The following is a 54774-nucleotide window of genomic DNA, read 5'->3' on the forward strand; positions in this document are numbered from 1 at the left end:
CCCTAGTGTTTAGGAGACTGAGGAAGGAAGTCTGAGGCTAACCCAAGCTATAGAAACACTTCCAGACCAACCTAGGCTATGTACAAGACTGTGTGTGTGTGTGTGTGTGTGTGTGTGTGTGTGTGTTCAAGCTCTAAGTTGGTTGAGAAATATTTTATTATATACATTGCAGTTCTAGATAAATTTAGATAACACTTTTAATTTTATTTATTATAACGGTGTGTGTATGGCGGGGTGGGCCTGTGGAGGTCAGAGGACAGCCTTGTGAAGTCTGTTCTCTCACTCTACCTTTATATGGGTTTGGGGGATCAAACTCAGGTCACCAGGCTTATACAGCAAACCACTGGGCCATCTCACTACCTTCTAAAGGAGTATTTTTTTTAAGAATTCAAGGAATAGTTAATAGAATATTAGTAGAAACTAACATCAGAAAGACCAAAAAGAAACAAATAATAAACTCATAGACTTAAACAGACCCACATTAATAATTGGTTATGATACATAAGGTCCAATTGCAGTGGCAGAGGCATGGACTCCCCTCTTGTGTTTCCAGTTGACTGAGGCAAACCCAAGGTCCAAGAGGTTAAACTCCCACATGAGGACACGTGCTTGCCTATCCCTGAACCTTAATGAGCCGCTGGTCTCATGGGTACCTCAGTGTAGATCACACTCATGCACCATGTACCTGAAGCACTTAGCTAGCCTGCAGTCTGGCACAAGAAGCCCTTGAGTTGTTTTAATGGAGAATACATCTGCATTATTAGTAAGGGACAGTGGCCCCACCACTGTGATCCCATCCAAGGTGGACACCAGGTAGACACAGGAATCTGTAGGCAGTGTCCATCTCCCAAAGGATTAGCATCCTGGGCAACTCTTCCCAGACACCTCCTAGGCTTTCCCTGCTCATCCCAAGCTTCTGGCAGGCCAACTGATGGAGTTTGCTGCCCTCTGCTGGCCACCTGCTTCAGAGAGCTTGCTAGAGAGTCCAAGGCACCTACCTATATGGCTGGAAACTTCAGCATCTTTCTAAATTCTTGGGTTCAGTGGTTAAGAGCACTGGCTGCTCTTACAGAGGACCCTGGTTCAATTCCCAGCACCCATACTGCAGCTCACAAATGTCTGTAACTCCAGTTCCAGGGGATCTGACGCCTTCATACCAAAGAACATAAAATAAATTATTAAAAAAGTTATCAAAATTATTTTTCTCCACCAAAATAGTATTTAGGACCCAAAACTTATATTAATCAATAAAACTTTATATAAGAATCCTATTTCACGCTCACCAGCCTCACGTGGCCATATTTACAAAGGCCTGTGTCCTTTGCAGTCTTTGTTCCCATGGGTACTCATGGGCGCTTAGGGCAAGAAAGCATCCTATAGTTTTCAAAATTGGAGTTATCCTCCAGGCTGGGGGTCTAGGGTTGCACACAGGTAGATTTTCCTGCCCACCTTCAAATATTTGAGATGGCTAGTCATTTGTACGTGTATGTAGTTGGCCAACACTTAAGCACCTACTAAATTCTCAGAGTGTATGCAAATGACAGACAAAATGCCTGTACCCATTGCACTTCTTTTGGGGTGAGGAAAGAAACACAACGGTGTATATGTAGAATGCATGGATTATACATATACATAATGCATGCTTTAGAAGGGTTTTAAATGCTAAAAGATTTTTTTATGTGGCTAAGGGCTAGGCAGATGGTTCACTAAGTGCTTACCATATAGACATAAGGACCTAAGTTTGGATCTTTGGCTCCCATGTAAAAACAAGGGTGTGGTCATGAATATCTCTAACCCCAATGCGATGGGATAGAGACAGGTAAGTATTTGGAGCTCACTGGCCTAGCCAAAACAGGGAGCTCTGGGTTGAATGAAGCGATCCTGTCTCAGAAAATAAGATGGAAGACAGTTGAGGAAGACAACTGAAGTTGACCTCCACAAGCTCACATATGGGGATGAGCTACCACAGAGAGAGAGAGAGAGAGAGAGAGAGAGAGAGAGAGAGAGAGACAGAGACAGAGACAGAGAGACAGAGAGACAGAGGCAGAGACAGAGAGACAGAGACAGAGAGACAGAAACAGAGTAATCAGGGCTTTGGAGGCAGCTGTAGAATGGCAGATTACCATTATTTGAAAGAAGAATCAGAAAGGTTTTTTTCCCAAAAACCCCACAGGAAGCAGTGGAGAAAGCTTTTCAGGTAAGAAGAAGACACTGAGCAGAAGGACAGCGTGTGGAAGCCCTGAGACAGGAGTGTGCCCGGCACGTTCAAGGGCCAGCGTAGGTACCGAGAGCAGCGGGAAGAGGCGTGGGAAGACAAAGGGATGGACAGAGCGAGGCCTTGACACCCACGCTTCAGACTCCAGATGCAGTAAGGAACCACCGGGACATAAGAGCAGGTAAGTGACATAATCCAACCTAACCTAAGAGGAGCAGGTCTCTGGGGACTAGAGGTCCAGGGACAGCAGCAGGGAGACCAGTGACACAGCTTGTCTGTTCTCTAGCTAAATACAAAAGTAAACACATGACTGTTTCCTGGGTCCATGGTTCAGCCAAATACAGCAGAGAAAACAATACTTGCACTGAGTGTTATAGGCTTTTCCTTGTCCTGTTCCCTAAATACCACAGCGTGACAATTTATATAGCATTTACATTGTATCAGATACTGAGGTTAACCTAAAAATGACTTAAAATGTTCAAAATGATCGTGTTGCCTCTAATCAAATTCTATACCATCTTGTAGAAGGGACTTGAAGTCTTTGGATTTTGTCATCCTTGGGGTTCCAACCAATCTCCCATGGATACCCAGGAATGATTTCATGGCATTATATTACTGTCTTCCTCCTATGGTTTAGGATATGTTTCTGCTGCTAAGAGGAAAGTGAAGGTTTCAGAACCACTAATGTGGCTCAGTTCTAAGACCTGAGGCTCTGCTGTGGGAGTGTCATCTTCTCTGACCACAGCAGTTGCAGGACCAGAAAGGCCACTGTTGGGAGGACTTTGGGACAGGGGTTGGGGAGTGTGAGGACGGCATGTGAGGACGGCTTGGGAGGAAATGGGGTCTCTTGAGATGTCTGGAGGGAAAGCCATGGGGGAAGAGTGGGGACAGAGCAGCAGATGCAGGACGAGCCTGTGACATCCCTGAGAGGGATGGTTGCTCCTCCTGCTTCTCCCTATTTCCCTGACCCCTATTTCTCTGAGACCTACCCAGATCTGTAAAAATTGAAGAGTCAGGGGGCCAAGAATCCCCTTAAAGAGCTGCCCCAGCCATGAGCATTTGACACGGCTTTGGTGTCATAGTAAGTGTGGCAAGCGAAGTTTTTTTTTTAAAGCCATTTCTGGAGTGAGCCAGATGTCCCCAGGGCCCCTCTACCAACCACACTTAGGATGAAAAGGCAGCAGGCAGACATAGTACTGGGAGGATCAGCAGGTGCCCCCAGGGCCAAGCCGAGCAGGACCAGTGAAGTATCAGTGCTCTGCTGACTTCCGATAATCCAGGAAGGCTTCCTGCAAGCGGAGGACTCCAAGCACAGAGGGAAAGGACAAAGGAAAGGGAGGCAGTGAGGCCTAGTGTGGGGAAGATCAGACTGGCCCAGAGCGCCCAGCCTTGGTACAGAGGAGGTGAAGAGGCCTAAGCCGGGCAAGGAGGGATGAGTGATTGGGCCTCCGAAGAGCACCGCCGTGTGCTCTGCAGACTACAGGTGACTCAGAGAGGTCTCAGAAACCAGGCACTCCAGGCTAGTCAGGGGCCTTTTTCTTTTTCTTTTTCTTTTTTTTTCTTCCTTTTTTTTCATTTAAGTTAGAAACAAGCTTGTTTCACATGTCAATCCCAACTCCCTCTCCCTCCCCTCCTTCCCTGCCCTCCCTACCAGGCCCCCCAGTCTCCACTCCGAACCCCAGGGAGGGTGAGGCCCTCCATGGTGGATCTCCAGAGTCTGTCATGTCATCCAGGGCAGGGCCTAGGCCCTGCCCCAAGAGTCCAGGCTGAGAGAGCATCCCTCGCTGTGGGATGGGCAGCCAAAGTCTATTTGTATGCCAGGGATAAATACTACCCAAGGCCCCATAGATTACCTAGGCCTCCTCACTGACCTCCACATTCAGGGGGTTTGGATCAGTCCCATGCTGTCCACCCAGCCATCAGTCTGGGGTCCAAGAGCTCCCCCTTGTTCAGGTCAACTATTTTTGTTGGTTAAACCAGCCCAGTCTTAACCCCTTTGCTCATCAGTCCTCCCTTTCTGTCACTGGATTCCAAGAGTTCAGTTCAGTGTTTCACTGTGGGTGTCTGCCTCTGTTTCCATCAGTCGCTGGATGAAGGTTCTGTTTCCCAGAGTCAGGAGCCTTTTTCATTCAGTTAGTTTTTGAAGGCTTCCTAGAAACAGCCACTGAGAAGCATTTCAAATTGAGATAGTCATGGACTCTTGAGTGGAAGTTTAATACTGGGTGGGGTCTTAAAAGATGTAAGACCAAAAGGCATGATGAGTGACAGCAGCAGGTATAAGAGGTTACAGAAAGACATGGTTTCAGTGACCTGGGACACCCCCACACAGGCGTTTTATGAAGTGCCAAAGAAGAGAAATCACAGCTTCTCTCCAGTGAGTAGTTCACAACAGCTTCCTGGAAGAGGCATTTGTTCTAAGGCTCAGAAGAAGAGACAAGGGTACAATACAGTGACAACAGCACAGGGGTGGGTAGTGACTGAGGGGCGAACATGAGAAGACCTGTCCCCACCTGTCCTCAAAGCTCCTGGCCTGGGACAGAGCCTGGTCAGGGACCTGGGTGTCTCCAGCAGGGTGTTGGGGTGATAGGTAGAGACTGACCAGTGTGAGAATATGGTTTCCCTCTTCCTCCTACTCAACAAATGTCTGGGTCTCTCCAGGACAGCTGCTCTGGGCAGCACAGAGGATTTGGTCTCCCTCTGCCCTTTGTCTTCTACCCAGGCAATCCAGCCAGAACTTTGTGGGGGCAGCTCCCCTGGGCAGCCTGCCAGTGGGGCTCAGTGCTGCAGGAGGTGAGCCTGATTCAAGCGGCAGAGTACAGGAGGCATCCCAGGGTTAAAGTGGGCTTTCAAGCACCCTCCTGCCGGTTCTCAGCTGCCCCCTCTGCCTTCAACACAAGCTCCAGGCCTACAGAAAAGATAGCCAATGAGGTTACTGTCCACGCCCTGGAACACACCCTGGACCCCTGAGAGCAGGGCCCCACACAGGGCTAGAAGCTGGGAGTCATCCCCTGTTCTCCCCCAAACAGCCTCTCCCTCCACCCCCAGGCTCTACCCCAGGTTTTTATAAGAGTGAAATCAGGCTGAGGGAACACTAACCGCAGCCTTGAAAGGGTGAAGCAGTTGTGAGGGCGCAGGGGAGGGAAAGCTAAGGGTGGGGCAGGAACAAGCCCACGCAGCGGGGGGGGAGGGCTATGTTCCCAACAGGGGGCCCACACAGCTGGGGGGTGGGGATGTTCCCGATGGGAGGCAGCTGCTCTTCCCTTCCCACAGACCTTTATGATGCCCCAAACACAGTCTCATATATTTGCCACTTGCTGCCAACAAGGAGGATTAGAATAGAAACAAATTCTGGAAGGGTACGGAGACTAGAGAGGTGAACTAGAAAGTGTCCAAGCTGAACTCGGTCTTACAGCTTTGATTCAGCTATCCCAGTTGCTAACCCCTGTCGCTTTCCCTGGAGGGACCAGTGTTGGAATGTCCTTTAGAACAAGCTGGTGATCACCTGGGCGTCCCCCACCATTGGAATGTCCTTTAGGACCAGCTGGTGATCACCTGGGCGTCCCCCACCAGCTAGGGAACACCTGGACTCCACACACACACACATACACCAGCTGGTAAGCACCTGGGCTTCCCCCACCAGCTGCCCAGAGTCTGTTCACCTCCCCTGATAAATCAGGGAAGGCTACAGAATATATATCCATCTGTCTAACACCAGGTGAAGACCTGAGGTCGGCGGACCATGGACATGAGGGCAGACCCAGGGCAGAGAGCAAAGGGTTTTTAGGTGGAAATATTTGATTCTGACCAAAGAATCAGTCTCCAGGCACGCTAACCAGCTCTCCTTCCTTAAGGTCCTAATTCCTCGGGTGTTTGCAGAGCCTCCCTTGGGGCAGAGACCACATCCTTGGTGTTTGTGTTCCATAAACATTAGAGGAATGGCATCATTATCCTAATAAGTGGCCCAGGGACACACAGGTAACAGTGATGTTAGAAGGCCATGGTTCCCAGAGGCCCCCAGGAGACAGAAATCCAGGGTCCTCCGGCAAGAGTGAGCCACCATCTTTGTACATTCATGAAAGCTCTAAACAGACCTCGAGAGGTGACAATGCTGGGACAGTCTATGAACAGTTTACTGCTCTGGTCAGTGGTCTTGGAAGGGACAGACAGTCACAAGAACATGTTTCTTCTTAAGGAGCAAATAGAAAGGGCTCAGAGCAAGCTGATGAGCAACAGGTTCCCTCAAGGTTGGCTACACCTTTCTGTTCTGGCCACATGGAAGAAAGTGACTGAGGAAGAGTCTCCCCAGTACCCACAAAAGGTCATTATGTGGCCACTGAAACTTCAATGGTTTGCACTTTTGCTGGGTGAGAAGGACAGGCTCTGGACCAGAGTTCTCTGGGCTGGAACCCAGATAGTTCCAAGGGACTGTCTTTTCCAGCCCCCTATCCCTGAGAACACATGGTCAAATGACTCCTTCAGGCAAGCTGTCTGGGCATGTGAAACTACCCCAGGGACAGAGATGGATATGATGATGGGGCCAGGGAACAGAGTGGGGTCTTCCTGTGTCTCAGCCAACCTAGGACTCTGGTGATTCTACAACCCTCCACTGCTACCCCAAACCTAGTCGCCCCCAGTTTGTTATGGAGTTCAAATCCGTCCCCGGGTGTGGGTTGAGGCCATCTCAGAGAGACTGTGTGAAAATTAATTACTTAATGTATGTAAAGAGCTTTGAAGATGAAAAGTGTAGCACGGTGTCCCTAATAACATCTTCAACTCTTTACGGAGCCTGAGTCGCCTCTGAGCTCACCTTTAAGATGAGTCCTTGGGGAGTTTCTGGCAACCTCCCCAAGCCCATAAACAACATAAAATGGCTTTTCACTGCTTTTATACAGCCAACCCCAGCTCTCCCCACCAATAAAAGGACTGCAGAGAATCAGAGACACCCAAAGGATTCTAAGCCTTATATTCTGCAGCCTACACCAAACTCCATAGCCACTTAGACACCAGCATCCAGCTCACACCATGTCCTGTCGCTCCTACAGGATCAGCCCAGGATGTGGAGTTACCAGAAACTTCAGCTCCTGCTCGGCTGTGGCCCCCAAAACTGGCAATCGCTGCTGCATCAGTGCCGCTCCCTTCCGAGGGGTGTCCTGCTACAGGGGATTGACTGGCTTCAGCAGCCGAAGCCTCTGCAACCCAAGCCCTTGTGGGCCCCGTATAGCTGTTGGAGGCTTCCGCTCCGGCTCCTGTGGAAGAAGCTTCGGCTACCGCTCTGGAGGAGTCTGCGGGCCCAGTCCCCCCTGCATCACCACTGTCTCTGTCAATGAGAGCCTGCTCACACCCCTCAACCTGGAGATCGACCCCAATGCTCAGTGTGTGAAGCATGAGGAGAAGGAACAGATCAAGTGCCTCAACAGCAAGTTTGCAGCCTTCATCGACAAGGTGGGTGTGGCCTGTGATGGCCCAGAGCAGACCCCAGGCCTGACTTCTCTTTGGAAGGTCCCAGTCTGCTGGGAAGACAAATTGGCTGCCAGACTAGGGAAGAAATGCAGGCCCACATAAGTGCATGGACCCATTGCCTTCACTCGGTACTTGGAAAGTCCATTATATAGTCTAAAATCGAGTCTATGGTTTAATGTGTGTGTGTGTGTGTGTGTGTGTGTGTACATGTACACACACACATCTGAGGACAAAATGACAAGGCAGGGTGTCCCTCCAAGTCTAGCTGAGGACTGAGGATAAGAAAATGGAAAACAATACAAACAGAAGCCATGGTTAGCTTGTTCCTAGGCAGCATGGGCTGTGGAGGGGAACCACTTAGGTCACACTGCCTCTTCATGGGCTAGCTGTGACACTCAACAGTATGACACTCCAGGCAGGGTACAACCTTGAATAGCAGGACCTGCCTCATGGGTTTAATGTAAGGATTTGGAGGCTTGATTTTGGAAATCACAGGCCAGTAGCAAGAGTTCAATGTCTTTTCCAAAGACAACAGTGGAAGAGGAGGTGTGACAGCTAACCAAGGGGGAGGGGACTGGAATAGAGATAGGGAGGAGGCCTACCTGGAAGGGCACCCATCGATGCTGGCAAAGTGTCAAAGCCTCCCCAAGGGGCTGTGGGGAAGGAGTCTAAAATTCCTGATGCTTTTTTTAGTGGTCCTAATAAATCCTCAAATCACCCAATGGGTAGCTAGATCTTCAGATCCATAATGTAGTGACAAATGGAGCTGAGGAAGCTTGGGGCTGCTCAGACACACTGTGCCAGTGATGGCCATGGATGGAGACGTCACTCCACCAGTGAGTGTGAGCTGTCCTTTCATGCTCAGGAGTCTGCTTCCCCGTACACAATGTGGAGGAAATGGCATCTGCACACACACACACAGAAGCGTGATAAATGAATGAACTTCACAGACACAGATATATAGAAACAGGCAAAAACACAGATAAAGATACAGATACAAAACTTAGAGATAGACAAAGACATAAAAACCAAAATAAACAAAAACATTAATGTAGAAAAGGCAGAAGCAAAGACATGGACATAGAAAAAGTTTTAGGCACAGACATAAACAGATAGTCATAAGAGTGTTGTGTGTGCGGCGTGTGATGTGGTTCATGTGGTGGTGCACATGGTGTGGCATGGCATGATATTTTGTGTGTACATGTGTGTGGTATGTGTGCTGTGGTTTGGTGTGGTGTAGTGTGTGTTGTGTGTACATGGTGAGTATGTATGTAGTGTGTGATATGTGTGTATGTGGTATTGTATGATGTAGCTTGGTGCGGTGTGGTGAGTGTGTGTGTGTATGTATGTATGTGGCGTGTGGTATGGTGTAGTATGTGTGGTGTGTGTATGCCGTGTGTAATAAATATTATATGGTATGGTCTGGTATGATCTGTGTGAATGTGTAGTTTATGTATGTGATGTGGTATGGTGTAGTGTGTGTAGTATGTGTATGCAGTGTGTGTATTGTGTATATATGTGTGATATAGTATGTGGGGGGCCTGTGTATGTGTTGTGTGTGCACACATGTGCAGTATGGGAGTGTGCACATCTGTGTGGGAGTGTCCTAGCACAGGCCTGGGTACCACAGAGTGAATACTGGAGATGTGTTTGTTGGAAAAGAATGACTGAAGGACCACTAGTAATTAAAGTAGCTTTATTGACTTGCTATCCTTGCTGCATGTCGGGACTGTTCTGAACAATTTACATGTATGAACTGGCTCAGTCTTCACAGCTGTAGCACTGCTATCACAGAGTGAGAAGCACGAAGAGGCTCAGCAGCTTGCCCGCCTACAGTCCCAGAGACGGAGCTGGAGCTGGAGCTGGCTTTGAGCCAAGTTCAGAGCTGTTCAGTCAGCATGAAAGGGGGAAGAGCTCTATCAAAGCATTCCATACACACACACACACACACACACCAATCACACATACCACAATACAAATGCCACACACAAACACACACACCACACACATATCATACCAGACACACAACACATATACAAGCATACATATACACCATTCACCAATCACACAAATCACATATGTAACACACCACACATACACAATACAGCAAACACACATGCAACACACACACCACATGCACACACACATAGCACACACACACTACATATACCACACACAAACATACCATACACATCACTTATCACTTGCATGTGCACAACACACATAACACACACACACACACACACACACACACACACACACACTTCCTAAATTCCTGCTAAGTCGCTTTGCTCCCCCGAATGGCAGGTGCGCTTCCTGGAGCAGCAGAACAAGCTGCTGGAGACCAAGTGGCAGTTCTACCAGAACCAGCGCTGCTGTGAGAGCAACCTGGAGCCTCTGTTTGGAGGCTACATCGAGACGCTGAGGAGGGAGGCTGAGTGTGTGGAGGCTGACAGCGGGCGGCTGGCTGCTGAGCTCAACCATGTGCAGGAGGCCATGGAGGGCTACAAGAAGAAGTGAGTGTGCATGCCCACAGGTTCTCAGAGCCACGTGGGTGGGAAACCTCTGCTGCAACTTCTCAGGATCCCAAAGGACTTCCAGGGCCTCAGAGGGTGTGGGCAGCAGGATCTAGTTGTGCGAGGGAGAACTGGCTCTCAAGAAGTTAGGATCAGAATCCTCATGGGAGCCCCAGAGCTGTCTTCTCCATTCCTTGCCTGCTTTCCTGCTTTGGGTGCTGGGCTGAGGGCTCTCCTTGCCAGCACAGTGCCCTTGGAATCAGACTCGGGGTGGAACGTGCTATCAGGAACCCACCTCAGAGGCAAAGAGATGGAGAATGCAGCCCAGCTGAGACAAGACCTAGCCAAGAGCAATACACAAACATCACACAAGGACACAGTCACACCATGAAAGGTTTAATCCCCTTCATAGCCCCCGGAAGAATTTGGCTAGGAGCTGAGGCAGGATCCAAGGCGTGGGCTGAGTTCTGTCTTTTCCCACACCTAGGTATGAGGAGGAGGTGGCCCTGAGGGCTACAGCAGAGAACGAGTTTGTGGTTCTAAAGAAGGTAAGGTTCCGCTTGCTAGGCAGGGAGGGAGGGGACCACCCTTGTGGCCTCCAGGCAGTCACCATGGTCCTTCCTTGGACACTTCCGTGTGTGCTTCCCTCCCGTCTGTCTCCTCTCAGGATGTGGACTGTGCCTACTTACGGAAATCAGACCTGGAGGCCAACGTGGAGGCTCTAGTGGAGGAGTCAAGCTTCCTGAAGCGCCTCTATGAAGAGGTAGAGACGCTCACTCATTTGCTGGCGTGGCTGGGGAAAAGAGGACGCAGAGGTGGGGTGGGAGTTCAGGGTCCTAGGCCTGCGAGTGCTCGGTAATATGCCACATTTATAAAACTATCTCCCCACACATGTGAAAAGGCCCCAGTGCATAGGTGTAGAGTGTTGGGTATACACATCTACAGCGCATCTGTGTTCACATGTATCAGGATAATTGTGCATATATGCATTTGGCTTGTGTGTCTGTGGGCATCTCTGTATGTTAGAGTGTGTTTGCATGCTAGATGATAGATATGGAGGTTTGTGGGGATACCGTGTATGGAGGTTCACAATGGACCAGTTACTATCTGCAACCAAACAGAGCCAATTTGTCTGAGACTTACAGTCAGGCCTTTCCTGAACTTCGCCCATTTTCAGAGGCTGACCCCACTGTAATGTTTAGGGCTTCTAGCCTTGTGGTTTTATATTGTGCCTGAGTGTGAATGAAGGTGTTAGAGGCAGGAATCTCTGACCTTCCTCATCAGAGCTCCACCAGTGAATAAACACTGTCCCCAGGAATGGGACACCAGGTGCAAAATAGGCACCAAGCATAATGCTCTTACTGTTGACTCTGCAGGAGATCCGTGTTCTGCAAGCCCATATCTCAGACACTTCAGTCATCGTCAAGATGGACAACAGCAGGGACCTGAACATGGACTGTGTCGTGGCTGAGATCAAGGCTCAGTATGATGATGTTGCCAGCCGCAGCCGGGCAGAGGCCGAGTCCTGGTACCGCACCAAGGTGAGAGCCAAGCAAGGTGTCTATTAAAAAAGGTTTCTTTCCCCTTACGACAAAGCTGACTGACCTCTGGTTGGGGTAGGCAGCCAGAGCTGCTTTGTGTAAATATCGCGCATGCTGAGCATTACATGCTGCACGCAGTTTGGGTTTATGCTGAAGGAGTGGTTGCCCTACTTCCTTCGTAAGCATCTGTCCCCTGCACCCTCAACTTCCAGTGTGAGGAGATGAAGGCCACAGTGATCCGGCACGGGGAGACCCTGCGCCGCACGAAGGAGGAGATGAATGAGCTGAATCGGATCATCCAGAGGCTGACGGCTGAGATTGAGAATGCCAAGATCCAGGTGGGTCATGAGGCAGACTCAGATAAACTACGTGCACAGGCAGGCAACATCACCAGGTGCGTTGCCCACGAGAATGAGATCCCTGTCTCTAATAAAGATGGAGAGGAAACAGGGACCCAGAGCCAAGGCAGGATTCCCCCATATCATACACTGGTCATGCTGGGATGAGGGCCACTGACCTCAGAGAGCTGTAGTCTCTTTCTCAGCCATTGCCCACCAGGAAGAAGATATGCTGAAAAACCATCTCCTCCTGGGGTTGCCAGCCCTAATAACTACCTGCCATGAACCCTCCCAGTGATCCATCTTCCCTTGCTCTAAATACTAGAAGAAGCCCAGCTGTGCCCCCACCCCACCCCCATCTTGTTCTAACAAGATGCACCCCCCACCCCACAGCGTGCCAAGCTGGAGACCGCTGTGGCTGAGGCAGAGCAGCAGGGAGAGGCCGCCCCTCACTGATGCCCGCTGCAAGCTGGCTGAGCTGGAGGCTGCCCTACAGAAGGCCAAGCAGGACATGGCCTGCCTGCTCAAGGAGTACCAGGAGGTGATGAACTCCAAGCTGGGGCTGGACATCGAGATCGCCACCTACAGGCGCCTGCTGGAGGGCGAGGAGCACAGGTGAGCTGAGAAGAACCATGTGGGGATTCAGGTGAGGGCCAAACTGTCTTGCACAAACAAGATGGCCAGGGCCTGTCAGTCCTTGCATGGAAGGGGCAGAGACTCTGGTGCTCCTGGTGAACGGTCTTGGGCACAAGTGTGACACACAGCTCTGACTGCCCTACTCTAGGCCAGGTAATAATGGTAAGCTATCACATATCCTATGTTCTATGTCAAGTGCCAGTTTATAATCCTCCATCCTGGCAGATAAGTACCATTTTCCCTATCCAAAAACAGAGGGGGGTTGGCTCAGTGTTCAGCACCGTTCCTATAGCAACCAAGTTACTAAGCTACAGAGCTGGGACACAACACTAGGTCCTGCATTTCTAAAGACCATTCATAGCTTCTCTTGAGGCCGGGGTCATGTACAATAAGGATGATGTACTCTGTACGCACGTAGCTCTGCCTCATCCTTACTGTGAGCACTATTGGCATTCAGCAGGCTCAGACACCCTGATGGCAGGCAGTGTGTAGAAGTCACAATTCCATTCTCTACTGCTCTAAACCAGGGCTGGTCTTCGTGGATGGGGGCCTCTTTAAAGAAAGAAAATGAACATCCATGAAGACTTGGAGAGGCCTTCCTGCCTCTCAGGAGATAGAGCCAACCTAGAACAAAAGCTGACCTTGTTTGTCCCCAAGCAACTGTCTCAAGGAATCCAGCTCATGCTTGGAACTAATGGCACTTTCTTTTCTCCTTAGGCTATGTGAGGGTGTGGGCTCTGTGAATGTCTGTAAGTATCTGCTGGAAATGTCCTTAGAAAAATGGTTTGGGAGATGGGAAAAACTGTGCCACGGCCCACCGCACTGACCCTCCAATGTTTCCCAACTTTCATAGTCTTCACTCTTTTCCAGGCTCCTCCCTAAGGACTACTGGAGGGAGGTTTAAAAAAAAGTTGAGCACCCCTTACTGACAGGCACTAGAAACTGCAGTCCAGGGAAATGGGTCCAGGAATCATCACATCTCTCCAGATGTGCTATGAGGTTGAAAGAATAGAACCTGTCATGTTAACCACTGATCCCTGGAGGAGGAGGCAGGCCCTGCATGTGAAGCCCTCAGGGAACTGTGGTGGGTTGGTGACACTACAGCAGGCCCTTTATCCCTCCCTGTTCCTCTTCCCACAGGCGTCAGCAGCTCCCGTGGTGGAGTCACAAGTGGAGGCCTCACATATGGCACAACCCCAGGGCGCCAGATTGCCTCTGGTCCCTCTGCCACCGGGGGCAGCATCACAGTGATGGCCCCTGACTCCTGCTCTCCTTGCCAGCCACGAGCCTCAAGTTTCAGCTGTGGGAGCAGCCGCTCAGTGCGCTTTGCTTAGTGCCGGGACCTCCAACTGTCTGCGCATGAATGGAGTGATGGTGACGTGTGAATGGAAAATGTGTGCTTTCTTCCAGAATATTCCAGATGTTCCTATAGGAGGAAAGAGCTCAGGGCCACTCTCCTCCCCCTTCTCCTTTTAGGGAGTTGTTTCTCAGTTCTTCTCTGGATTCACTTTAGGAGGTTATTTCAAACCCTTCCCTTAATTCCAACCTGTCTTCAAACACTTATAATTGATTTGTATCATTCGCCAAACTCTCAGAGACTCTACTCATCACACTGAGTGGCTGGGCAATAAAGCTTGACCTTCTTGGGTCAAGGCAAAATCCTAACCACCAGCCATTCCCCCCAACACCAAGGACCAAAGGGAACCCTCCCCAAGAAACTCCCACTTCTGGCCCCAGGTACATGGCCTCAGAGGTGTTTGCTCACCCCTGACTGACTGCCTTCCCAGGGACAACATGCCCCACCACACTTGGGTTGCTTCCCAGAAAACAGTCTGCTCTCTGGGGAGTCCTGCTACCTACAGCCCCTGGCTGGGGTCTTTGAACAGGTCTTTCTATTCAGGGCACCTTTCCACATTTCAAAGACTCCTTACTTGCTGCAGGCCTCCCCTGCCTGTGCAGAAGGGAACTGCCCACTGGAGAGCTGATGGGATGGGGGCTATGAGGCCGCTTTCCGGTTCTGTCTGTAGGTGCCTTGCCTTCTGGGTTGACCCCATCTGTTTCAATAAATACTGCTGCCATGCAAGGGTGTGTGATATTTTGTGCCACTCTCTGCTTGTTTGCCTGAATCAGCCAACCAATCCTAAGCCAGCCCCATACTGGTAACCAGCATTCTGGAAAAGCCAGTGTCTTTTGTCACAGGGTGACCTTCTCCACTCACCCCTGTGACTCCTCCTCTTCCAGTCCATTCCCACAGCCTGATCCACTTGTCCTCCTCTGTCCCTAATGGCCTCCAGCACAGTTCCAGCTCCCCCTATAGCCCCTCCCCCAAAATTAAGCCACCCTGTTGTCTTAGTTAAGGTTACTCTTGCTGTGATGAAACACCATGACCAAGCAACTTGGGGAGTTTGGCTTGTAGTTCCATATCACCATTCATCATAGAGGGAACTCTACCAGGGCATGAACATGGAAGCTGCCGCTGATGCAGAAACCATGGAGGGTGCTGCTTACTGGCTTGTTCCCCTAGGCTTGTTCAGCCTACTTTCGTATAGAACCCAGGACCTCTAGCCTGGGGGTGGCACCATCCATGGTGACTGGACCATTCCCATCAATCACCAATTAAGAAAATACCCCAAGGCTTGCCTACAGCATTCTCTCACTTGAAGCTCCCTCCTCTCTAATGACTCTAGCTTGTGTCAAGTTGACATAAAACTGACACAACTGAGTGCTGGGATTAAAGGTATGAGTCACCACATTTGATGAGACCAGTTTTCTGACACAACTGACCCCTTGTCAACAAGACACACAAAGATATCACTGTTACAACCACAGCCCTTTCTCTTTTTTCATCCCCAAAATTACACACCAATATAAACAAAACAATATAAAACATTTCACAAACTTAAATTCCCATGCTCTTATAAATCCAAACACATTTTTAAAAAATCTGTCTCTTTTAAAACAAAAATGCAAAGTCTCTTTTGAAAATGAAAGTCTCTCAACTGTGGCTCCTGTTGTCACGCCCACCTCGACCAGCAAGGAAGACGCAACACTCGGACTCTTCTCCAAGCAGTTTATTCAGGAACCTTGATGAACAATCTTCTTCTCCTCCTACCCGGGGAAAGCCAGCCCACAGCTTATAAGGCCTAGGCATAGCCAACCCCAGCACGCCACTTGGCGACAGCAGATAGGTCCACATACGAGGAAGCAAGCCAGATATCCAGCCTTGACCAAATAAGGAGTTGTTTATCACAGAGAGCACTCACTGTCGGGAGGGTGGTAGGCGAAAGCCCGCACCATCTTTAATGTGCGGCACGGCACGTCGCAGCTCTCTACATCCTGTAAAATCAGAAATAAGTTAAATACTTTCTTATTTGTAGAGTGAAGAACCAGGGTGAAGTCACAAACTGAAAAAAGCAAAACCAAACTCCAATAATGTGTAAATAACACAATGCCCAATGTCTCAGATCTACTCACGGTCTTCTGGGCTCCTCCGAAGGGCCTGGGTCACTTCTCCAGCTCTCCCCTGTGCACCACACCTGTCATGTCTTCTAGGGTTCTGCTGACCCCACTCCATACCTGCTGCTTGGTGGTCTTCCCGTAGTACTGGCATTCCTCAAATGTTGGGGTCTACTGCTGCAATTGGGCTTCACTTTCACCAATAGCCTCTCCTGGGCTCTCTTCAAGGACTCCAATCCTTCCACACAATGCCAAGTCTCAGCTGCTTTCCATGACCCCTTCATGCCTTCAAAACTTTACCTCCTGGTGACTCCTATACTACCAACTTAGGCTACCAATAGGAGGTGCAATCTTGGTCACCTCTGGAACACAGTTTCTGTGTGCTACTCTCAGGAAACACTTCCCAGAAGACTTGGTCTCAAGAAAACTGGTCTCATCAAATGTGGTGACTCATACTTTTAATCCCAGCACTCAGAAGGCAGAGGCAAGTGGACCTCTGTGAGCTCAAAGCCAGTCTGGTCTACAGAGTGAGTTCCAAGACAGCCAGGACTATTACATGGAAAAACCCTGTCTTGAAAAACAAGAAAGAAAGAAAGAAAGAAAGAAAGAAAGAAAGAAAGAAAGAAAGAAAGAAGAAAGGAAGGAAAAGAAAAAGGAAAAGGTCAGTTGTGCTAGCTAGTTTTATGTCAACTTGACACAAGCTAGAGTCATAACAGAGGAGGGGGCTTCAAGTGAGAGAATGCCTCCAAAAGTGTGGGCTATAGGCAAGCATTATGTCATTTTCTTAATTAGTGGTTGATGGAGAATGGTCCAGCATATGTTGTTCCAGAAAAGCAAAGGTTTCACTTTGTTGGTTTCTGGTCCCTTGTTAATCATATTCATATCATATCATAATCATATCATATTCAACTCTGTCTGACCAGACACCTCAGTCTCTTCACCCAAATTGTCACACAGAGTCTTTGCTTCCCTCTGAAATGTCACAAGCCAGGCCTCTGTCATCTGCACTGCCCAACATTCTTATCTTCCAAATTCCTATAGAACAGCCCCTGAGTTCTCAACACTCAATAGCTTTTCTGGCCCAAAGTCCCAAAGACTTCCACAATCCTCCACAAAGCAACACATGTTCGTATCTGTTACAGCGATGCCACACTCTCCTGGTAAAAATTTCTGTCTTAGTCAGGGTTACGATGAAACACCATGACCAAAAGCAACTTGGAGAGGAAACAGTTTACTTCATTCACAGTTCCACAGAACAGTTGATCATCAAAAGCAAAAACTCACACAGGCCAGGAACCTGGAGGCAGGAGCTGATGCAGAGGTCATAGAGGGGTGAGGCTTGCTGGTTTGCTCTTCATGTTTTCATGTCCAAAGGGAAGAGAGCAGGAAGTCAGTAAGATAGATGCTAAGAGTGTCCTGGTTTTGTGGACTTGTGTGGCCCCTATCAGTCCCCTCCCCTCACTGGCTCCCAACGTTCTGAACAAAGTCACACCACATAACCTTCTTCCCGGAAAAGCTGAGAGATCTTTGTGTCAAGCTCCTTTAGAGCCCATGATGCCATTGGATGAATTCTGTACTCTGCAGACAGAAGTGTGATCACACAGTCCATGATGGCAGGCAGGCAGGCACAGGCAGATCGCCCCATCGATTCTCAGCACCACGGGGTTAGTCTCAGAACCTCTTCCCAAAGTCTCGATCTGTCTCTCACAGCCAGCCCAGGTGTGGTTAAGCCTAACAAGACATCAGGAATACAAAACGGCTTGTTTGGTCCTGGAGTCCACCACCCCAACCTATGCAAACACCCATTCTGAAAAACTCCCACAAAGCTTTGACCTCACTCCTACTAAGGGTGAATGAGTTGTGAGGGGAATAAGGTCTGGGCGGAGAAGAACAGGGAGAAAAAGCTGATGAGAAAATACTAGGATCAACTTTCACCTGCAGGTAACTTAGCTAGATGTCAATTTCTTGCTGTCACTGTCAAATCCCATTAACTGCTGGTTTGTTTGCTTGTTTGCTTTGCAGGGCTGAAAACGGAATCCCAGCCCATGCACATGCTAGTTAAGTACTCTATCACTCCAGCTACACCCCTAAACACATGCTAGTTAAGTACTCTATCACTCCAGCTACACCCCTAAACACATGCTAGTTAAGTACTCTATCACTCCAGCTACACCCCTAAACACATGCCAGTTAAGTACTCTATCACTCCAGCTACACCCCTAAACACATGCTAGTTAAGTACTCTATCACTCCAGCTACACCCCTAAACACATGCTAGTTAAGTACTCTATCACTCCAGCTACACCCCTAAACACATGCTAGTTAAGTACTCTATCACTCCAGCTACACCCCTAAACACATGCTAGTTAAGTACTCTATCACTCCAGCTACACCCCTAAACACATGCTAGTTAAGTACTCTATCACTCCAGCTACACCCCTAAACACATGCCAGTTAAGTACTCTATCACTCCAGCTACACCCCTAAACACATGCTAGTTAAGTACTCTATCACTCCAGCTACACCCCTAAACACATGCCAGTTAAGTACTCTATCACTCCAGCTACACCCCTAAACACATGCTAGTTAAGTACTCTATCACTCCAGCTACACCCCTAAACACATGCTAGTTAAGTACTCTATCACTCCAGCTACACCCCTAAACACATGCTAGTTAAGTACTCTATCACTCCAGCTACACCCCTAAACACATGCCAGTTAAGTACTCTATCACTCCAGCTACACCCCTAAACACATGCTAGTTAAGTACTCTATCACTCCAGCTACACCCCTAAACACATGCCAGTTAAGTACTCTATCACTCCAGCTACACCCCTAAACACATGCCAGTTAAGTACTCTATCACTCCAGCTACACCCCTAAACACATGCTAGTTAAGTACTCTATCACTCCAGCTACACCCCTAAACACATGCTAGTTAAGTACTCTATCACTCCAGCTACACCCCTAAACACATGCTAGTTAAGTACTCTATCACTCCAGCTACACCCCTAAACACATGCCAGTTAAGTACTCTATCACTCCAGCTACACCCCTAAACACATGCTAGTTAAGTACTCTATCACTCCAGCTACACCCCTAAACACATGCTAGTTAAGTACTCTATCACTCCAGCTACACCCCTAAACACATGCTAGTTAAGTACTCTATCACTCCAGCTACACCCCTAAACACATGCCAGTTAAGTACTCTATCACTCCAGCTACACCCCTAAACACATGCTAGTTAAGTACTCTATCACTCCAGCTACACCCCTAAACACATGCTAGTTAAGTACTCTATCACTCCAGCTACACCCCTAAACACATGCTAGTTAAGTACTCTATCACTCCAGCTACACCCCTAAACACATGCTAGTTAAGTACTCTATCACTCCAGCTACACCCCTAAACACATGCCAGTTAAGTACTCTATCACTCCAGCTACACCCCTAAACACATGCCAGTTAAGTACTCTATCACTCCAGCTACACCCCTAAACACATGCTAGTTAAGTACTCTATCACTCCAGCTACACCCCTAAACACATGCTAGTTAAGTACTCTATCACTCCAGCTACACCCCTAAACACATGCCAGTTAAGTACTCTATCACTCCAGCTACACCCCTAAACACATGCCAGTTAAGTACTCTATCACTCCAGCTACACCCCTAAACACATGCTAGTTAAGTACTCTATCACTCCAGCTACACCCCTAAACACATGCTAGTTAAGTACTCTATCACTCCAGCTACACCCCTAAACACATGCCAGTTAAGTACTCTATCACTCCAGCTACACCCCTAAACACATGCCAGTTAAGTACTCTATCACTCCAGCTACACCCCTAAACACATGCTAGTTAAGTACTCTATCACTCCAGCTACACCCCTAAACACATGCTAGTTAAGTACTCTATCACTCCAGCTACACCCCTAAACACATGCTAGTTAAGTACTCTATCACTCCAGCTACACCCCTAAACACTTTTTTTTGGTTTTTTTCATTTTCTATTTTGAGAGTTTTACTGCCTTGCCTAGGCAAGCCTTGAGCTTGTGATTTTCCTGCTTTAGCCTGCCAGTACCAACCATCTCTTCTACACATTCCCAGTCCTTAGCACAGAGGCTGAAGGAACAAAACAAAACAGTTCCTTTCCATATGTGTCTTTTACTACCCAGACTGAAACAAACTGACTGTCTGGTGACTCCCCAGGTTTGGAAATCAAAGTCCCCTCTTGTCCTCCAGGAGCCAAGGACTCTGTGTGTGTGTGTGTGTGTGTGTGTGTGTGTGTGTGTGTGTGTGTGTGTGTGTGTGTGTCTGTGTGTCTGTGTGTCTGGGTGTCTGGGTGTGTCTGTGTGTGTCTGTGTGTGTCTGTGTCTGTGTGTGTGTCTGTGTTGTTTGTTTTTTGAGACAGGGTCTAATGTACCCCAGGTTGGCCATGAACTCATTATACTCCTGAGCCTTATCTGGAACTCCTGATCCTCCTGCCTCCATATCCTGAGTGCTAGGATTACAATACGCCATTGTTCCCTGCTTGTTGCATGCTTTTATACACTGAAAGTACTTCCTTAGTGTGTTGTTGACACAAAATTATACGTGTTTAATGTATACAAGGGGGGAAGTTTAGACATAAGCTCAGAGTCTGGAGTAAGCCAGCAGAAGGTTGAGCTCTTCAGGCAATGAACCTCACTGCAATGTTGAAAAACAGCTAAAAAGGAAAAAAAGCAAGTTGTTTCAGATACCTGCAAAGAGACAAAAGCCTGGTGAAACTTCCAGAGCCCAGGTCCTATGTTCCAATGTGGAAGCAGTTTCATGGAGTTTTTATAGTAACAGAATGAAGGAAGTTATAAATCAAGGCATTTAAAAAACACATTGGTGTGAACATGAATTGGTCACCTATAGCAAGGAGATGAATCTCAACTCTAGGCCTCAGATGCTATCTGGCAGTATTCTTAGTTCTTCCATTGGTAGAGAATCATGTTTTGTTAAGATAATACCAAATAAACATCCTGTTTATCAAGATGTTAGGTCTGATACAGAGGTGGGCAAGGAATGAGTCTTCAGAGGCTAAGAGGAATTTATAATTAGGCTATCAGATAAGCAACATTTCAAACACCCCAACAGTCATTGAAGTTTTTATCAGTCTATCAGCCTGTGCAGCTTCTCTCCAGGAATTCATACAAAGTGGGGGAAGGGATAAACTAAGAATGGAGATGGACACATGCATTCCAAAGGGTAAGAAAGACACAGCAAAGAAACTCAAGAATCCAGAGACAACACTAAAGTCTGCTACATACCCTGGTAAGCAGAAAGCCTTTGGATAGTGGGAAACCAGGATGATGAGACAGCCAATGTGCCAGAAAAAGATCTGGGATCCTACTTTTATAAGGTGTGGTGGCCCCCATAGGCTCATATATTTAAATGCTTGACTCCAGTTGGTGGAACTGTTTGGGAAGGATTAGGAGGTGTGGTCTTATTGGAGGAAGTGTATCACTGGTGTTGGGCTTTGAGATTTCGAAAGACCATGCCAAGTCCAGTCCACTTCTCTTTCTGTCTCCTGCCTGTGGGGTCAATGTAAGCTTTCAACAACTGCTTCAGCACCACACCTGCCCACCTCCTACCATGCTCCCATGGTGATCATGGACTCAACTTCTGAAACTGGAAACAAGCCCCCAATTAAATACTTTCTCTTATATGCTGTCTTGGCCATGGTGTTTTGTCACAGCAATAGAGCAATAACCAAGACACTACATTGAAAGTACATTAGCCACAGGGTCCTCTAGAGTAGGTACAAATGATTCCTGCTTTGATACCTCTATGGGATGGTGCACATGTGGGTTTCTTGGGCAGCTCAGAGACAAAGTGTCCTAACCTATGAGATGCTGCAACGGCTTCTTTGCACTGGACCTAGACAGCACTGGAGGTGGCAGGGGGGGGTCATATGCACCTGAGGGACAAAGGACATGCCCTATATGGGGTCCTGAGAAGAGAGCTGGATCCATCTAAGGCTGATACTGAGGTAAAACACATATCTCTCTGAGTCATCTCCCAATCAGCATGTCTCTGGAGTTGGGGTCATCAGAAGAGAGCACCCACTTCCAAACTGAAGAAGGGGACTTGGGGTACCCCTAAGAGTCCCTGCATCTGATAGGCCTGGGGTAAAGATTCATGATTTCTAGAATGAGGTAGCCTATGTAGACGCTGGGACATCTGCAGAGTAACCAGAATCTTGACTGTGGGACAGACTGAGGCTGGGAGAGGGAGGGGCTGCCTCGTGTGACCCTGGGTTTGCAGTCAAGACCCAACACAGAGCACAGAACACTTCAAGAACTGTGCACCGGCCACCACCAGAGCTGAGTGGCTTGGCCTGTGGCTGCTGGAGCAGCAGTAGGTCACGGGTTATAGGCAGCAGAGAGAATGGGACTAGAACCATCAAGGCTTGCCCTCCATTTCCTCCAGCTAGCCCCACCTCCCAAAGGTCCCAGTGCCACTAGCTTCCAGCCAGGTGTTCAAAAACATAAGCAGTAGGGGACATTTCACATTCTGCCTACAGTAGGAGGCATTCACACAGGCCAGTGTCCAGAGCAGTAATCAAAAGCCCTTAGGGGACACACACAGCTTCCCTTTCCTCCCCATCCCCAAAGACGCAGATATGGGGGTGTGGGTGTGTGGTGGTTGTGAAGGAAGGGGTTTCAGTGCAGATGTAGGTGTAGGAGGGTGTTGAGTCTGTTGGGTAGAGGTACAGTGTAGCTAGGGAGCCCTAGGGAAATGGCCATGGAAAGTGTTTTTGTCACCTGAAGACTGCCCTGTTCCCAATCCCCCTCTGTTCTTGTAGAATCCAAGACAAGAAAGTTTTGGCCAGGAGGGCAGCCTACAAACAGACCTCAGGTAGTGTCCAAAGCCCAGTCCCTGTAGTTTTAGTTCATCGGTTTTCCTCCACGTCTTTGGAGCCTTGTCCCTGTCCCCTAAGGGCCTCCACTCTGCATCTCCTATGACTACCCTCCCCCAGCCTGCTTTCCTCAGGACCTCTCAGGGTGGGTCCCAGAGCCTCAGGTACACATGAAACCCCTCTGGGTGCTGTCTTGGTCAGCCAGTGTTCTTGGGGAGCAGTGGGGAAGTTGATTCTTCCTCTCCTGGGGAGAGCTTTTGATTACTGCTCTGGACACTGGCCTGTGTGAATGCCTCCTGCTGTAGGCAGAAGGTGAAATGTCCCCTACTGCCCTTTCCATGCTTTTCACCCTGGGGTGGGGGACTTCGCGTAGTGAAAGGGCTTTCCCTGATGGCGTCCTAGGGAACCGGCTCAGGGGAGCTGACTCCGGGTGAGGGAGCCCTCTAGTGGGAACATTGAAGCAATCTATGAAAAGGTGCAATAGGGCAGCAAGAAGCCACCACTGCTCCTCTGCTCATCCTCTGCCTAGGACTATCTGTGTTGTCATCTTTCTTTCTTCCTCTCTCTCCTCAGCCCCAAAGGATCCCTCTGCAGCATGTAGGATGCATTCATCACTATGAAGTAAGCACTATGAAGTAACTGGTGATGGTGCTGCAGTGTGTATACAGCATCTACATACACATCCTGCTCTGGTCCCCAGTTTCTCCTCTGGTCCCTAGCTTCTACTCTGGTTCCCAGTTTCTCTTCTGGTCCCCAGCTTCTCCTCTGGTCCCCAGCTTCTCCTCTCTGGTCCCCAGCTTCTCCTCTGGTCCCCAGCTTCTCCTCTGGTCCCCAGCTTCTCCTCTCTGGTTCCCAGCTTCTCTTCTGCTCCCCAGATTCTCCTCTCTGGTCCCCAGCTTCTCCTCTCTGGTCCCCAGCTTCTCCTCTGGTCCCCAGCTTCTCTTCTGGTCCCCAGCTTCTGCTCTGGTCCCCAGCTCATGCTCTAGTCTCCAGCTCCTGCTCTAGTCCCCAGTTCTTCCTCTGGTCCTCAGCTCCTGCCCTTGTCCCCATCTTCTGCTCTGTCTTTCATGCCTCGGTACCACATAGCTTGTAAGTGCATCAACCTTGTCACACTGCCTTCTGGTCACCTTCCACCTTCACACCTTCTGGCATGTCATGATTTATTATCATGTACTCATCTCTGGCCAAGTCTTGGTAGCTGAGGTTGCCTCTAACCTGCTTCTGTAGAGATAATGCCACTGTGAATGACCTTGTCCTTCTAGGAGAACTAACTACTCTCAGATTTGAGGTTGCAGTCTTCTCAGCAGTGGAATTTCTGGGTTTGTCAATCCATATTACATTACTATGTTACTATAACAAAATGTCTGAGGCTAGGAAGGAATAAAAGAAAACAAGGTTTTCAGCTCATTATTTTTAGAGGAAGAAAATCCAAACAGCATGGTTAACTGACTGGGTTTTAAGGCTATCTCATCATAGGGGTATGGCATCATGGAAGGAACATGCAATGAAGATTGCTGACTCACCTAAGCTGGCTGGCCAATGAGCTCCAGCCTGGGGGGGGGGGTGACAGGAGGCACAGCCACACTCCACTTTTTACATGGATGCTGGCAATTCCAAACTCAGGTCCCCATGCTTACACAGGAAACACTCTTAACCCATTGAGCAACACCCCACACACATCCACCCCTGGGCCCTTAATTTCTCTTTTTGGCTAGTAATCCCAGTTATGTTCCAGCACAACCTTGAAATGGGTGTTATGGTTTGAGTATGAAATGACCCCCACAGCCTGCTTAGAATGTTCAGTCCCAGCTGGTGACATCACTGTAGACATGGATCAAGCTGGCCAGAGTAGAACTCTGGGGACAGAGCTTATGGGTATAACTTGATCTCTGTGCTACCTGGACTGCTGAGATGTGAGCAAGCAGAGCTCCAAGCTCCCGTTGCCATGGAAATGAGTGGTTCCAGTACCACATCTTCCCCCATGGCAACTATGTCCCCTGCAGTGACCAAAACAGATCCTCCTCCCTTGGACTGTTTCTGAGGCATTTTGTCACATTGACAAAATGAAATAAACATAACTAATCTTATGAGCATCTCTTGTCAGAATGGACCCAAGGTTCATCCTTCAGATGTGACATCCTCTGAGCTCCACCCAGCCCAGTTACTCACCTGCCGCTTTTCTATGCTTTTCTGAGAAGCATCTTTTCCATCCTTCTGAGCCTTGGGCTGCTGCATCTCCTCTGAGCTGCTGAGACAGGTGTACCTACCACACCAGTCTTGAAGACCTGCTTCCCCAGTCTCCATTTTACTGGGGCATTGCTGCAAATAGACCCTGTAGTAAACTCCGCTCTGTTCCATCAGGAGCATAGTATTTCTGAAATATGCAGTTGTCAAGTGTGAGGGGGCCACTGACTTCCGTGTACTGTGGGTTCACAGGCAGAAGGCAAAACTAGAAATGCCACGGTTGAAAGAAGAGAGGTTATAAAGGCCTGCAACTAAGCCCTCTGATGGGGTGCACCGATGCACTTCACATACATCAGCTGCCTAGCTCATCACAGAGCCCAGGCTAGCTCATCACAGAGCCCAGGCTAGCTCATCACAGAGCCCAGACAGCCACCCCACCATTTTACAGCTGAAGAAAGAAACCTTGCAGAGATTAACTACCCTTTCACACCACATCCAACTCAGATATTATATAGTACCTACATTTCCTGAGTCCCAGGCCCTCTGACTTCCCAGCAACAGCTACCCCTCCCCCAAAAAAATATTACTTCTGAAAGCAGCCAGGCACCAGACGGGCAGGCCCAAGCCCAGGAAAGTCCCTTGGTCCCACAGGCCCACATTGAACAGTTTGCGTTAAGGAAACTGAAGAACAGGTGCAGAGATGCACCTACTAATGTTTGTCACAGGAATGTTTCTCAAAATTCAACTAAGAAAGGACGGAAAGCAAAAGCAAGGGCCCATGAATGTGGAGACACGAAGATAAGAAATAGCAAAGCCAGAGAGCATGAATAAGAAATCAGGCATTCAGGTGATCATAACTAGGAAAAAACACAGTTAGGAGAAAGGGTAGGTAGGAGCAACCAGCCCAGAACAACTGACAGAACTCAGAGGCTGGTTGAGCAGCAGGCTGCTGGGACAGGCCAGTCCCTAGGCAACTGAGGCAGCAAGCAGCAGCCCAGAGCAGGCACAGAGCGCAGGCCTTATGTCTCAGCAGAGCCTTTATAAGGCCTTGCTCAAAATCAGAACCAATCACAACCGGAACCCAGGCGGGCAGAGCCAGCCTTGGTGGGGGAGAGTTGCCTAGGGCACTTTGTCAGTTTCCTCTCTGTGTCTGTTTTCAGGGGCTCCCTGGTCCCAGTGCCTTTGTTCCTCAGCACCTTACATGTGTGAGCTCTAATTTAGGCTTTTTGAGGTGGCGATGGTCGCCTCATAAATCCATGGCTCTTTGCTGCTGACCCAAGGTGTGGTGCTTGGCATCTCACTGCCAATGACACTGTCCCTTTGCAAGGTCTTGCTGGCTGCCTGCAACCAAGGCCCAGTCACCCTGTAAGCATTGAGTTGGGGTGGGGCGGGTGGGGGGCCATCCTATGGCTTGAGCTGGGACCATCTAATCCTAGGCCAGCAAAGCATGTGCCCCGCTGCTGCCGTTCCGATTTTACACATAGGGGAGCCAGAGTAGCCTGGGCCTCACACAGAGCTGGTAAGAGGTCCCAATTGTCAAGGATATCATGAATGTTGGGATGTACAGCAAGAGCTGGGCAGGAGTGAACATCCTTGAGATGTGTGTGTGTGTCTATACAGAGTCTCTCAGAGAAAGCCCCAGGACTGTGACTGACTGACGAGCTAGCCAGAGCCCCGTGGGTGCAGTGATGGGCAGGAAAGAAGGTGAGCTTTGGGAAGGACTCTCCATTCCTCAGCACTTCAAGGACCTTGTCCCACACGACCACCAAACCAAGCCGGTCCTGATACTTGCCTCTGCACAGGGGAGAAGGGTCTTTCTCGGATGTTCAGCACCGGTGAGCCTGCTAAGGCTTAGCATGACAAAACTGGTCAGCCACACCCTCCCTCCAACAGCTGCAGAGATCCTACCAGGCCCAAGCCTCAAGGCCAACACCGTGGTGGGTCTCTCATGCCAGATGCCCCTATCCCATGTCCACACCTCGGCCTGAAACCGTGGAGACCTGAGCGTGTGGGGTCCAGAAGAGACCTTTCCTCCACACCCCTGGCAAGTGTGGCCCAGCTTCCTGACAAGTTCCCCGCAGCAGACAGGCTCCTCTTCATTCCAAAAGCTCCGTGTGGAATGTACTCGATCCACACCCCATATACCTCAAGGAGGAGGGGGGCAAAAGGTGAGGCCCTGTGGGATGCGTGGAGGGTTATTTTTAGCTCAGGCTTAGCCTACTCGGGAAATGGTCCCATCAAAGGAGTCATTCTCAAAGACCATCAAGAGACGTGTGCCTGGGAGGTTTACGAGCTCAGACACCAGGTTAGGGAACCCTCCTGGATCAGCCATCATGTGACCTGTGCTTTACAATAAGGCCAAATAAAGACAGCTTTAAGGGCAGTTCCCTGAGTCCCAGTGAGTCCTCCCTGGGGGAGGAATGGACCCCATGCAGGACCCTGTAGACCCCACACAGTTTTCTTCCTGTTTCCTGGTGGGTACAGGCACACCAAGACAGTCCCTGAGCTTGGCACTTGGAGCTGGTCAGACCGGAGTTCCTGAGTCTGGACGTTGAAGGACATTCTTCGCAATAGCAGCTTCTCCACTAACCACTGGCAGAAAACTGATTTCTCCAAGCTCTTTCCACACCACCCACCTCCAAAACCCCAGGTCTTGGCTGAATCCCCAGAGAGCAGCATTGCGGCTCCAGCCAAGGTGACCAAGGTCACATTTCCTGGAGAATGGAGGAATGATTGGTCTCCAGATCAGAGCTAAACTACAGTGTCTGGGGTCCTCTCAATTCTGCCCCCGCCCAGTCCTTCTCAAATCCACCTTCCACTCCCCACCAAGACACCTGGGACTCTGAAGAGTCTGTTCTTAAGCCTTGCTCCCGATCCTACCCACAGTGGCATCTAGAACTCAAGCAGCAATTCTCAACCTGTGGGTCACGACCCCTTGGGGGTTGTATATCAGAAATCCTGAATTTACAATATGACTCATAAGAGTAGCAACATATGTTCTGAAATAGCAACAAAATAACCTTATGGTTGGGGGCCGCCATAACATGAGGGACTGTATTAAAGAGTTGCAGCATCAGGAAGGTTGAGAACCACTGTCCTTAAGTCTGTGCAGAGCATTCCAACTTGCCTTCTCCCATGGGCTAGCTGCCTTCCCTGCACTAGGAATGCCCAAAATGCAGAAACCAAGCCCTGTTCCCACTCCAATCTCCTGAGCCCCCACTCCCACTCTACCCTGGCCAGGCTCCATGAAAGAAGGGGCTGGAAAAGTTGACCATAACAATGAAGACGGGACCTTATCTACCTGTCTTTTGGATGGGGACAGATGAGGAGGAAGTGTTAGGGACATAGGGAAGGACAGAGCAGCTACTCTGCCCAAGCCAGGTCAGATCTCCAGGATCCACATACCAGGCAAGCCCCTTCCTGAAAAGGGTCCAGAGATCATGATCTAAGGGATTCCCTTGTCCTTCTCTCCCAAAGACCAAGGGAGGGGCAGGGGCCAGCTGGAAGCTTGTAAATGGCTTTGAAGATGAAACAGGCCCGTGGCCAGGGATTGTTGACACAACCACACTAGGAGGCAAGCGAGTTGGAGCTTAAGAGACCAGGCGCTGCCAAGCCAATAAAACACAACTATTGTCTCTCCTTGGCCTCTTTTAATGCCAGCTACTGAAGGCATATAAAAGGGCCTTCAATGACCCAGGGAACACACGGCCTCAGCTCCATTCACTGTCAACTTCTCTCCTCTTTGCACGTGTCCTTTCCTCCACCATGACCTGTGGCTTTCGAACCGGAAACTTCAGCTGCGCCTCAGCCTGCGGGCCCAGGCCAGGCCGCTGCTGCATCTCTGCAGCTCCCTACAGGGGCATCTCCTGCTACCGTGGACTCTCTGGAGGCTTCGGCAGCCACAGCGTCTGTGGGGCTTTCCGCTCCGGCTCCTGTGGAAGAAGCTTCGGTTACCGCTCTGGAGGAGTCTGCGGGCCCAGTCCCCCCTGCATCACCAGTGTCTCTGTCAATGAGAGCCTGCTCACACCCCTCAACCTGGAGATCGACCCCAATGCTCAGTGCGTGAAGCATGAGGAGAAGGAACAGATCAAGTGCCTCAACAGCAGGTTCGCAGCCTTCATCGACAAGGTGGGTGACCTGGACCAGCCCCTTCCTGGAGCCCACCATATGCATGGCCAAGGCTGGGTGCTGAGGGGGAATCAGAGTGAGTATAAGCCCATAGAACCCCCAAGGCCAAAGGGACACAGACAGAAAGACTGATATGAGGAGATAAATTGGAAGTGAAACTGGGGACCTACAGAGCCCAGACACAGCCTCTCCCCAGGAGCTGCCATGCAGGACCCCATGTCAAAGGAGACTGTCTGGAAACTCATCTCACAGAGCTGTTTTAATCCCATGTGTCAGCTGGACCAGAGTACTTTGTGCAAGCTACTACACCGAAGCCTTCAGTGTAGGCCTAAGCTACAGCCACAACCCCCATCCTCAGGGCCTCATAGGAAGGGAGTCTATGGTCTGGGCTCCACAGACACCTTCTCTGCAGAGCCAGGGTAAACATGAGACTGCTCCTTCTTCATAGAATCCAGGCAGCCATATGTAGCTGAGGTTGGAGCACAGATAGTGAAGGCTCCAAGGAGAAAGGGTGCTCACACATGTGCATGCGTGCTGTGTGTGTGTGTGTGTGTGTGTGTGTGTGTGCAAGGAGAAAGCAGTTCTGGGCTGGGAAGAGCTGTCCAGAGCTTGCACACACAAGACACTAAAGCTAGCACAGGAAAAGAACTTACTGGGGATATAACGTCTGCATTTGGGAATGGACCAACCTGGTGGGGGGAAGATGGGGGTAATATGGAGCCCAGTGATCTGTATTATCAGGGTGGGATAAAGTTCCGGCAAATCAAAGGTCTCCCTTCACAGTCAGCTATGTTCCCTGGCCTCAGTTCCACTCTTGAGCACAAGAGTAGAACACAAGGCATTTCTGCACTCATATCTCAGGTGCCTATTATTCTAATTGTACTGCTGTTGCAGGCTTCCCTAATTGGCACACACTTCACTTTCCAGAGTTTACAGTCTAAACAGGCCCACCTGTCCATTTGCAGGTAGACTGTCACAGCTGCTTTGCTGTGTTATCTTCTCAGGGGAGCATGCCTCTCTACACTTTGTGACAAGTGCTTTAACCACCCCACTCTGCAGAGGGCTAAGTGCCTTATCCAAGGTCATGTACTAAGAAGAGGCAGCTGAGTCCAGAGGGTATGGTTTAAGCACTTTCTGTGACACCAGGTGAACTAACATAAGTTAGCTTTCAAGAAGGAGCTAAAGTCAGAAAATTGATTCAGCCCCAGTATATTCATGGAAAGATGACATAAGATGACATGTCAACCAAGGAGGACAGGAGATTTCAGGTGCTATTACTGTGGTGTGTGTGTGTGTGTGTGCGTGTGTGTGTGTGTGTGTGTGTGCATACACACACACACACAGCATGCATGCATGCATGCATGCACACGTGTGAGCACCCTTGTCTGTCTAATCCTGCAAGAGTCCATTCTCAGACTTTAATTCTGAATGGCAGGTGCGCTTCCTGGAGCAGCAGAACAAGCTGCTGGAGACCAAGTGGCAGTTCTACCAGAACCGCAAGTGCTGTGAGAGCAACCTGGAGCCTCTGTTTGAGGGCTACATCGAGACGCTGAGGAGAGAGGCTGAGTGTGTGGAGGCTGACAGCGGGCGGCTGGCTGCTGAGCTCAACCATGCTCAGGAGGCCATGGAGGGCTACAAGAAGAGGTGAGGGCCATTGGGCAGTCTTGGCAGGAGCTTCCTGGATACAGAGGAACATCTGGCCTGTGGTAGGGATCTCTGACTGCCTAGGTCAGGAAGCCCACCCCTGCCTTGTCCATCAAGAGCTCCTTTCTCTGCCTTCCTTCAGGCATAGAGTCCCTTTTCTTTGCAAGACATCCTCAAGAAACACTCTGGAGAAACCTACATTTCCTGGTCTCCAGAACTTGCCCTTAAGCTTCTAGATGCTGTTTTTAGGGTTTCCTCCCCACTCTCTTCTCCAAAACTCCCACATTCAGGTAGACACAACAGGATGCTACTAATCCAGCAATTAGTGTGTAGGCTGCCTGCCCTTGGGGGTTTACAGTTTGCTGGGATGCAGGCATGGCATGGTCACCTATGGAGGCACAGGCATGAAGGATGGGCACTGAGTTTCGGAAAGTTTCTTCTTCTCAAAGGGACAGGCCTTCTTCAGTGGCATGCTCTGCTGGCCTTCCTACAGAGTGGTCCCTTGGCTCATTCCAGGAAAAGACAATAGACAGGATGCTGACCAAGGACCCAGAGCAAAATATGAGGGCAAACAGCATCTCCCTCTGCCCAACTTCACACACACCTGTGTGTGTGTGTGTGTCTGTGTGTGTGTGTGTACATGTGTGTACAAATGCACAGCTTCCAAATACCACTATCCAGTCTCTACTGCAAAGACCCAATGTTCTCATAGGCCTGTGCCTGGAGCCTGGCTTCTCCCAGGTCCTCTAAGGAGGCCTGGAGTTCAGGCTGCTCTGGAGCAGGCTTCAAGGTCAAGGTCTACAGCCACTTGAACAAGGCTTCCTTTCCCTCCTGCCTCAGGTATGAAGAAGAAGTTGCACTCCGGGCCACAGCAGAAAATGAATTTGTGGCTCTAAAGAAGGTGAGTGATTGAAGATAGCCCCACCCAGTTTTACCCCACCCTGTCCCCTCTGACCGGCCACTCAGCAGCCAGAGGCCCCAAGCCCAAGGAAGAGCTACCATTATGGCTCTCTGCAAACCCCACAGGACGTGGACTGTGCCTACCTGCGCAAGTCAGACCTGGAAGCCAACGCAGAGGCGCTGACCCAGGAGATCGACTTCCTGCGGCGGCTGTATGAAGAGGTGAGGGTGGTAGCCATGGCAAGCACATATGAGGCTTGGAAGGAACCCCCAAGCCCATCAAGCCGCCCCGCCACCCCATAAGGAGCTTAACCTTACACATGAGCCCAGGTTGGAGTCAGGAGAGCTTGGGCAGGGGACTGAAGAGTCAGGCAGATTGGATGAGCTGTCCTCCCAGAGACCATCTAGTCCTTCCTGGACCGACAGGTACAGCCCAGCCTTGCTGGTCCTAAGGCTGGTCAAAGAGAACAATCTGTCCTTAGGGAAGCATCTAGATACAGCCTGGATTCACTGTGTCTAAACTACTCCACATGCAAGAATTTGAGAAGTGCTTGTGGCAGCCTCAAAGGGAGATTTGCAAACAGAAAGCTGCCGCTTTTCTAGGTGGCTGTAGTTCCCTACAAATATCATTGGTAGGCAGAGTCATGGGGGTTGGGGAAATGCCAGTTGAAGAAAAGCCCAGAAGACCTGACTATCTTTCTTCTCTCTCCTCCCACAGGAGATCCGAATCCTCCACGCCCACATCTCAGACACCTCTGTCATCGTCAAGATGGACAACAGCAGGGACCTGAACATGGACTGCATCGTGGCTGAGATCAAGGCTCAGTATGATGACATTGCCACCCGCAGCCGGGCAGAGGCCGAGTCCTGGTACCGCACCAAGGTCAGTGGTCACAACACCCGTCCTGACAGGCTACACTGGGAAGGACTCCAGGATCTTGTACCCCAAGGATCACAAGGAGACTGCAGTCAGCTCTCAGGGGGAGGAGGCAGCCCTGACTGAACACTGTAATGCCGTGCATCTTGCACACTCCGTGGTGGTGTGCTCGCTCATTGGGTGGATGTTGCATCCTGTGCCTCATGGGCATCTCTGCTTCCCCCATCCTCAGTGTGAGGAGATCAAGGCCACAGTGATCCGGCATGGAGAGACCCTGCGCCGCACCAGAGAGGAGATCAATGAGCTGAACCGCATCATCCAGAGGCTGACGGCTGAGATTGAGAACGCCAAGTCCCAGGTATGTAGGGGTCAGCTGTGCTGGGACCAGGGAGGCTGGGTGCCTGCTCAGTGCCATAGGGTCAGCATGTGCCCAGCCTGGGTCTTACCATTCAGTATACTTCCTATTTATATGGGCAGAATCCTGCCCATGGTCACTCTGATTGAACCATGTCTATAAAGAAAATGTTCTTATTTGAGGGTGAGGGCAGCAGACTGGATACATCCAGGTACTACAGAGATGGACCCAGGAACCATAGACTATTCCATTCTCTTCTGTGTCCCTAGAACACCAAGTTGGAGGCCGCAGTGACCCAGTCTGAGCAGCAGGGAGAGGCCGCCCTCACTGATGCCCGCTGCAAGCTGGCTGAGCTGGAGGCTGCCCTACAGAAGGCCAAGCAGGACATGGCCTGCCTGCTCAAGGAGTACCAGGAGGTGATGAACTCCAAGCTGGGGCTGGACATCGAGATCGCCACCTACAGGCGCCTGCTGGAGGGCGAGGAGCAGAGGTGGGTCCCTTACCCACTCAGTAGAACTTAGGAACTTTCTTTGCTTAGACTGTCTTCCACTCTTCAAATCTCAGTTTTAGCCTGAAACAGCAACATAAGCTAGAGCCATTTCTGACTGGAGCCCAGTGTTCTTGAATTGACCTTGGGTGGCCTCATCACACAAGCCATTGCCACCACAGAGCCAGAGCTCCCCCCATCACAGGAGCTTAATAGGATTAAAGCCAAAGTGCCCTACCTCCGGGTCAGAACTTTTCTGGGTTCTACTCTTGGTTCTTATAAGATGGGCACCTTGCCTATAGATAGGTGCATGAGGTCTTGCTCTGGGTTTGAGCCGCTAGCCAACTTCTGCCCCTGGCCTGCGTGCCCAGTAGGACATCATTGTTACCTTGTAACGCTGTGACCACGGTGCTGGACAGAGCAATGTAAGTGCAGGGGGCGGGGAGGGGGCTTTCCTCTCCTCCGGCTCACAGCTTCAGAGGATCTTGGCCCATCGTAGCAAGGAGAGTGTGGCAAGGCAGCTCTGTTCGCAGCAGTGGAAGTATGTGGTTAAGCTGTTCACATGGTAGCAGACTAGACAAGATCAAGAGCCAGAGTCTACAGTATAGCCTTTGAAATCTCACTTTTGGTGACCTACTTTCTCTGGCTCAACTCCACCTCCTAAAGTTCCACAGACTCCCAAAACAGTGCCAGCATTCAGAGACCAACCCTCAAAGCCTGAGTTTGTGGGGGCCATTCCTTCCTGAAGCTGGGCCTAGCCAAGTCTGTCAGGGGCTTGTTCGGGCTACATGTTGCAGTCAGCTGAATGAAGGCAAATGAGACTTGAGGCCAGTCTGAAGCCTGCTCGCTGCAGTGTGCCCTGCAGGGCCACAGCCACCACAAAGACACCGTTGTCTAAGCGACAGAAAGATAAATGGGAATGAAACATGGCATCTGAGGGAGACCTGATGATGTCTCGTTCTGACTCCTCTCTCTTCCTTCCCTGCCTTTCCTCCACTCAGGCTGTGCGAAGGTGTCGGAGCTGTGAACGTCTGTAAGTATAATGAACTCTGAAAGGAAATTGTAGGCTTTGGCATCAGCTAAGATTTCCCGGTGTGGTATGCAGACACTGGGGAAATATCACTGATAACTCCAGTCAAGGGGACTAGGTTGCTCATGCAGAAAGAGAGACTTGGGTTAGCTCCCAGAATGGGTGGGGTGGGAAAGAGAAAGATGTCACTCCAAGGGACCTCAAAAGTCACTTAGTATAATGTGTGCCTTATAGAAGTGACAGAGCTGAGCCCTCAAAAGAAATCCGAGCAAAAGCAGGCCCATAACTCACGCCTTCTGGCTCCCTAGGGGAGGTTTCCCTGTACAGTTTACAAACAAGACCTGAGGGCTTTGTAGCCTTCTCAGAAGGGCTGGAGCAATCAAATCGACCAAGGGAAGGGAACTAGCTGGGGTGACCGCCAGCCAGGCTTCAAGACCCTTCTTTTGTTCTCACAGGTGTCAGCAGCTCCCGTGGTGGAGTTGTGTCTGGGGACCTGTGTGTGTCTGGCTCACGGCCAGTGACAGGCAGTGTCTGCAGTGCCCCGTGCAGTGGGAATGTGGCAGTGAGCACTGGCCTGTGTGCGCCCTGTGGAAGCGGCTCCTGTTACCAGGGGAGGTGTTAGAGGTCAAGAGGGAGCCAGGAAGTGGCCTGCCCCACAAGGCTGAACACAGTAGCCTCAAGGTCTGATGCCCTGTGTTCTGAGAAATACAGTCCCCATCCCCAGCTGCCCTGTGTTCTGAGAATACAGCCCCCATCCCCAGATGCCCTGTGTTCTGAGAATACAGCCCCCATCCCCAGATGCCCTGTGTTCTGAGAATACAGCCCCCATCCCCAGCTGCCCTGTGTTCTGAGAATACAGCCCCCATCCCCAACTGCCCTGTGTTCTGAGAATACAGTCCCCATCCCCAGCTGCCCTGTGTTCTGAGAATACAGTCCTCATCCCCAGCTGCCCTGTGTTCTGAGAATGCAGTCCCCATCCCCAACTGCCCTGTGTTCTGAGAATACAGTCCCCATCCCCAGCTGCCCTGTGTTCTGAGAATACAGTCCTCATCCCCAGCTGCCCTGTGTTCTGAGAATGCAGTCCCCATCCCCAGCTACCCTGTGTTCTGAGAATACAGTCCCCATCCCCAGCTGCCCTGTGTTCTGAGAATACAGTCCCCATCCCCACCCAGCAGCTGCCTCTCTGTCCAGATGCCTGCTGACGAGGGATCTGCTACTAATAGATCAGCGGCCTGCCTCAGTTGCAGCCCTGGAGGAGCCCAGTGCTGCTTCCTATGCCTCCAGCCTCTAGAGCCTGTTGTGCAATAAACTGTGTGCCTACTCTCAGAGCTGTGTAAGATGTTGCACTTTCTTGGGCGGAGCCCATGCTGTCACCGAGGGAGCCCAGCTGTCACTGACCTGGTGATATGACCGAAGGACTGGGGCTACTGGAGCCCAGTAGACATCCACAGGGCCTGTTCCCAAACAGAATTGCCTCTCATCCCCGCCAGGCAGAGCTCAAAGCACAGGCTTCCAATACCACACCTACTCGGCCAGGTGCTTGCCCATGCGTTGCCCACCAAGGAGAGACGTGACCCGGTGCTTGTCTCTCCCAAACACACATCCTTTCTTCATTCCCAGTAGCTTTTCAGTCAACTCCTAAGGTTGGTAGAGTAGGATGATGGGCTTCCTGCCTCCATCCGAAGGAAACAGAGGTCACAGGCTCTGCTGAAAAGCAGGGTTGCATGTCTGTCTGCCTGTCTGTCTGAAGGCCGATTTGGAGGGCTGGGGGAGTATCTGTCTGTCTGTCTGCCTATCCATCCATCTGTGTGTGGGTGGGTGTGGGGGGTTGGGGGAGTATCTGACTGTCTTTCTGTTTGTCTGTATGTCTGTCTGCCCATCCATCTATCTATGAGTGTGGGGGGTTGGGATAAGTGTCTGTCCATCCATTGATTTGTGGGGCCTAGGGGGTATCTGTCTGTCTGTCTGCCTATCCATTTATCTGTGTGTGGGTGTAGGGGGTTGGGGGAGTATCTGACTGTTTGTCAGTCTATCTGTCTGTCTGTCTGCCATCCATCTGTTTCTGTGTCTGTCTGTCTGGTTCTACCTGCCTTCCACCCATACCCCACTTTCTTCCCCCACACATATTCACTCCCTGCACCCGAACACCACACACATCATACCAGGACCCTCTGTGCCGCTCTGGTCCCCACTCCGTGTTACCATTGCCTCCTCACTTCCTTGTTCCAAGTACCTCAGTGTCTCATCCCTAACTCTAGGACTGCTACTCTGTTCTTCTCGGCCTGACCTCACTGGTCCTGGGAATACTCCAGAATAGAAGACCAAGAAGAGTTCTGAGGCCAGGCTAGCGGAACCAAACCTTATGTGTCCTCCATCCCCATGCATCCACCACCCCCCCTTCCTCAGCCCTGCCTCTGCCCATGACCTCCTCCCCAGCTACCCACACACTCTTGAAAGATGTCCTACCCCTCACTCTTTAGGTCTGATGCCTTCTGGGATTTACACCAAGCTCCCTGTCACTCCTTGACCCCTAAGCTTCAGGCCTGTCCCTCCTGCCTCACAGGCTCTCACCCATCCCATGGGCATCACTCATTGGCTCATACCCCTCACCCTGCAGCCTCTCCTCAAGCATTCAGAGCCCCTCTACCTTTGTAGCCTGACCCAGGACTGCTACACCAGCCTCCACCTCAGATCCCACTATGCTCAAAGTCCTGCCTGGTTAAGCTGGAGGCCATGCTCAGAATCCTGAAGTCTTTCACCGGCCTCACTGCTCAGCAGCAAGCCCTGTGCCCCCACCCACATGATCTCTCTCCCACAGCCCTGGCCCTGAAGGCTGCCTCTCCTGGATTCTTCCTATACCTCCCCACATCTTTCTCCTCTCTGCTTTGCCAAGAGTTGTAGTTAGCTTTCTTTCTTTCCTTCCTTTTTTTTTTTTTAACTCTTTGCTCCTTGGAAGCCTACCACCCTGCTCCCAAAAAAACCTAGCCAACTTTTCTTAAACTACCCTGTCTACATTTTGCCTCTGGGATTTTATCTTTCTCTATTTCTGTTTACCTTTTCTTTCCTTCTTATCCCATGTCTGGATGGGCGGCTGGCCCCGGGCATCTTCTCCTCCTTTTCTCCTCTTCTCATTCCTCTTCTTCCCTCCTCTCTCTCTATTTATTCTCTCTGCTTGGCAGTCCTGTCTATCCCTCTCCTACCTAGCTACTTGCCATTTAGCTCTTTATTAGACAAATTGGGTGTTTTAGGCAAAGTAACACAGCTTTACAGAGTTAAACTAATGCAATATAAAAGAGTGCAACACATCTTTGCATCATTAAATAAGTGTTCCACAGCACAAACAAATGTAACGCATCTTTAATTAGTATTCCACAATGAAGAGCAGTACCCTTTGAGGCTACATTCCTGTCCAGGACAGAAGCCAGCAACCCTCCTGGCCAGGCTGCCCTTGGATTTAGCCACCAGAATTGTCCTCATCTTCCTCCCAAACAGTTTTCTAATGTTCCTTCTTCTCTCCCTACTGCCACAAAACCATATAACAAATGTTCGTGTCTTTCAACAAGCTTAGAATTAGTGAATAACAATAAATTAATTAACTGTATCAGTATTCTTTTTTTTAAGATTTATTTTATGTATATGAGTGCTGTGTCTACAGGCCAGAAGAGGGCACCAGATCTCATTACAGGTGATTGTGAGCCACCATGTGGGTGCTGGGAATTGAACTCAAGTCCTCTGGAAGAGCAGTCAGTGCTCTTAAGCTCATAGCCACCTCTCCAGCCCCCTGTATCAGTATTCTTTTTTTAATATTTTATTTATTTATTATGTATACAATCTTCTGCATGCCAGAAGAGGACACCAGATCTCATTCAAGGTGGGTGTGAGTCACCATGTGGTTGCCAGGAATTGAACTCAGGTCCTCTGGAAGAACAGTCAGTGAGTGCTCTTAAACCGCTGAGCCATCTCTCCAGCCCTGTATCAGTATTCTTGACTGCAATTTATCTAGTAATTCTGATATCCCTAAATATTGTGGCCACTGGCAATCACAGTTGGTTGGTTAGTTGACTGTAGGTTTTTTGTTGTTGTGCTTGCTTGTTTTTTTGTTTGTTTGTTTTGCTTTGTTTTGTTTTTGAGACAGAGTCTCCCATTCACTATGTGGTCCAAGTTGACCTTGAACTCCTGACCCTCCTGCCCAACTTCCTAAGTGCTTGGATTATAGGAATACACCCCTAACCCCCCAGCTTCAGGTTCTTTTTATTCTGATAAGTTACTAATGTCACCCCTCAGATAATACAGCACATTCACACAGTAACATATATGTAAGTGACAGAGTGGCTGCAGGAGAGTTCAAGAGACCACAGAGTTCACAGAGGTCTTAATGAGCACAGAGACCTGACACATACTCAAGTGGCCATGGGCCATTAGGACAGAAGGCCAGCTGGAGAGAGATCCAGGCCTACCTACCAGCGGTCCAGTCAAGGCAGGTCCGAGGCCAAGTCTGTATGGACACAATAGCCTTCACTGTTGTTCTTTGTGTGTTGGATAAATTCACTGGCCTGGTTTTTCTGATATAGTTTTAATCTGCTCGTGTCCATGTATGTCCATCTACTCTGATAAGTTCATGGGTGACACTTTTTAGTTTACATGAATGAGTTATTTATCAGTATATACCTCATAGCAGGTACAAGACAGTTGACAGTGTCTTCATACACACACACACAAGATGCAATTTTTTGTTTGTTTGTTTGTTTGTTTTGTTTTTTTATCTTGTTTTTTGGTTCTTCGAGACAGGGTTTCTCTGTGGCTTTGGAGGCTGTTCTGGAACTAGCTCTTGTAGACCAGGCTGGTCTCGAACACACAGAGATGGGCCTGCCTCCGCCTCCCGAGTGCTGGGATTAAAGGCATGTGCCACCAACGCCCAGCTACAAGATGCAGTATTAATGAGCCTGCCTAGTAATTTGCACTCAAATGGAGCCAACTTCTGTTTTGTAAAGTGGACTCAGAGCAGGGTGAAGCTTGTTCATACCACACAGCAACAGGGACCTCCACGGAACACAAACTCCGTCTTCTGTGGCCCCCTCTGCCCTCCCAGTGACCTCAGGCTATCTAAAAGAGCGTGTCAGCTACCCACACTCTGGCTCTGACCCACCACTCAGTGTCTTTCAGGTCTGCCAGCGCCCTTCACTTGCTCCCCTGTGAGACTCTCAACACCCAGGGAGTCATCTCACCGTATCCAAGGCTGACATTGTAGTCTCAGTTACAGTAATGAATCTCTAGGCCTGGCTCCCTGTCACCATAGTCACCTGCTGTGAGACTTTTCCTGGGGAGACATGAACAAATGTCTGCATATTCACCCAGATAGGGCACTGATTAAAAAACAAAACAAAAAAGGAATGTCTCTAAGTAAGTCTATTTGAAGAACCAATGAGTTTGTGGCATTCCATTTGTATAGGAATGTGGATGACTCAAAGACAGATGCATCATGAAAAAGTTCACCCACCCAGCATGGACAGTGACTCACACACACAGAGGGATACCCTGGAGCTCCAGGTATGCTCCCTGTCAGTTCCACTTTTACAACCTTGGGCAGGGCCTCCTGAGCCTCGGTCTTCATTGATTCCTGGATATTCTGAGCCTCCCTCCTCCTTCCTGGAGGAGCTTTTGCATTTGGAGGAAACAGCCAAAGGGGCTCTACAGAGCCCTGGACTTTAGGCTGGGAGAAAAGGGAACTGGGCAAGAGGATCAGTAGCCAGGTTTAGAAGCAATGCTGAAACTGAAACCTCAAGGAGAGGCAGGGGGTCTCCATCAGAATCACCAAAGACGTATAGGACCCACATTCACTCAGGTAAGGAGAGGGTTAAAAATGGTTGTCTTGTGCTGGGTGTGGCGCACATGTTTATAATCCCAGCACTCAGGAAGCTGAGGCAGGAGGATTATCATGAGTTTGAGAGTAGCCTGGACCACAGTGTGGGAGACTCTGTCAAGAAAGAAAGAAAGAAAGAAAGAAAGAAAGAAAGAAAGAAAGAAAGAAAGAAAGAAAGAAAGAAAGAGAGAGAGAGTCCTCCATGTTCAGAGTGGGTCTGTTCTCCTTTAATTAGTTTTCTCTGGGAACCCCTTCACAGACACAGCCAGAGATGTGCTTTGCAAATATCCCAGGTCACTCTCCATCCAATGAACTGAAAACCAGGAGTAGCCACAGCACCAAGCAGATCCCAGCCATGTCTATCACCACAGCTCCTGTAGTTTAGCGTTTGCTAGCCAACCCCATTGCCCCCACCACATCCTGCACTGTAGTTAATAACTATTTATGGTAATTTTCTCTGCTTGATTATTTCACTCCCATTCAAGCTTCACTGATATACTCTAGCTGACAACCCTTGCCTAAGCTCACAGCTGGCAGCCAGCACCAGGACCAGCCTTGCCAGAGAGGCCCTAAGGAGCTCTCATCATCACAGTACCTGGAAAGATGTCAGGCAAAGAGCAAGAGCTTCCCTGCAGGCCCACGGAGTTGGGAGGAAGCAGGAGGAGTGAGTAAGTTGTGTTTGAACCCTCCCAGGCTAGCATCATACTCAGTAGGAGAGCACTTGTCTAGAATGTGCAAAGACATGGGTTTGGTCCTCAGACTGGGGAAAAATGTTTAAGTTTTAAAATGACACCTCTCTAGAGAGATTTGTTGTGTGCTGCCATTGCCTGACATTCTTCCCCACAACAATGTAGGCACCATTGATCTATTTTACAGATGAAGAGCTGAAGTTTGGTGAAGACGGGAGACCTACCCGCTGCGGTGGAACTGGAAATAGCCGAACCTTGACTGCTGTTCCGATAGAGCCTCCAGTAACAAAGCCCTTTCCCCTCTTCTCAGAGGGCTGGGGACCACACTAGGAACAGTGTGACCCCTCCTCACTCTGCAGCAGGACGGAAGCAACTTGCTCATTCATCCACACAGCAGGTGGCAGTCACCACTCTGAATACCAGGTCTTCTGCTCCTGACCTAGCAGAAGTTGCTCTCCTCTGCCTCTCACTGCCTTTTTCCTGTCCCTTCCTCAAGCACTGAACTCCAGAATTGCCCTTCAAGGAAGGGGAGCAAAATGACTGTGGCTGAGAAACCCTCGGTGGCATTTCGCCTTGTCAAAAGATATCTTTGCTTATCACAATAAGGGGAAGAGAAATACTGCCTGCATCTAGTGACAGAGGCCAAGGATGCTACAAAATAAAATGTCACAGGAGACCCCAGGGACAGTCACCAGTCCATAACCCACAGTGCTGAGACAGAACACTCAAACACTGTATTGAGTCTGACTTTGTTGTCCACAAGGCCTGATTTCTCCAGGCCAGACAGAAGGTGCCTCCTGTTGCCTTCATCTACTGAAAACATACAGGTAGCTGGGGTTACTGAGGCCTCTGACAGAGGTCCCTGTCATAGGCAGCATTTTGGAGAGTCTAAGGCACAGGTTTGATTCGCTGCAATTAGTTTATTGGGAACGCAGAGTGAGACAAAGGCAAAAATGCAGGCAGCTGAGTCCCTGGGTTGGGGAGAGATGCTGCCAGGCAGACCCTAAAGGAGATGCTCTAGCTGAGTGACAAGAAAACCAGCAGCCATGCTGGTCCCTGTCTCCACATCCAAGCAAAAGCACGCTAGGAACCCAGCAGACAAAGAGGATCCTAGGGCAGTGGATCCTCCCAGCAGACAAAGAGGACCCTGGGGCAGTGGATCCTCCTAGATCTTAAAGCCAGTGAATCCAGCAATTTTTTTTAAAAAGCCAGAAGGGGAAATAAAAGCAAGAATCCTCAGAACAAGTTGCTAGGGAAGGTTACAGAATGGGATGGAGTTGCCGAGGTCACTGTCCCGCTGTGCGGTCACAGGGTGGGAGGTGGCAGCACTGAGGCTCCCTAGCACTTCTTACAGCCTCCGCTGCAGGCGCCCGTGGCACAGGGGGCACAGGCATTAGGGGTGCCCACCACCACGTTGCTGCTGCAGGGGCCGCTGCACACTCTGGTGTTGACAGCAGGGGCAATACCAGAGACGCAGAGATCGCCAGAGACGACGCCACCGCGGGAGCTGCTCACGCCTGAAAGCAGGAAGAACAGGGAGACCATGTCAGCCACTGCCACTGCCAGGTCACTGGGCAGCAAGCACGTGTGTTCCCGCCCCAAAGGCTGGCAACATCCCACAGGAAAGGGGAAGGCTGGGATTACTTACACACATTCACGGAGCCAACGCCCTCACACAACCTGTGGGAGAGGAAAGGGAGACGTTAGTACACAGGAAAGCTTGAAGCAGGTGACATCATGGGGCTTCCTAGGAATAGACTAGAAAACCAGGAGCTGGGGAAGTAGGGGGTGCACTATGTTAGTTCTGAAGGCAAGGCAAGTCCTCTGTGTCATCAGGCCTATTCTCTGTGCTCCCTGAGTTTTAGCCTCCCCAGTGGGGTCCAATTGCTCTCATGGGGACAAAGAGACCTAGACACACATGGTGAAGGACTTGTGTTTGCCCTGTTGGTTCTGAGTTGTGAGTGCATTCCAGGGGAATAGAAGTGACCTTCTAAATCCTATCTGAATGCCATCATGACAATGTGGGCCTAAAGAAAACCAGAAATTTTGACCCTGTGTCTGAAGTCAAAGCCTGTCTTCATAAATGACTCCCAAGTGAAAAAAATGAGATATTAGAAACTAAGAGCCACCTTCGAATCGCCTACAACAACCAGTCTTCTCATTGGGCCCCCAGAGAGGAAATGGCCAACGACAGCGAAAGGCTAAAACTCCAATTCCACCTGGCCTGTATCCTCTTCTTGACATCATCTCACAGAAGCAAACCAAGCAGAGTAGTCCTGAACTCACAAATGGTCAAGATGCTGGCGAACCCAACCCCAGATCCCACAACCAGCCCTTTCTGGTCTCCAAGGTAACTGCTTCTCTCCACCTACATGGTGGAGGAGCTGTGGTTCCTTTTCCAGTGCTCTGTCCATATCTCTCTCCAACTTCCAGATCCCCGAGGGACCATCACCTGTGTGCCTGGGCTTCCCAAGCTGCTTAACTGTGTTGGAATGGTCTCTCTATGGGATCATACAGACTTCCAGATACCAAGCCTATGACCCCATGTCCCCAGTACACACGATTCTCCATTTGTGTGCCACCCTGGAGGCTGGCTATATACAAAAAGCAGCTCCAGACATGACCAAATACTGACCAGGAAACAAAAAGCAAGGGTGAAAAGTGAGATCTTTCTTTAAGAGCTTGGGTTGCAAGGGAGTCGTCCACCACAGTAGGGCAGAATGGCTAGAGGTTCCTCCACCAGTACCCAACTCCAAAGCATGAAAACTAACCTCAGCTGTCCATAACATAGTCTGAACTGCAATGGGAGAGCACGTTAGGGCACTCATTGCCAAATAGCTAAGCAGGAGTTGGTAGAATCTGCTACCACAAGCTGCTATTATGAGATGAATCTGAAATTCCAAGGTTGGAGTGGAGTTATCCAGGGAGAGGTTAGGAAAGTAGATGGAACCCTGGAAACACATGTAGACTATGACAGGAAAAAGGAGATAAATCCCAGGAATGGACTACAGCTCAGTCTCAAGGGAGCAAACCCAGTACTTCCCTGTTGGCAGCGTCAGAGACAGGCAAGCATGAGGAGGTGAGATGGAGCTAGATCAAGGTTAAAGGACTTACACAGATCTCCTATGCACGTGCAGGTTCTGAGATGAAGAAGTGAAGATTGACGGCTACCCAAGGTGTGAGACTCTCAATGCTGAGGACCCAAGAAGGGTTGGAAGAATGAAAAGCTACAGGACCCACCTCTGCTCCTCGCCCTCCAGCAGGCGCCTGTAGGTGGCGATCTCGATGTCCAGCCCCAGCTTGGAGTTCATCACCTCCTGGTACTCCTTGAGCAGGCAGGCCATGTCCTGCTTGGCCTTCTGTAGGGCAGCCTCCAGCTCAGCCAGCTTGCAGCGGGCATCAGTGAGGGCGGCCTCTCCCTGCTGCTCAGACTGGGTCACTGCAGCCTCCAGCTTGGTGTTCTGGGGACACAGAAGAGAATGGAATAGTCTATGGTTCCTGGGTCTATCTCTGTAGTACCTGGATGTATCCAGTCTGCTGCCCTCACCTTCAAATAAGAACTTTTTCTTTATAGACATGGTTCAATCAGAGTGACCATGGGCAGGATTCTGCCCATATAAATAGGAAGTATACTGAATGGTAAGACCCAGGCTGGGCACATGCTGACCCTATGGCACTGAGCAGGCACCCAGCCTCCCTGGTCCCAGCACAGCTGACCCCTACATACCTGGGACTTGGCGTTCTCAATCTCAGCCGTCAGCCTCTGGATGATGCGGTTCAGCTCATTGATCTCCTCTCTGGTGCGGCGCAGGGTCTCTCCGTGCCGGATCACTGTGGCCTTCATCTCCTCACACTGAGGATGGGGGAAGCAGAGATGCCCATGAGGCACAGGATGCAACATCCACCCAGTGAGCGAGCACACCACCACGGAGTGTGCAAGATACACGGCATTACAGTGTTCAGCCAGGGCTGCCTCCTCCCCCTGAGAGCTGACTGCATTCTCTTTGTGATCCTTGGGGTACAAGATCCTGGAGTCCTTCCCACTGTAGCCTGTCATGACGGGTGCTGTGACCACTGACCTTGGTGCGGTACCAGGACTCGGCCTCTGCCCGGCTGCGGGTGGCAATGTCATCATACTGAGCCTTGATCTCAGCCACGATGCAGTCCATGTTCAGGTCCCTGCTGTTGTCCATCTTGACTATGACAGAGGTGTCTGAGATGTGGGCGTGGAGGATTCGGATCTCCTGTGGGAGGAGAGAACAGCAGTCAAAAGCTTGTTGAAAATCCACTCTAACCCAGTATGCCCGTGCCAGCCTCTCAGACCTCCCTTGGTCCACACAGGGCTCCTCAGCCATGGAGTGACTGTCTTTAGCCTCCTTGCCAGGCTTCCACCTGGCTGCTGCCCTCACCTCCTCATACAGCCTCCTCAGGAAGTCGATCTCCTGGGTCAGCGCCTCTGCGTTGGCCTCCAGGTCTGACTTGCGCAGGTAGGCACAGTCCACGTCCTGGGGAGCAGGAATGTGTGAGCCTGAATCACTTGGCTGATCGTGTCCCAAACTCCTTTATCTCTCTTCATCCACCCCATGCAGCACAGGGGAGAAAGATTCCTGTGTGCAAGTCATCTCTGCCCCCTCTTCCCAGCATGCACTTGGCAGCTCCTCAGGACTGGAGACTTGCTGCCTCTCAGCCCCCAAGGCATCTTCCCTCTTCTTTGGTCCCATTTTACTCTAAAAAGATTGCCAGTGGCTCCCAGATCAGCCAACTGACCCTGACCTGAACCAGTGGGACTTCACGAGGCCACCTAGCCACTCCTAGTGACCCTATTATCTTATACACACAGGCTTGGGTTCTAGCATTCTGGTCAGACTGTAGAATGGGATATAGACCAAACCATTTTTCAATGGGCTTAATGGAACCCTGTGACTTCTAGTATTCCAGCCATACACTCAGAAGCAGAAAAAGGCACACCAAGGTCAATATAGCCACCACCCTGCATCAGGGCAGGAAGCAATAGACATTGCAAACTGATATATGGCTCCATGGCAGTGGAACTATAAGTCTCCTCTAGGTGCCAGCCTTCTAACTGACTGTTGCCTTGACAATAACCCTTTGTCACAAGCCTGGGTATGACATTCATTGGGCCACCTCACTGAGAACTTTCCTTTCTTGTTGGGAAAAGGTCACAACTCCTGCAGAGGTTAAGCCTTGGAGTGGCCACAAGCAGAGTGTGCCCCTCAGGTGTGCATGCTGCCCTGCCTCCCGCACCCCTGCTACTTGCCTTCTTCAGAGCCACAAACTCATTCTCGGCTGTGGCTCTCAGAGAAACTTCCTCCTCGTACCTAGGAGAGAAAAGGGAAAGGGGACAGTGAGGAAACGCTTCACTCTGTGCCAGGGACTGCAGTAGGAGCCCTCACTGCTCTTGACCCTGCCAGGCCTTTCTGGAGGAAGCTGAGCTATCTGGGAGTGGAATCAGGCTGTAAGGAAACACGCCACCATTGTTCTGATGTCACCACAGGGAGGGAATGAGGATCCAACCCCAGCTACATCTGGGAGTGGACAGGTCTTGGGTACTGCAGCTCCAGCCTCCCCTTACTTATGTGTCAGCCCCAGCCCAGCTGCTGAGTAGACTCAGAGCCCAGGGCTCATTCGGGAACACAGAGGGACAAATGAGCATGGGTCCTGGCCCTCCTGCTTCCCTGTTCAAGGGATACAGTCCAGGGGACCAAAGTCAGAAAGGGTGCATGGGGGTCCCGGGGCTATCCTTTTCCAGAAAAGGCAGAGCTGTGGTCTCGGTCTCCAGAGGGAAGGTGAGGCAGAAATAGTTTACTTTGGCACTGTCCAATCCTCTCCAAGGAGCATCTGTGCAGATATTTCACAACAGGATCCCACAATGTCCTCAACCTGACTTTTGTTGTCTGTGTCCTAGCTTTTGATATTAGGCACATCTTATGTCAGTACCACAGCAGGCCATTTTCACCTCTTCTTGTAGCCCTCCATGGCCTCCTGAGCATGGTTGAGCTCAGCAGCCAGCCGCCCGCTGTCAGCCTCCACACACTCAGCCTCCCTCCTCAGCGTCTCGATGTAGCCCTCAAACAGAGGCTCCAGGTTGCTCTCACAGCACTTGCGGTTCTGGTAGAACTGCCACTTGGTCTCCAGCAGCTTGTTCTGCTGCTCCAGGAAGCGCACCTGCCATGGCAGTGAGAAGGGATTCAGGGGCAGGTCTGGGGTCATGGTGGAGATGAGGGGGAGGGGCTCTGGGGAGGAGCCCAACTCTCCATCCCTTATCTTGGCCCTGCCTCAGCTTTTCCACTTAAGGAGAGGACAAGGGACAGGCCCAGTGTCCACACTCACAGACCCAGGCGGCCACGTCAGTGTCCTATGCTGGGCTTGGTACTATCCTCTGAAGCTAGGAAGGCACCCACATTCACATCCCAGTATGAGGGGCTGGCACAGATCCAGGGAGATAGTTTCCAGGTCATCTGGAGGAGCTAACTAGGCTGGCCTCTCAGCCTCCCCCAGCAGTCTGCCTCCCTTCCTGTCAGCTGAAGTGCAAGCTTCCTCCTTGGGCTGCCCACAGCTCCATGCTGCAGTCCCCTGGGACTCCCTGCTGTCAGCTTGTGCCCAGGGCAGCCTGGCCATAAGCCCTGCTTCTTGGGACTGTGGGTCCTCAGTGTGCCCATGTGGGCACACCTCTCTCTTGACACCAGGGATCAATACGAGAGGTCTTTCTGCCTCCTGTCCCCCTCAGCACCCAGCCTTAGCCATGCATTTGGTGGGCTCCAGGATGGGGCTGGTCCAGGTCACCCACCTTGTCGATGAAGGCTGCGAACCTGCTGTTGAGACACTTGATCTGTTCCTTCTCCTCATGCTTCACGCACTGAGCATTGGGGTCGATCTCCAGGTTGAGGGGTGTGAGCAGGCTCTCATTGACAGAGACACTGGTGATGCAGGGAGGTGTGGGTCCGCAGACTCCTCCAGAGCGGTAACCGAAGCTTCTTCCACAGGAGCCGGAGCGGAAAGCCCCACAGACGCTGTGGCTGCCGAAGCCCCCAGAGAGTCCACGGTAGCAGGAGATGCCCCTGTAGGGAGCTGCAGAGATGCAGCAGCGGCCTGGCCTGGGCCCGCAGGCTGAGGCACAGCTGAAGGCGCGGCCACCACAGTAGGATCCACAAGTCATGGTTATGGGAGAGGGGAGACGATGAGACTGGAGACGTCCAAGTGGAGGGGGCAGTGGACGTGGATTTGGGTGTTTACCTCTTTAGACTTTGTTGGCCTTTTATATATGTGGGCACCTTGACTGACCACGTGGTCTGAAGCAATTAGCTGCCTTTATGAGCTTGGCTTGTTTAGCTGTTGTAGCTCCTTCTTAAGTGTGCTTAATTGGTGCCCATTGCAGCCAGATGTTTATGGTCCTTTACCCTAAACTGTAAAATTTTCTGCTTCAAAGGGCCAGCTCACCTCCTCCATCCTCTGCTCGTGTTCCCAATCTCAGAAACAGAAGTGGAGAGACAGGGTAGGTGATTCAGGTTGCAAGGAAAATAGAGAAGGGACTGAGCTGTAGCTCCAAAGGGCTGGATTGAAAGAAACAAATGTCGACACCGCTGTCCATGGTCCTGACCCAGCCAGGCTAGGGAAGCAGGCGGCATGGAGCTAAGTGGGATTCCTCGCCTGGGTGGTTCTTTTCTGTGCCCCCTAAGGCCCCACATCTACATAACCTCTAAGTTAGTCATCTTCTCTCTCCTCCATCTCCTGTCCCCACTGACTCTTCCTCACTTCCCTCATCAGGTTGCCCTTCACATACACTCACAGGCTTCGTGTCTATGTTTGCCTGCACAGGCTAACACACACACACACACACACACACACACACACACACACACACACACATCTATAGACACAGACTATCTCTGGGCTATCTTGGCTTGCCTAGACCAAAAGAGTGTCTTTCCAAAAGCCTAAGATGACATATGGGCTCACTGGCCCCAAGAAAGCCCAACATTTTGCAGAAAGGACTAAAACACGTATTGAAATGTCTTCATTTCATCTCTGGATCCTATGTCATCTAAGGCCTCACTGTTATGTGTCTACATAGTAATTGGCTCAGAATATAAAATCCAGTAAGATGACATGAAGATAACACACAACCTGCAATTGCCACTTGAGTCCCTGCTGCTTTTGACATTCTACTTTGCTCATCAGCTTGCCGGTAGCTTTGATTGGCATTAAAACACAACTATACCATCTGGTGCTGCCCATCCAGTATAAACCTTGAACTCACAAGAGCTGGGTAGGGCCAGAGCACTGCCCTGACTAGCTCCACGTGACCTGAAAGTGGGTGCTTCACTCTGCTAGGAAGTGCTAGGTTTTGCCCTCCTGGCTGTCTTGGAAGTGTAAAGAGGTGTGTATAGGCTCGGCAAACTCCAGAGTACAACGTCGTAGGCTGCATCCCAGGCTTTTCCCATTGCTCCGGGCAGTGCTTTCCCAGAGTCCATGTTGTCACCCACTAATGGGAATAACCATCATTTCTCAGTCACTGAACAGACTAAAAGAAAATCACCCAGAGCAGAACAGAGAGCATCATTGTTTTGCTTGCATCACCGCTGTGACCTGGCCTTCTGGTTCAGCCATCTGTGGTTTGTGTTTATTATGTCATTGCATAAAATTATTTCTTCTGGAGCTGCAATTCTTAAAAAGTAGAAATACACGTTATACCAGTTGAGGACACAAAACTGGATTCCAAAGTGGCTAGTTTCAAATCCTAGCTCTACCATTCTACTGGGTAACACTGGGAAGCTACTGAATGTCTCTGAGCCTCCATTATGGTTTGTAAAATGAGGATAATACCAGCACATACCTTGTAAAGTTGTTGTAAGGATTAAAGAAATAATCTATGATAAGCACTTAGGACTGAGCCTGATACACTCAAAGGACACAAGTAGTTGTGGGTTATTGTTGTGGTGCTGGTGCTGTTGTCAGTATTTTGATAGTTTTGATGGGGTGTACACACTCACCTTCCAAAACTACTTATGTTCAATTATCAGTAACAAGGCCTATTTTGAAAGTGTAATAGGAAAATTGAATAAAATAATTCATGGATAATATTTAATATAGTAGCTGGCCCATAGAAAGTGCTCAGTTATTATTGGGTGTACTATTGTTCTACCATATGGACCTATTCCAGGAGGAGAAAAGACTATGACCTTTACCCTGCATAAGAGCCTAAGTGTCCATCTCTCCTCCCAAGTCCAGCCCAACTGCTTCAGGAAAGCCACTCACAGACCCTCATCTTGGCCAATACTTAAGCAGCAGCTCTAAGAGGGGAAAAGCTCAAATGATCTAAACAATCATTAATTGGAAAGCAGTTCAAAAATTTGTATTTTTTATTTGGTCTTACAAGAGCATCAGAGCCAGGCAGTGGTGGTGCATGCCTTTAATCCCAGAACTCGGGAGGCAGAGGCAGGCGGATCTCTGTGAGTTCGAGGCCAGGCTGGACCGACAACCTCCAAAACAGAGAAACCCTGTCTCATAAAACCAAAAATAAATAAATAAATAAAAAAGAAGAGCATCAGAGACTATTGATCACACACCAACCAAAATTCATAGTTGTTGATTCCTGTCACAACTGATACATCTACAACAACCTCTGCCCCTAAGGCTCAGGGATCATGGGGAAGAGGGCACAGAAAGATTGTCAGAGCCAGAGGAATAGGAAATTTGCTGGGAGATTGTGTCTCCTAGAAACATCAGAAGCTACATAAAGCTTCACTATCGTGGATGCCCAAACACAAGCTGAAGAAGGATGACGCCAATAGACACGATAATGTAGACAGAGGAAGTCTCATAAGGCCTTAACCCTAGACAAAGAATTACAGGCAACTAAGGGAAGCTGAGAGTGGGAGGGATAATCTTTTCCAGGAAAGGGCCACCAATTGATTGTCCAATGCCCAATGGTCATCCCTGAAAACAAACATGCAAGTAATAGTATACAGACTGAGCTGGTCTTATTCATGCTTTTAGGAATATGTATTTGTATATATACACATATGTGTGTAACAACAATTACAGAAAAAGAGGCCATGAATTTGAAAGGGGTCAGAGGTGCATGGGAGGGTTTGGAGGGAAGAAAGGGAAGGGGGAATGATGTAACTACATCACCTCAAAAAATTAAATGTTATTTTGAAAAAAAGAAATCCTGGGACATAAATTAAACAGCATCCAGCTTTTGTGTCTTGTTTTTTGTCTAATCCCCAAACCTCCTGATTGAGTGGTAGCCAGAAACCCCATGGGGCTGTTAGGGGAATGTCCTTGGAAATCTGCCCTATACAATAGAACTACAAAGGAAGCTAGAACAGGCAAGTCCTCACTGGCTGGCTGGAGGCGCTGGGGTTGAGGAAGGGCTTCCTAGGGGAAGAACAAATGGCCATACTGAAGAAAGAAAGGGCATTAACTCTTTTACTTCAGGAATCCTTATATTAAAGAAAACCCCCTCTGGACTGGCCACCTTGCGTGTGGAGACACAGTGGACCCAAGTGGTATGGTCTGTTCTTCCAGGCCATGTGGACAAGTGGGCCTTGTGGTGACAGCAAATCGGATCATTGTCATCTTATGAAGTCCTTACTCAAAGCTCACTTCAGTCCATTCTGCTTCCCTGGAAAGTATTGGGTGTGAGGCAGATCCTCAAGAAGGAAAGTAGCAGAGACCAGGTGTACCTTGCAGATCGGACATCTGGGGACTCTAGGGTTGATATGCCATAGCAAGCAAACCCTGGACATATGCTGACTGGAAAGAAACACGAACTCAGAGAAAACAGTCACCATGGTAAGGAAAGGCAGAGGGTGCTGATGAATGCCTGACTGTGGTATCCTTCTAGGAAGGAAAAAAGGAGGCTCTCTGGGGAGGGCAAAAATGGGCTTTCACAAGGCAGATGCCTAAAGGTGACTTGGAGAGTGGGTAGCAGGGAGACAGAGCCAGGGATAAAAGCCAGGAAGGCTAGGGGGCCTTGAAAGAAGGATTGTGAAAATCTACAGTTGATGAGAGAGAGAGACAGAGTCGGAGACAGAGAGACATGAGATAGAAACAGGGATAGAGACAACAGAGACAGAGAGAAAGACCTCCAACCAGCAGAGGCCAAGACTCAGGAAGCAGTGTCTCAGTGCCATCCCCAAGACACTAGTGGGAGTTTAGACTGAACCAGTTCATGGGCTTACAGCTGGAGGACTCTAAGCACCACCCACTGGAAGTGTCCTTGTGAGCAGAAAGAGAAGCAGGGGAAGCGGGATATTTACACACTAGCAGGACTTTTGAGTGAGAGAACTGACCTCAGGTCTAGCCTCTGCATATGTGAGGCAAGTTGGGGGGCATTCCGCATCAGAACCCCATTTCTCATCCTGACCCTGCCCAGGACACCAGCTAAGCATCCAGCAGAATGCAAAGAAGGGAGTATCTTTGGCCAAACGGTCAGAATGGGTGCCCAACCCCTGGAATTCAACCTGCTGAGCCTCACTCCTTAACCCCTCGCCTGCCTGTGAGATCTCATCACCAGGCATCTGTGCTGAAGTTTCCCCTCTGCAGACTGGTCCAGACCCCAACTTCATGCTATACCTTTCTAACACAACTGTCTCCTCCTCATCCTCCTCCTCCTCATCCTCCTCCTCATCATCATCCTCACCCTCCTTTCTTCTGCCTTCCTCTCCCCCTTCTGCCCCTCATCCATTTCTGCTGAAGTGATGCCACCACACCATTCTCCTCTGGATTTCACCCACTTGTTCTCCACCCCTCTCCACCTCCTATTCTCTTTTCATCCTCTCATTCTTCCCAACCACACCCCACCAGTTTCCTTCCCTTCCTGCTGGTGGCTCTCAAAAGTAATCACCTAAGACCACACAGCTCTTTCTTCCCATAAAAACTCCCTCCCATTCCTATCTTTCCTTCCACCCCCAACCTGGCACACACCCCATCTATTCTGCCCCAGGCGTTCTGGATCCTCGCCTTCACTGGCTGGCTCTCTTTAGGCAAGACCACATTTCTCTTACTTCACTTCTTCAGACCTCAGCAAGAAGCATCATTCTTCCCACCCCACCCTCAGGAATGGCCACTTCCTGGTCTGCTTCGTGTGACCCCACCCCATTTGACCACAAAGCTTTGTACAACTGGCCACCAAGCTTTGATGACCCCATTACTCAGTCCTTAATGTGTAGCTGGTACTCACTGTATTCATTCAACAGACATTTATTGTGCACCTACTATGTGCCAAGCCCTTGAAATGAGTCCACAAACAAAATTTTGTGTGTAGTAATGTGTTTTAGGATATGCCTCACTATTCATGATCTGTGCATGTGTCCAACTTTGTTCTTAAAGCTAGAGGCTCACCAAGACCAAAAATGAGTTCCCCATCTGTCCTCCAGCCCAGAACCCTAAGAGCAATGTGCAAAGAATGCCCTGAAGAGGGTATTGAGGAGGAGGCAAGAGAACATGTGTGTTAGGTGTTCCATGCAAACACATCCCCAGTGTGCTGCTGGTGGTGGGCAGATAGGAGTGCAAGTATCTCCACCTTTCCTTGTCTCAATATTTCAGAACACTAGCCTCAGAGGAGACCTGTTACACAGGGTGCAGGAGGAGAGGGGACTGGTGCGGTGGCTCAGGAGGCAAGAGCAGTTAAGAGGAGTCAGCTCCACAGCGATCCACAACCCCACCCACAACCCCATCCACAACTCCAGCTACAACTCCATCCACAACCCCACCCACAACCCCATCCACAACCCCACCCACAACCCCACCCACAACCCCATCCACAACCCCATCCACAACCCCATCCACAACTCCAGCTACAACCCCACCCGCAACCCCATCCACAACTCCAGCTACAACCCCATCCATTCTGCTTCCAAGAAATCTGACACCGTCTTCTGACCTCCATGGGCACCAGATGTGGACATGGTGCACAGACATACCTGCAGGTAAAACGCCCACACACATAAGATAAATATTGTAATGAAAAACTATATAAAGACCAGCAAGATTTCTCAGTGACTAAGAGCACCTGCCACCAAGGCTAATGACCCGTCAATTCCCAGGATTCAGATGATGGAAGGAGAGAACTGATCCCCACAAAGAGTTCTCTGACCTGTACATGCACACCGTACTGTACTGTACACACACACACACACACACACACACACACACACACACACACACACACACACACGCACAGGAGAGAGAGAGAGAGAGAGAGAGAGAGAGAGAGAGAGAGAGAGAGAGAGAGAGAGAGAGAGAGAGCTGGGGGTCACGCACGGTAAATAAATACAGTAAAAATTTTAATTACACAAGTTCGTGTGTATTGATCTGTTGGAATAGTACCTTGTATGAAATGAGGAAAAATTCTTTTAAAGTTGGAAGAATACACTCTTTAAAGACCGGTGTACAGCTACAGCTGTCATCAGAAGATGGGAAACAATGTTCCCAATGTCTCTCTTCAATGTATGTACACTAGATCATGAGCCTACCGGGCAGAGAGGTGACTGGGTGGGGTCTGCTCATACAAGGAGCATTAACCAAGGGAGCACAACACAG

At 49.9% G+C, this 54774-nt stretch overlaps 3 protein-coding genes across 3 annotated transcripts; 2 read left to right on the plus strand and 1 right to left on the minus strand.

Moving 5' to 3' along the window:
• Positions 1-7237: 7237 nt before the first annotated feature.
• On the plus strand, positions 7238-14789 carry LOC101839258 (keratin, type II cuticular Hb5). Its single transcript, XM_040753773.1, is given in 10 exon segments — positions 7238-7657; positions 9983-10191; positions 10679-10739; positions 10859-10954; positions 11568-11732; positions 11945-12070; positions 12464-12517; positions 12519-12685; positions 13424-13455; positions 13847-14789. Coding segments are annotated over 10 exon segments (1524 nt in total). The 3' UTR covers positions 14041-14789.
• Positions 14790-28958: 14169 nt separating this feature from the next.
• LOC101832771 (keratin, type II cuticular Hb1) lies at positions 28959-35982 on the plus strand. The gene is made up of 9 exons (XM_005067269.4): positions 28959-29363; positions 30799-31007; positions 31848-31908; positions 32034-32129; positions 32626-32790; positions 33017-33142; positions 33409-33629; positions 34628-34659; positions 35112-35982. Exons 1-9 carry the CDS (start codon positions 29001-29003, stop codon positions 35276-35278), a joined length of 1440 nt encoding a protein of 479 aa, XP_005067326.2. The 5' UTR covers positions 28959-29000; the 3' UTR covers positions 35279-35982.
• A 6561-nt stretch (positions 35983-42543) lies between these two features.
• Positions 42544-48382, minus strand: LOC121142650 (keratin, type II cuticular Hb6). Its single transcript, XM_040752789.1, has 9 exons — positions 48014-48382; positions 47183-47391; positions 46484-46544; positions 45615-45710; positions 45285-45449; positions 44933-45058; positions 44446-44666; positions 42854-42885; positions 42544-42722 (listed from the first exon to the last, which is right to left on the minus strand). Exons 1-9 carry the CDS (start codon positions 48380-48382, stop codon positions 42544-42546), a joined length of 1458 nt encoding a protein of 485 aa, XP_040608723.1.
• Positions 48383-54774: the final 6392 nt, after the last annotated feature.

Source organism: Mesocricetus auratus, unplaced genomic scaffold (assembly GCF_017639785.1).
Source record: "Mesocricetus auratus isolate SY011 unplaced genomic scaffold, BCM_Maur_2.0 Super-Scaffold_100010, whole genome shotgun sequence".
NCBI lineage: Eukaryota > Metazoa > Chordata > Mammalia > Rodentia > Cricetidae > Mesocricetus > Mesocricetus auratus.

Bases quoted from the DNA above. Each gene is read 5' to 3' on its own strand.
- LOC121142650 (XM_040752789.1), bottom strand. From the start codon at position 48,382: ATGACTTGTGGATCCTACTGTGGTGGCCGCGCCTTCAGCTGTGCCTCA. The intron at 46,545-47,182 runs GTGAAAATGGCC...TTTCTCTCCTAG, and splicing joins ATGGAGGGCTACAAGAAGAG to GTACGAGGAGGAAGTTTCTC. The intron at 42,723-42,853 runs GTAAGTAATCCC...TCCTGCTTTCAG, and splicing joins CGTTGGCTCCGTGAATGTGT to GCGTGAGCAGCTCCCGCGGT.
- LOC101832771 (XM_005067269.4), top strand. From the start codon at position 29,001: ATGACCTGTGGCTTTCGAACCGGAAACTTCAGCTGCGCCTCAGCCTGC. The intron at 31,909-32,033 runs GTGAGTGATTGA...CAAACCCCACAG, and splicing joins AATTTGTGGCTCTAAAGAAG to GACGTGGACTGTGCCTACCT. The intron at 32,130-32,625 runs GTGAGGGTGGTA...CTCCTCCCACAG, and splicing joins TGCGGCGGCTGTATGAAGAG to GAGATCCGAATCCTCCACGC.